Source organism: Sceloporus occidentalis, unplaced genomic scaffold (assembly GCF_023333645.1).
Source record: "Sceloporus occidentalis isolate IW3139 unplaced genomic scaffold, rSceOcc1.0.p SCAF_5, whole genome shotgun sequence".
Classification (NCBI taxonomy): Eukaryota; Metazoa; Chordata; class Lepidosauria; order Squamata; family Phrynosomatidae; genus Sceloporus; species Sceloporus occidentalis.
The window spans coordinates 11,090,449-11,162,537 of NW_028316985.1; the positions used below are offsets into that span (position 1 = coordinate 11,090,449).

At 42.2% G+C, this 72,089-nt stretch overlaps 2 protein-coding genes across 3 annotated transcripts; one reads left to right on the forward strand and one right to left on the reverse strand.

Moving 5' to 3' along the window:
• Window positions 1-11,229: 11,229 nt before the first annotated feature.
• Window positions 11,230-43,514, forward strand: LOC149311659 (N-acylneuraminate cytidylyltransferase-like). 2 transcript variants are annotated; one of them, XM_089527577.1, is made up of 8 exons: window positions 11,230-11,467; window positions 14,442-14,584; window positions 14,923-15,078; window positions 16,644-16,777; window positions 18,259-18,353; window positions 20,562-20,733; window positions 21,831-21,984; window positions 23,924-28,369. In XM_089527577.1, the coding sequence occupies exons 1-8, from the start codon at window positions 11,241-11,243 to the stop codon at window positions 24,121-24,123; spliced, it is 1,281 nt and encodes a 426-aa protein (XP_089383703.1). In that variant the 5' UTR covers window positions 11,230-11,240; the 3' UTR covers window positions 24,124-28,369. The 2 variants fall into 2 exon arrangements, with proteins under 2 accessions (XP_089383703.1, XP_089383704.1); XM_089527578.1 differs by lacking the exon at window positions 11,230-11,467 and adding an exon at window positions 42,748-43,514 and having other exon boundaries at window positions 14,004-14,584; window positions 23,924-24,090.
• On the reverse strand, window positions 28,848-49,017 carry LOC149311660 (sulfotransferase 6B1-like). The gene is made up of 6 exons (XM_089527579.1): window positions 48,873-49,017; window positions 45,126-45,310; window positions 41,996-42,122; window positions 37,735-37,829; window positions 36,042-36,228; window positions 28,848-29,170 (listed from the first exon to the last, which is right to left on the reverse strand). The coding sequence occupies exons 1-6, from the start codon at window positions 49,015-49,017 to the stop codon at window positions 29,052-29,054; spliced, it is 858 nt and encodes a 285-aa protein (XP_089383705.1). The 3' UTR covers window positions 28,848-29,051.
• Between the last annotated feature and the right edge of the window lie 23,072 nt (window positions 49,018-72,089).

Sequence of the window (72,089 nt, forward strand, 5' to 3'; positions counted from 1 at the left end):
AGGGGCGGAGCTTCCACCCTCCGGGGGCCAGGGCTCCCCATCTTTGCTGGCCCCTGACGGGGCCCCAGGCCCCAGGCCCCGTCAGAGATCGGCAAAAAAGCTGGTGGGGGCCGCCAGTGCTGGAGGGCCCCCTGGAGGGCCCCAGCGACGGCACTGGGCCTCCCAGAGGCCCCCTGCCGCCGTTGGAGCCCTCCTGGAGGGCCCCAGGGATGGCAAAGGGCCCCCCAGAGGCCCCCTGCCGCCCTCGGAGCCATACTGGAGGGCCCCAGGGATGGCAAAGGGCCCCCCAGAGGCCCCCTGCCGCCCTCGGAGCCCTCCTGGAGGGCCCCAGGGACTGCAAAGGGTCCCCCAGAGGCCCCCTGCTGCCCTCAGAGCCCTCCTGGAGGGCCCCAGGGACTGCAAAGCGTCCCCCAGAGGCCCCCTGCCGCCCTCGGAGCCCTGCTGGAGGGCCCCAGGGACGGCAGCGGGCCTCCTAAAGGCCCGCCGCCGCTGCCACTGCGGCTGCCCATCGCATCTTTTTGCCGCTCTGGGCACCGCCATTTTGGGCGGCAAAATGGCGGTGAGGTCGCGCGAGATTTCGCCACCATTTTGGGCAAAAAAATGGCGGCACCCATAGCGGCCTCTGGGGCTATGGGCGCCGCCATTTTTTTGCCCAAAATGGCAGCGCCCAGAGTGGCGAAAAGCCGTGATGGGCAGCTGCGGCGGCGGCCGCGGCGGCGGCAACAGCAGCCAGGGGCCAGGCGGCAGGCCTCCGCGAGCCGCATCCGGCCCGCGGGCCGGAGGTTGCCAACCCCTGACTTGGAGCAATGGATGCAAATTACAGGAAAAGAGATTCCACCTAAACATTAGGAAGAACTTCCTGACAGTAAGAACTGTTTGACAGTTGAACATGCTGCCTCAGAGAGTGTTGGAATCTCCTTCTTTGGAGGTTTTTAAACAGAGATGGGATTGCCATCTGTCAGAGGTCCTTTTATTGTGAGTTCCTGCATGTTGGCGAGTTGAACTGGATGGCCCTCGGGGTCTCTTCCAACTTTATGATTCTATAATTCTAAGTAAGTTTAATGTTGCCATCCCAAATCATAATATAAACCATTAGGAATACATTAATACAACTTCAAAAACAAAAAGGTAAAAAAAAATACAAAGCAGTATTTACATCACATACACACACATATATATATTACAAAAAACATACATCTAAAATTTGAAATGCTTACTAAAATTTGGGCAAAGATACATCAGCTATGTATTGTTCTTTTTTTTGTCTCCCCCCCCCCCCTCATTTTAGTCCTTTTTAATTTTAAGAGCCAACAAAATAGCTACTTGATAAGTAATGTACAGGAGCACATCTGCCGGTAAGCATTGTTGATATCTTCCTCTTGGGATCCTGAAAATCTGGTAGTAATCTGACTCAGAAATCTCTCTCTTATATTACTATACCAGGGATAATGTAAAACATAGTGTTTAATATCTTCCACTTGACCCAGTCCATGGGGACAATTTTGGATCATTTCAGGATGCTCCTGCTGCAAGTAGCTGCAGCCTCGCTTTCTCCTCTGCAGAACTGATGGAGCAGCCAACCAGAAAATGCCATTTGCAAAGTGTCGTCAGGACGTGGGACATACAATGATCATCCTAATGCCCACATAAATCATTACAACTTCCATACTCTTCTTAGAGGCAGCCTGCATGACTTGAAAGACATTACATAACACTCATGCTCAACAGGAAAGCTCCTGCATTATGCTATACATCTTTTAGTCCCTATCTAACTCCCTTTGTCACCCACCACTTGTTTAATAAAAAGGACTTACCAGGATGAATCACAGCACTCTGAGGAAGGAGGGTGGATGTAGAAACGACACCCCAGGGATGTCATATTACTGCAGTTTGCAGTTTATTCCAGTCTGCAGTTCACTGTGCAGGATGCACTCACTGCTGCCAGTTTCAGAGTAGGCAAAGCGGATAGCAGAAAACATCCCAAAGCCATTAGCATACATGCCTGTGAAGAAAATGCACTAAACATTAATGCCCAAGCTTTATGCCTCAGCCATCTGACATCTTTGTGGGGTGAGACGGGGGAAACAAAATTGTTTTCTACAGCATTAAAGTGGATTAGGACACATCTGCAGAGCTATTTTCTCATTCAAGTCTGGAAAAGCTGCATACATTGTGGATTGTTTTTTAGAGTTCACCTGTTTCTAATCGGCATGACTGTACTGTGTTCTGTTATTTTATTTATACCCCTCCCCCCGATTCTTCTGCAAAGCTGGATCTCATAGCAGCTTACAAAATAAAAAGGAGCAAAACTAAAAAATGCAAGTACATGAAAACCTAATAATAATTATGCTTAAAATGACATTAAACTATAAATGGAATTATACTATCTATAGAATTAAGACCTCTTCAAATTCTTCATACCCGCCGACCATTCCAGTTTTGCAGGGATAGTCCTGATTAACCCTCTGTCATCCCACTTTTTTTATCTGCTTTTAAAATGTCCCATTTTCTTTCTCCTCCTCCCATTTTTCCCATTTGTCCACTGCTTACTTCAACTGTTGCAAACTGACTTCAATGTGCAAAAAGGTTTGTGCTCAATTAACTCAGTGCAGGAAGAGGAGACACGGGGACAGAATCTTGTCCTTCCCAGTAGGCAAAAGCAAACTGCTGCAGCCTTTCCTGGCTTTTAGAAAGGATGTACACTATGGCGGAGCATAGTGACAGCACACCTGAGGACAGGTGGAAGACACCTGGGCCTGGGAAAGCACGATGGCTAGCAATACAAGATGGCTAAGAGTGGACTAATCTGTGAGCTTTGCTGCAACATGTAAGGGTAGGTAGGACAGGGAATTAGGGTGGGGTAGAGATGTAAAATTTCCAAAAAATTGGAAGCCATGGGGGGGGGGGGACAGGGTTTTTTCAGGAGGGAAATGGAATTTTTTAGAAAAATTGAAAAAATGCAACATTGGCACTTTTTACAGATTGAAAGCCACTTTGTTACTTTAGGAATATAAAATATGTCTACGCACAATTTGATTTGGCATAAAATTATCACAGTTGGTATATTAAAATAGAGTGTAAACTAAATTCGGTTCAGAAAGCTAAAGAATTTTGGTCCAAATATGGGGAAAAGATCGAATCTATGGATCCAGGAGAGGAGAGTAATCAAGAAACAAATAAAGAATTTGAGGAAGAAAGGAACAGAAAAAACTTTGCAGGGAGAAGAGCTATTAGAAGACCCAATCTCAAGTAATAGTGAGGGAGAGGAGGAACAAGAGGATAAATCTAACAAAGATGAAGAGAATACAGAACAAGAAAGTACCAAGCTAACAGATGAACAAGAGTTAGAGCAAATACACATAAAGCACTCATCCCCTTAAAAAGAATTGGGGAGTGGGGCGACTGTGTGGAAGGGAGGAAGGACTTAGATTCAATTAATAGGTATGACATTTAATCAGATTCATTTTCCAAGCTCTGGGCTGCATCCACACTGCAGAAATAATCCAGTTTGACGCCACTTTAACTGTCATGGCTGAATGCTACAGAATCCTGGGAATTGTAGTTTGCTGTGGCACCAGAACTCTGACACAGAAGGCTAAATGTCTCATAAAATTGCAAATTCCAGAATTCCATAGCACTGAGCCATGGCAGTTAAAGAGGTGTCAAACTGCATTATTTTTGCAGTGTGGATGCAATCCTGGTTATCAGTATCAGTTTCAGTCTCTGATTCTGCTTTGTTATGTTTGTCATCATCACCATTATCATGGACTTCTAAAAACGGAAGGTGTACCCAGATTAAAAGAAGTTTCTCTACCCTTTCAGATGTCACTTTATTTCTTGATTTAGTCTGAGCGTTTCCAAACATAGATCAGATTCTTTCAGCGCCCCCTAAAGGAAGAAATGCATCTTACTCTTGTGTTGGAGTTCAAGTTTGTAACCCAGGACTTCCTTGTCCTCATTCAGTGCACAGAAATTAGAATAATCTGATACTGTACGTAGTTTTTAGAAATGACTTGGAGAATATATGAACACCTTTTCTTAAAGATTGTATTCATCATGCTAAAATAAAACATTCCCTAATTGGGTTTTGTCCCTTTTTCAATTTTTCCAATTTTTTTTTTTTTGGGGGGGGGGGGAAACAGCTTTGTGGGGGGGGGGGAGAAGAAAAAAGTTTTTTTCTGATTTTTCCCAGTTTTCTTCTGGGGCTTCACCTTTCTAGGTAGGGGTGGCATATGCATGGCTACTCATCCCAAGTGTAGCGATCACACCGTACTTTGTACAGTCAGAAGCAGTCTATGAATCATCAATAGCCATTGTTGTTTTTGTCGTGTGCATTCAAGTTGTTTCTGACAGCAACCCTAAAGCAACCCGATCACAGGGTTTTCTTGGCACAATTTTCAGAAGGGGTTTGCCTTTGCCTTCCTCTGAGACTGAGCTAGTGTCACCCACCAAGTAGGTTTTCATGGCTGTGGTTTCCCAGAGTCTTAGTCTAACAATACAATGCTTGTTGCCACCAAAAGCAATACTATTATCCAATATGCAGTAAATAACAGTATCTAATATACCATTATTATATACTATGTATATAGTACAGTCGTCCCTCCATATTCGTGGGGGTTAGGGACGAAGGACCCCGCGAATATGGAAAAATCACAAATAACCCCTCCCTCCATGAGAGGGTGCACTCGGGGTCCAGAGGGGATTTGTGGGGGTCTTTCTCCACCCTTTCCATTCCTGGATTACCCAAGCATTGGAGGGGAGATAGAAGGGGCCAAGCAAGCTCTCCTTACCCCTCCAATGCCTGGATCAACTATTCTAGACATGGAAGGGGTCAGAAGGGACCTCGCAAATAAGCAAATTCGTGAATTCCAAGTTTGCGAATTAGGAGGGATGACTATATATTATACATATATACTATGTAGATAATATATTAATATACTATATATATTATATACATATTCTATACTTTGTATTAAGTCACTTCAATGACTTGACTTGGACTCAGCTCAGCAATAAATAGTGCCCAGACTTGACTCCGCAACCGACCTGTTGTCTGTGGTTCAGTAACATAAAAGATTCGTAATGTTTCTTGAAGGGGAATAGCAAACATTTCAGGCAACAGGCTTGAGGAAGAAGAATCCTTCTAAAGCTTTTCAAAACCTTTAAAAGGCTCCTCCAGTGTGCAGCAACTGCAGAGTAAGTAGACCTCATTTTTCTAAAATGTGATATTGATAAATTGCTTATGACAATTTTTAATATCTAACTTTGGGACTGTTCAAACAGCCCTGAAGGGGCGACCCCTCTTTAGCCAGATCGGGGCCACGGTCCCAGGGCACAAAAGAGACCTGCAAAAAGTGGCTCCTTTTTGCGCCCTGGAAAGTGCACTGTATAGCTGCATTGCTATATATATTTCAGGCCAGTGCCTTTGTGCACATTTTCTTGATTTTTTCATTATTAAAACTCATCTCCACCCCACATACCACTATCACCTTTTTCCCTGTTGAAGTTGGCTCCCAGACTTGATTTGAGACTCAACTTGAAAGTATCTTGCAAGGACTTGAGACTCAACTTGAAACTTGAAGCCAGAAACTTGAGATTTGACTAGAGAGTTGGACTAAAAGACTTGAATGCATCAGTGCTATGTATACAAGAAAAGAGGGGGTGGGGTGGGGTGGAATATGGCAGCACTTTTAAGACTGATCTGTTTTAGCATGAGCTTTCCTGAATATCAGTCCATTTTTTTCAGATGCCCTGCTATTAATGCTACAGATTTCTAAGCACTGTTACATTGTTCTGGGAGTTACAATATTGCATATTATAAATATGAGTATCATTATGACTAGTAACAGAGAGATTTTCACATTTGAATACTATTGAACTAATGCACACATTCATGGTTTCCTCGCTAGAATGTCAGAATGTGATATTGTTTTTTCTGGTCCATTGCTAGCACTGTTAATCTGCAACAAACACAAACAACCATTTTCACATCCCTGACCATAAATCAAGCAAGGAAAAGAAAGTTTCTCTGCAACTTTCTGAAAGACGTGCAGTGATACCACATCCATCTCTGCATGGGAACGTCTCTTTGATAATATTGTAGCATCTGAATTCCCTAAAGAGCAGACTGGAGCCAACATTTGACTATGGTCTTGAGTTAAAACAACTACACAAATTAATGCATGAATAATGCATCATCTGGACAAAGATAAGGAAGGGGGATTCTTACGAACTGTAAACATTTCCCAAGAGATAATGGTTGACAAGAGATGCCCCAATTCTCATCATTATTTATTTAGTCTGGGAGTACAGAATTCATTTAAAAAAATGAACTTCTGTTTTGTTTTTTTATTTGCATTTATGATTCAGGATACAGTACTTAAAACTGCTAACACTTCCCATGGCCTTCAAACTTTTTACAGTAGCTCATGCTGAACTTTCCTCTGTTTTACGCTGAAGTGGTTTGAGCATTGCACTATGACTCTGAAAGCCAGGATTTGAATCTTAGCTGAGCTGTGGAAATCCACTGAGTGACCTTGGGCAAGTCACACTCTCTCAGCCTCAGAGGAAGGCAAAGGAAAGACCCTCTGAACAAATCATAGCAAGAAAAACCAATGATAAGTTCACCTTGGGGTCACCATAAGTCAGGAATAATTAAAAGACACACTACAACAATCTTGTTAATTCGGTTACAGCAAACACACCTTAAAGTCCAACCTTAAAAGCTAACAAACTTCATCATGATTTGTTTTTGTGAACCCACCCCAACCAGATTTATTGTTATTGTTGACTCAATGGTCCTGTGTTTTGGAGAGTGTTCTCAACTCCAGTGATTTCTGTTGTTCTCATATAGGCTGAAACATGTTGGGCTATTTTAAAAGAAATAAACAGTTGATCATTTTAGAGCACATGGAGCTTAGCTCCTCAATGTTTCCAAATGAATTCCAGCCAGCTTGCCAGGAGTCTCAAGGGTGCCTTTTTAAAAAGCAAAATCACAACCAAGGGTTATTATGTATCCAAACTGACAAAAGCAGAAATAATTTGCAGATACGTTGTTGTGGAAGTAGGGTGGTGGGCTGCTTTGCAAGGCTGACAATGGAAACAGGAGCCATTTCATATAGCATGCCTTGACTTGTATCCTCTTCCCTCTTTTTTCTTTTTTGACATTAAGACTCAAGTAATGGTGTGAGTTTGGGTGTATGTGACTTCAAGTTGCACATCAACTTGTTGTGACCCCATGAACTTCATAGGAGTTTTCTTAAGCAAAGAATACTCCAAGGTGGTTTTGCCAGTTCCTTCCACTGAAATAGAGCCTACAGCACCTGGTATTTATGGGCAGTCTCACATCCAAGCACTGCTTAACTTCCAAGATCAGATGGGATCTGGTGCCTTTAAGGAATTTAGGCTGCAATGGTAGGGTGTATTTATAATTATTTGCCTCATTGTATCTTGCCAAGAAAACCCCATGACCTTAGGGTCATAATAAATTGAACATGACTCGAAGGCACGCAACAACAAACAAAAAGAGCTGGAGGGAAGGTGACAGCTATTTTAAATGGAACAACCAATAAACTCAGTAACAGTTTAAAATCACACTGCCAAGCTGGATGAGGAACAGGTTCTTCTCAAGACAGAACCAAGATGGAGCTAGGATGAGAGCTTGTAAGATGGAGCTTGCAATCTTTCCAGTAGCAATCTATAGTGCTGAAACTCAAATAGGGTGAAGTATGTTAGTAGACAAAGTGAGACAGCTGCCTCAGGCAGAGGAAAGGTAAAGCATTGCTATTGCGCATCTTACTCTCTGTCTTTCAGCTAGCCTGCTTGCCATTACATGTGGAAGAGAGTGTTACATATCCTTCAATTGTCCCAGTTCAATGAATCCTCTCTTCCCACTTTTCCAGTTGTTTTTAAAATGTCCTAGGTTTTTCTTCTTCTCCTCCCAGTTTCCCCCTCTTGCTTTCAGCTTACTTCAACTGCTGCAAACTGAGTTCCAAGTGCAAAATTAGTTTACACTGTTTACCCAGCAAAGAAGAGAGAAAGGAGCAGAGTCTTGCCCTTCCCTGGAGGCTCTGGCAAAATCAAACTACTACAGCCTTTCCTAGCTTGTGTGTTGTTCCTCATTAATAACGTTTGCCATCTTGTCCACATCTGATGTTGCTTGGCCAGTTTTCATCTATGAAATGTTGGAGAGTGTAGCATGGTGTAGTGGTTTGAATGGTGGAGCAGGACTCAGGTTATCAGGGTTCAGTTCCCTGCTTGGCCATGGAAACCCATTCTGGCGAGTCATACTCCAGAAAACCTTTAGAGGCTCCATACGTTGGAAATGACATGCAGTTGTATTGCATTATAAGATACATGAGATACATGAGAAGAAAAGTGGCTCTCTGCTCACCTCTCTGTATGTATGTGAAGCACATCCATTCTCTTCTTGGGGGAGATGGTTGTAAATGCATGTCTTTTGTCTCACTGCAAAAATCTGTTTGGCAAAAGGCATGCTTTTATAACCATCTCCCTTTGGAAGGTGAACTGAAGTGCTTTGTGTGCATGCAGAGAGATAAACAGCTGCATCTCAGATTGCTTTCATAATGAAATAAGACTTCTGAAGCCACACAAGGACGATACTGAAGGAAAATGTAGTGCAAAAAAGAAGAAGTAATTTTTTCAAGATTCAGTTGAAGGAGGATTCAACTCCTTATGTATATTAACCTAGTGAGAACCTTCACCTCAGCCAGCGTCTTGAGCCAACCCTATATGAGAGATGGGCTTCTTCACTCACATCATCCTTTGAGAATATTTCCCAAGTGTTGCCCTCCAGATTCGTTGGCCATGCTAGCTGGTGCTTATGGACATTGCAGTCCAAAATATGTGGAGGGCAACAGGCTTACAAAGGCACCAAGTTTAGAAGCAAGTCTCCTATGTACTTTTTTGAATGTGGGGAAAGAGCATTGTTACCTGCCCCACTGTGGTTCCTTCCAGGGGCTCATTCCCACTTACACTGAAATCAGAGTGTGACTCACATTCACTCCATATTGGTAAATCGATTCCAAAAGGTCCCTTGTTCCCACTATGAAAGCGGATCTTTTCATCACCTCCCTGTAATCGCTTCTTTTTTGGTGTGATTGTCGTCCCCACTAGTTTGTACCACTTCAAACTCTTGAGGGTGCTTCCCAGGCCCCTGCCACCCTTGGATCACCCGATCCAAGCATGGCAGGAGTCTTTTTAAATGAACTGAGTCTGTTGTTCCCACTTATTGAACTTGCTTCACATCGATTCTTCTGAAAAGAACTGCTTTGAAACTATTCTATGGTGTTTTTTTTTCTGTTTGTTGTTTGTTTGTTTTGCCTTTGCCTTGTTTCATCACGAAGGATTCAATCACATTACGACAGGAACCGGTTTCAAATGGGAACGAGGGTCATTTACACCGATCGGCAATTGGCTCTATTTAATAGTGGGAACAGGCAGCAGATGTATTGAGCTACATCCCTCATTCTTGGTTGAGAATGGTGCTAACTGCAGTCCAATATATTTGGAAAGCGCCAACTTAAGAAAAGTGCTAGATCATTTATTATTATAATTATTATTCTGCTATTTTTCCCTAGTTGAGAACTCAAGGTGGCTTGCAACAGTTTTAAAGAAACACAGTTAAAATTCACAGCATACAAAAGTTAAAAAAATAGTTATCAAAATAAATAAATAAATGAAACAAGTTAAAAGAAAAACCAGTAAAACAAATGAAAATCTAGAGCACTAAAGAAGGCCCCCTTTCCCTTTATAAAAGCAATTCTCAAAGGCCTGTTGGAATAAAAAGTTCCAGATAAGAACTCGCCACCATTGATATTCCATTTCTCATGAAAGGGAGAAAATAACACGGTTCGCACATGGAACCAGGATGCACTCTGCTGGCATTTAAAATCACTGCAAGAGCAGCCCTTGAGAGGACAAGATCAATCTGCTTTTCGTATTCACGGCTGCAAAGCTGCCACCGCCAGAACCTCTGGGGCTGATATATTATGCGGAATAAAGTGGGATAACACTACATCAGCTGAACCAATTAACACAGTGAATTAATTCTCCTCTCTTCCCTTAGGTACAAAAGCCAGTAGGCTCTCCTGCCCCTCTCTTCTCTTCACTTTGGTCCAAGACACACTGCAGAAATCACCCAGTTTGAAACTGCTTTAACGGCCCTGGCCTAATGCTGGGGAATTCTGGGAACTGAGAGCTCTGGTGCCACAATAAACTACAATTCCCAGGATTCCTTAGCACTGAGCCAGGGCAGTTGAAGTGCTCTCAAACTGGATTATTTCTGCAGTGTGTTTTGGACCTAGGAGAAACCCTGATGTAGGCTTGTACTAAGACCCTAGTTTTACGTTCAGTTTTGTCTTTGCAGTTTAGGATCTTGTCTGGTTCCTTCACGGCTGCCTTTCCTTTTCCTAATCTTCTGATTTCTTGACTGCAGCCTTTATTTGGGAAATGCTTAGCTATTTCAACTTCCTCATTATTTAGGTTGGATTTGTGTACGGTCTCTGCAGTCATTACTTTTCTTTACGTTCAGCTGTAAGCATGCTTTTGCAACCTTGGTTACAAGTATGTACTCTTTTTTGGTAGATGCATGGTGTTATCTGAATATCTGATTTGCTGTTCCTTCCTCCTATCTCAAGGGCTGCATCCACACTGGATAAATAACCCAGTTTGGCACTGCTTTAACTCTTTGTCTGGCTCAAGGCTATGGAATTCTGGGAGTTGGAGTTTGTTGTGGGACCGAGAGCGGAGCTCTGCTCCGCTCTGGGCCCCACAACAAACTCCAACTCCCAGAATTCCATAGCCTTGAGCCAGACAGAGTTAAAGCGGTGCCAATCGTTGTTAAAGTGGTGTTAACCCAAATGTTGAACGGTCTGAAAACCATGTCCTATTAGGAAGCTGGGCCTGTTCAGCCTGGAGAAGAGCAGATTAAGAGCCCTGTTTAAATACTTGAAGGGATGCCATATTGAGGAGGGAGCAAGCTTTTTTTCTGCTGCCTCAGAGACTAGGAGACAGAACAATGTAATGGAATGGATGCAAGCTCCAGGGAAAGATTCCACTTCAATATTGCTGACTAGCGAACTACCATTCCCAGAAACGCTTGCGAGAGAGCCGCCGCCGCCCAGCATGCCCCGCGCGCAACTTGTGCGTGGAGAAGGGGGCGGGGCCTAAACGTGGCCTTGGTGGGCGTGGCCCGTTCCAAGTTTTCCCCTCAGAGCAACATGGCCGCCTCCGCTAGGTTGTCTTCCACCTCCCCTGGGCGGCCTTCGGGAGATGCGGAAGAGCCGCCGCCGCCGCCGCCGCCGCCTTCTTCCCCCCACATGGCGGCCTTGATCTTGGCCCGCGGCGGCAGCAAAGGGATCCCCCTGAAGAACATTAAGCTCCTCGCCGGGGTCCCGCTGATTGGCTGGGTGCTGAGGGCAGCCCTCGACTCTGGCGTCTTTCAGAGGTGTGCGCATGCGTCAGTCTTCTCCCTCACTTCCTCTCTTCCCCCCCCCCCCGCCTTTTGTCAAAGGGAGTCCAGTGCTTTTGCTTTCACGCGTCACTTCAGGGTTTTATTTGTCTTAGTATAGTTTTTGTAGCCCTTGGCCCTCTTTCTTGGGCTAATAGGCTAATAATAATAATTAATTATTATTATTATTCATAAATTATTATAGGCTTGGCTTCAGGGTTCTATATGTTAGTTTTTGAAGCTCTTGGCTCTGTTTATTGGGCTAATAGGCTAATAATAATAATAATTGATAATAATTATTAATAAATTATTTATTATAGGCTTGACGAAGCCCTTGGATCTCTTTCTTGGAATAATAGGCCAATAATAATAATAATAATAATAATAAAATTATTTATAGGTTTGACATTAGGGTTTCATTTGATAGTTTTTGAAAGCCTTGGCTCTTTATTGGGCTGATAGGATTGTTATTATTATTATTATTATTACTATGATTCACTTCAGGGTTTTGATAGCTGAGAAGGCACGATTCATTGGAAAGGTAGAAGACTGCAGAAAGAAAGGAAGACCACATTCAAGATGGATAGACTCAGTCAAGGAGATCACAGACCTGAATTCGCAGGACCTGAGCAGAGCGGTGGAAGATACTGGGATTCGGAGGCGTCTCATCTCCAGGGTCTCCTTGAGTCGGGTCAAGTTGAAGGCAGTCGACAACAGCAGCCATCCTGGGAGTTGTAGTCCTAGGGTGCTTCTACACTCTAGAAATAATGCGGTTTGACACCCCTTGAACCGCCATGGCTCCCTCCCAAGGTGTCTTGGGATTTGTGGTTTTAGCGAGGCAACAGCACTCTTTGGCAGAAAGGGCTGAAGACCTTGCAAAACGACAGATCCCAGGGTTTTCAAGGAGGGAGCACCATGACATCGGATGGAGCTACAGCACTTAAAATGGCATCGTTTTATGGGAATGTTTCTACAGTGCTGATGCACCCACAAAATAAAGTAACTTCTGAGAACTGCGATGCAGGGCTTTATGTGGGTTGGGGTTAAGAACGTCCTTTATCTCTTCACCTTCATGAAGCAGAAACAGGGAGGGGATTTAATGCAGCTTTAGTTTGAAGGTCTCTTGAGTCTAAGCAGGAAGGTAGGGGCAGTTTTTTCAATAGCCTTGTGAATGCTCTTCTAGAAGATCAAAATGCAATGTCGAGTATTATTATCTCTTCACTTAAGATACAGGAGGAACTGAAGGCAAAGGAGAGCTGACTTGTAACAAGTCAGTAATGTGCTGTTATGGAAACAAAGGTGGTACATATTATTGAAACAGGTGTGGTTCCTCCACTCCTGTTTCTTTACTTGCAGGATTTGCAAGTCCATTGTTTGTAAGTTTAGGACCATTGCATCATCATCTAGATACACCGCTCTGCCCTGGTCCCTCACTCTCTCAGCTAGATTTTCCTGTATTTACTTTATCTTTCTGCTGATGTTTAGGTGGCTGAATGCCCAGAACTAGCTTCATTATATGTATTAACCCTGAAGACACCAGTCACACTTATCCCCTTCTGATATACGGGCTTCAGGGCCTTAAATATTGCAAAGTAAACCAGAAATAAAGCAGTCTGCAAAGGGATATTGTAGCACCTTTGAGAGTGACTGAAAGACAGAAGTTTGTAACATGAGCATTTGTAGACGTGCGTCTATTTCCCCATGCATCTGTGGAAGTAGATTTAAGTCTACAAAAGTTCATGCTACCAATTTCTATCTTTCAATTCGTCTCACAGGTGCTGCAAGATCCCTTTGCATACTGATTTTCCAGAATAACACGGCTATGTCTTTGAACTCTAGAAATAGAGCAGTCAGCCTTTAACTTGATGATGTCTGAGAGCATCCCCAAGTGAACACGTGTTCTATTTAAATAGCATTTAAAATCCTGGCAAAAAAAATTAAGAGGGATTTTAAGACCTTAGTGTGACGTAGTGGTTTGAGTGTTGGACTATGACTCTGGAGACCAGGGTTCGATTTCCAGCTCTGCCATGAAACCCACTGGGTGACTTTGGGCATGTCGCATTCTCTCAGTCTCAGTGGGTGGCAATGGCCACCCTCCGCTGAACAAATCTTGTCACAAAAACCCCATGATAGGTTTGTTTTATTGGTCACTATGGTTTGGAGATGAGTTGAAGTCACACAACAACATTATAGATGGCATAAATGCCCTATGGGCATCAGACCCTTGTGTATATAAAACATGACTGAATTTTATTTTAGACTTAGGTTCCATCTCCAAGATGGGCGTGCGTATGTTACATACATATTTGCAACTACGTCATTATTATTATTATTATTATTATTATTTACTTGCTAATTAGCTTACTTGCTGTTCACCGCTATGATCTTTGGAATAGCGGTATATAAATAAAACAAATTATTATTATTATTATTATTATTATTATTATTATATTTTCAAATACATTATATACACACACACACACGCAGATACAGGTATTCCAAAATGTTAAAACAAAAAAATAAAATTGAAAACACTTCAGGTGACAAGCATTTCAGATAAGGGAGAGTCAACCTGCAATTTGTATTGGTTAATGGTTGCTAGCTGCTTTAGCATCCTTGAACATTTGACATTCACAATAAAAGTGTCACTGCTTAAGGTTAGAATCATGTGTCTGGTATTTTGGAAGTATGCTCCACTGCTTCCATTGGGGCCTCCTTGTGAGTGAATAGGCATGGAATCAGACTGTATGGCCTCCCCAGTATATTCAGCTCTGATGTAGAAGTTGCAATCACATCAATCTATTCTTGCTGTTCCCAACAATATGACTGGAAATCAAATGAGAGGCTATTTACATGCTTTCATCTTGCTAGGTTACAAGGTCTGCTTCTGGATGAACAGTTCTGCCATCTCCACTCCTTGTCTTTCAGGACAACAGTGTAAAACTGCTGTATATTTTTTGTCTCCCAACAGTGTTTGGGTTTCCACAGACCATGATGAAATTGAGAAAGTAGCCAAACAGTTTGGGGCTCAGGTTCATCGAAGGAGCTCAGAAGTGTCTAAAGACTCCTCTACCTCCCTGGATGCCATTGTGGAATTCCTTCAGTATCATGATGGTGTGGTATTAGTCATTAATAATTTTTGCTTTGTTAAGAAATTATTTATAAACGCCCCTGTGACTTTTCAATGAACCTTTTAAATAGCTGCCTGTTTAGAGTTTTTATCTCCTTTGGAAACCAGCCTGTTGCATAAATCCATAGTTGTTTTGCTTTGAATGACACTGTCTTCCTCATTTTGGTGCTTAGATTATCTATAATGTGTCCACTTCCATTTTTAAAAAAATGTATAGTGCTTGTAAATGATACTGGCCTATTTTGAATAATCATATACATAAAAACAACCAGTATTTTTATGGTCTTTTATTCCCTCTCTGTTGTTTCTCTCTCTTCCCCAGAGGTTGCTGTCATAGGAAATATTCAAGCAACCTCCCCCTGTTTGCATCCCACCGATCTAATCAAAGTGGCCAAAATGATCCAGGAGGATGGCTTTGACTCTGTCTTCTCTGTCGTGAGGCGGCATCAATTTAGGTGGAGTGAAATAAAAAAAGGAGGTAGGAGATACCCAAGTTTACAACTGCTAATGCCTGTTATAAAATCTAGGAATACAGACAGACAGACCACTGGTCAATTCTAGTTATAATGGTAATAGCTGTTCAATAATAAAACAGACTGCCTTTAGATCTGTTTGCTTCTCTATTGTTGGAGACATTTAACATGACTGGATAGCTGTCAGTGATGCCATACCTGCATTTGAGATATATCCTGCATTGACCAGGGATTTGGAGTAGATGACTAAGAGCCCAATTATCTCTTTTGCTATATTATTCTGTATTGTGGTGGGTAATAAGTGGCCCTCCAGATGCTGTTAAGTTGCAGCACGTTTCATTCACCACTGGCTATGCTAGCTAGGGTTGATGCAAGTTGAAAACCAACAATATCTGGAGGATCACAAGTTCTGTGTTTATATTGAGTGGCTGTAGCCCCCCAAGGCTCTGAAGGAAGGCTTTGGCATATACTCGTTTTTTGTTTTAGCCTTTGTAAGTACTCTTGAGTCCCAGTATTGGGGAAGAGGTGGGAAATAAATGAAATAGCATCAGTAACAATGATAACAACAACAACTGCTACTACCATCACTACTACTGGTGGAGACATAAGCCTGAAAAAGATGCTGAAAATGGATGATATAAAAATCATATGGGACCTTAAGACTTAAATGGACAAACAGTTAAAACATAATATGCCAGATATAACTGTGTTTTAGTAAAAGAAAGCTTGGATTATAGATATGGCAAGCTCAAAGGACAGCAGTGTCAAAGGCAAATGTCCAAAATATGCTGCAGAAATGATCCAGTTTGAACTTCTTTAACTGCCCAGGCTCAGTGCTGGGGAATCTTGGGAATTGTAGTTTGTTTCGCACCAGAGCTCTCTGGCAAAGAAAGGTAGATGTTTCACAAAACCACAGTTCTCAGGATTTCCTAGCACTCAGCAAGGGCAGTTAAAGCAGTCTCAAACTGGATTATTTCTGCAGTATCTTTTGGACCAATGAGATGGAAAAGATGGTGACAATTCAAGAACTAAAAATCAAGATTCACCACATTTGGGGAAAGGAAATTATGGTTCCAGTGATGATGGGTGCCCTGGGAGCAATTTCAAGTGGCCAGATAAACCATCTGAGTCACTGAGTCACAATAGCACAATTTAAAAAAGCAACACTACTTGGACCATGCCACATTATCCAAAGATACCTCACTGATTCCTAGATTCTTGGATAGCAACTGAATCATTGATGGTTCAAACCACCTCTCAGTAAATACTTAGTAGAATCATTTACCAATTACAAGATCATAATCATACATCTCAGCCCTCTTACCATAATTACTTCAAGAGGGGATGATAAAGAGTTGAACCTTTAAGCCAGACCACTGTAGCAAATGAGTAATGCAAGAGAGGTCTCTGGGATCATCCAGCTAGAGACAATCCAGGTTTTACAGTCTTAATGGTTGTCTACCTACAAACTCTGTGTGCTGCCCCTCCCCTTACCAGGATGACATACAAAATATCAGCAATTATCAATATCACAAGGCCTTTCTCTCACTCTCTTTCTCTCTTTCTTCAGTGAGTGAAGTGACTGTACCTCAAAATCTGAATCCTGCCAAACGTCCCCGACGCCAGGACTGGGATGGTGAACTTTATGAAAATGGGTCATTTTATTTTGCCAAAAGGGCCCTAGTTGAAAAGGGGTACTTACAGGTGGGTGCTGGCATTCAGTTATTGTTTTTATAAAACTTCATTCTCTCAGCACTTAGCATGGAGATCTAGGATAGTTTTGAGACTCCTTTAATGCAATTTATTTGATGGAACTCAGTTATCCTTTCAAAACTCTTTAGCCACCTATAATCCAGGGAGGGACCAGATCAAGGCATCTTGATTCTTTTTTCATATAAATTTCCTGGGGGGGGGGGACCCCTAAGTGCTTTTTGTCCCCAAATATACTGTTTTGAAATAGGTGCCCTTTGTTTTGTTGTTTATATCCTGTCACTTTGCACCCGTTTCATTCTGGCAGGATAGGAATATACAGTTTGTGGGGCTGAATCTGGTCCTACTGCCGTCCAAATTCAGTTTTCTTGCATTCCCGAGATGGCAACATCTTCCCCATGATACTGGATTTTGATGGCTTTCTCAATTTTGCACAGGATTTTTTTCTCATTTTGGAAGGTTGCAGTGCTTTTCCTAAGGTTTAGTTACTGGCAGTTCTAAATTAAATTCCAAGTTTTAAGTTCAAATATTAAGCTCAAATGATTGGCTTTAAGCTTTAAGCTTAAATATATGATCTCTGTTTTTTTAACTCACTAGGGTTCATGAATGTAGTTTGATACCAGATTCATAGAATCATAGAGTCCAGTTCTGGGCACCACAATTCAGAAAGGATGTGGACAGGCAGAAACATGTCTAAACGAGAGCCACCAAAATGGTGAAGGGCCTGGAAACTATGCCTTATGAGGAAAGACTTGGGGAAATGGATAATAATAATAATAATAATAATAATAATAATAATAATAATAATAATAATAATAGATATTCTGCTTAATTTCAGGGAATCCAAGCAGATTACAGCAGTAAAATAACATACAATTAGTCTGGAAAAGAGACAATTAAGAGGGGATATGATAGCTCTGTTTAAGTATCTGAAGGTGTGTCACATTGAGGAGATTGAGTACAGCAGTTTATTTAATGACATAGTGCTAGGGGAAGTCTGGCCTGGGAGTCTGGGATTGCACCATGAACAAGGAATTAAATCAATTTTATATAGAATTCTTGCAAAAACATGTAAGGGCAGCAACTGAACAAAAGGCTAGGACAGTTGTGCAAATTCGCCAGTAAGGAGTAAGTACTATTTCCTAACTGTCTGTGTATGTCACATTTGTTCTTTGTAGCTTACTCCAAACACGTTTAACTTAACATGAAATCACAAGGAACTTAACAGCACTTTCTATGACTTAACAAACTCCCCTCCCCACCCACCCACCCAAGATGGCTGTCTCTCATTTAGGCCTTTCTCACTTTTCTCCTTCAGGGACTGAACACTACTTTCATGCTGCTTTCCACATGTATAGGATTTTGTACCTTACAAATGATGCACATGGAACTTCTACATGCTAAGCAGCCCACACCATTCTTCTCTTCATTTGTTTCAGCAAAATTGGTTGATGCTTGTTCTTAATTTTGCTTAGGGTGGGAAAATGGCTTATTATGAAATGCGTGCTGAGCACAGTGTGGATATAGATGTTGACATTGACTGGCCTATTGCAGAGCAAAGAGTACTGAGGTAAAAACAAAAATGGATTTTTTCAGTTTGTTGCAATATTTCTTCCCTTCTACAATTTCTCAGTGCCAGTTTATACAGTTGTCAGAATTAAATAGTGCATCACTTCAATGCTATAGGTGTGGATGTCTGCATATTTGAAATTTTCTCCTCCCACTCAGCAGATTTAAAAGTTGAAAAACCTTTTTGAAAACCCCAACAATTGCTTGGATATAATCAAGCAAAAATTGCATGTGACTTGGCACCCCTTGATTGGAAATGACCAGTTCTTTCTAGATTGTGTTTAAAATTGAACAGTGTTGTCGTTTCTTAGATTTTTATTTCACTCAATCCAGGAGGTCCCAGTCAACTTTAAATCTGCATAGCATAAAATAAAACTAAATGTCCCAATTCCCTCTTCCTATCTTTCTCATTTTCCCTTACACTACTGTGTGCTTTTGTATGGATTTGAATCTCAGTGCTCTGTAGCCAGATATTCTTTCTCTGTACAGTATTTCTCTTGACTGGTTTGATATATGCATCTGGAGGTTGAGTGCTTGCTCCATGCAAAAAGTTGTTCTGCATAGAAAATGAAGATGTCAGGCAGAAGGTTAGACTGGAAACCTTTTCTCTGACATGTGCTTGTTTCACCATTGTAAATCACAGAATCATAGGCCGGTTACAGACCGGCACTTGGGACATCCGCAGGACGTCCCATTTTAAAAAAGGGGCGTCTCTTCTAGATGCCCCTGGCTCTAATACGGACTCTGTCCGTACAATATGGCACCGGCCATTCCACACGGCCGGCGCCATCTTTACGTATCGGACGCTGTGCGTCCGAACGTGTCACGGTGCTAATGACATCGCGAGTGCGCCAGTGGCGCCTCGCAACGTCATTAGGGCGCCGCAGAAAGAAGCTCCATTTTGGAGCTTCTTTTTTGCTCCGCAAGGGAGCCACACGGTGTGGCTGCGACGGCTCCCTTACGGAGCAAACGGCGGCAGCGGCAGACCGCCTCAAAGCGGCAGTCTATAACCCGCCATAGAATTGGAAAAGATCACAAGGGCCATCCAGTCAAACCCCCTGCCATGCAGTAACTGTCAATCAAAGCATCCCCGACAGATGGCCATCCAGCTTCTGTTTAAAGACCTCCAAAGAAGGAGATTGCACCACACTCTGAGGGAGTGTGTTCCACTGTCGAACAGCCCTTACTGTCATGAAGTTCCTCCTAATGTTTAGGTGGGATCTCTTTTCCTTAAGCCCTACACAGCTTAGGTCCAGACAATTTGAGAGACTATATCTTCCCATATGAACCAGCCAGAGCCATAAGATCATCATGGGAAGGCTTTCTCTAGGTCCTGCCAAGATCACAGCCTTGCCTGGTGAGAACACAAGAGAGAGTATTCTCAGTAGCTGCTCTCACCCTCTAGAATACTCTTCCATCGGAAGCTAGGCTGGCCCCCTCCCTGCCTGCTTTTCATCGGTGGCATATAAGTTATATCAGTGTGATTTTATAGAGCAAGTGGTGAAATGTGTTTATTTTGAGGATAGTTCCATGATGAGAGCCCTACCTTGTAATATAAAGTAGCACTGTCCAGATGCAAGCTTACCTTTTCAGTTGGAGCTAATGCTGCCATAATTCTATTTTTCTCCTTCCCAAGTCAACCTCTTGCATGTAGAGTTAAGTATTGCAACTGTGTTTTTCTTCCTCTTGTCCACAATTGCTGTACCTATTTTTCCATGTCGTATATCATATCATGTTTAGTTGTATCCTGTTCTTTTCTCAGAACTGGGACTCAGAGCGGCTCACAACATTAAAAGAATAGTACAATTAAAAACATAGAAAAGTGGTACATTAAAATGGAATTAAATTATTACAATATTAAAATTGATAGCTTATTAAAAGAATAAAATACAGTTTAAAAAGATAAAACCCTGGTGGCTCAATGGTTAAAATGCCTGTACTGCAGCCACTCACTCAGAACCATAATATTGAGAGTTCAATACCAGCTAAGGGGGCTCAAGCTTGACTAAGGCTTGCATTCTTCCCAGATTGTTGGGGGCAATTAGCTTACAGTTGTAAACCATTTAGATGCTGTTAGTTCAGTATGAAGCGATATATAAATGAAGCTGATTGTTTTTGTTTTGTTTAAAACACTTTAAAATGATAGAGCACCCCAAACCAGTCCTTTAAAAACATTCGGTTTTAAAATTTGCTATACCTATTTTTCCAGGTACGGTTACTTTGGTAAAGAGACCCTGAAGGAGGTGAAGTTGCTGGTTTGTACTATTGATGGATGCCTCACCACTGGTCATATCTATGTCTCGGAAGATGAGAAGGAGATTGTTTCATATGATGTCAGGGATGCTGTTGGGATTAACTTGCTCCAAAAAAGAGGTGTTGAGGTACATTTTAACTTGTTGCCATTTTGGGCCAGGTTCACCAAGGGTTATATGATGGAAGATGAACAACAGCATCCACCAGCTTTTCCTTATGTGGTGCCCTCCAGATATGTTGAATTGCAACTCACATTATGCTGGCATATACTGGTTAGGATGAAGGGGGTTGTACTCTGACAAACCTGGAGGAGAACCAGTTGAGGAAGGCTGGTGCATAATGGTTTTTTGTGGGTTTTTTGGGTATGTGGCCATGTTCTAGAAGATTTTCTTCCTGACGTTTCACCAGCGTCTGAGGTTGCCAGCCACAGATGCTGGCGAAACGTCAGGAAGAAAATCTTCTAGAACATGGCCACATAGCCCAAAAAACCCACAAAAAACCATGGATGCCGGCCATGAAAGCCTTCAACTTCATGCTGATGCATAAGTTCTTTCAAACACCATCTCCAGCTTCAAAATCCAAATTCTAGAATTAATTCTCAGTTCAGCGCTCTTGAGTCTTGTAGGTCTGGTGGGTGCCAAGTATGAATTGAGCATGTGCCCCAACATCCTTTACAACCCACTGAGTTTTTATGATGCTGCTTATTAGCTGAGAATTTGAAATGGAAAGAGGTCCGTAAAGGCAGAAAACCCTACTGATTTCTCCTGACACTTGTACACTGATCTACCTCTGTAAAGAGTCCTGATTTCCCATGACTACTTTATCTTCAGTTTGGCACTGTTGGGTAGTTTAGGAGAAGAGGCAGTGAATGTAGTAGACTTTGTGGCCAAGCAAGGATGTTATTTACGTTTCCCTGATCTTGATTCAACAGTTCACTGTATGACACTGGGATTGCACCCCTTATACATGAATTTTCTGCCATTGGCCACCAACTAATGTACCTCTCAATTTATTCCATAGTTTCTTAGGTTGGCCAATCCGTAATGAAGGTGTCCTATTGTATGAAAGACAATTTCTTTACATGCCAGTATCCACAGTTCTGTTCTCCCCCCCCCCCCCCCATCAAAACTTGTGCCATGACATGTTCTCTAAATATTTGCTTTATATTATTTCTTCTTCCCATACTGTTTCCATTTGTTGTCCTAATAGAATTTGGTTTATCCAGGTGCGACTGATCTCAGAGAGGAATTGCTCAGCAAAGACACTTTCTGCCATGAAGCTAGGCTGTCCAATGGAAGTCAGCGTGACAGACAAGCTGCAAGTTGTTGAGAAATGGTGGAAGGAAATGGGATTGTGCTGGAAGGAAGTGGCATACTTAGGTTAGCTTGCCTTCTCTCCCACTCTGATTGGAAGCCTGACATCAGTTCTTTATTTAATTCTATATTTTTGAATTGACAGATCAGCTAAACCAGGTGTGTGGGCAAGTTTGGCACACTTGGGAGGGAGGTTTCATCCTCATCACCCACTGGGAGCAACACCAAGCCTGGAAATAGGTTGCTGCTTGCCCACCACAGGGCTGGGTCACTGTAATACCCTCAGTGTGGGGCTAGTCCAAAAGCTGTAGCTAGTGCAGAGTTCATCAGCTAGGCTAGCTAGTGCTCTAACATCCCAGCAGCAGTACTGCTGAAGGTATGCTTCTTTACCACCAGCCCAAGTTTAAGATTTTGTCATTAGTTTATAAATCAGACTTGCCTTTCTGAGAGTCTGTATTTTCCCTCATAGTCAAATCCAGTCCTTAAGGTTATCTGGAAAGGGCTTACTAATAGTGTCGTGTCCTTTGAATGTCTGTTTTGCTGTTGTTCAGAACCTGGCGTTTAGTGTGACAGTACCCACTGTATGGAATATTCTTCCATCTGGGGTTATAAGTGTTCTAGCCATTTTTATTTTTAGGTGCATGTCATCATTTATTTACAAATATTTGTAAGCTGCTTAGATCAGAAAATGCCAAAATGGTATACCACAGTAAAACATACTATACACAAAATGCACAAGTGAAAATGTGATTTTTAATTATCTATGATTGCATGTGGTTTTACATTGCCTATGAAATAGGTCAGGGGTGTGTACTTGTGGGGGGTTAGAGGGCTGTTTTCAGCTTCTCTGGGAACTGTACTGACATGCCCAGCAACAACTAGAGGTGATGTTTCAGGCAACTAGAAGTTACTTCCACTCATTTTTAAAATAGTGCCGTACTATTATGGGTTCAGGACTCTTGAAATCAAAGTTTATGTGCCAAAATGGGATTTCTGACACTATTCTTGGCAAAAAAAAAGTTTCAGCTGATCAGTCAATATATCAATAATTTATTATGGTCATAGACTAGCACAAATAGAAAGAAGAGTGGTTACCATGAGATAAAATTTGACAAAGTAGTCAAAATACAAAGTAGCATAAAATACAATAAACGTGTATGGTAAAATTTGTCAAAGTGGGATAAAATACAAAGGGATATAAAATACAATAAAAATGTAAATACTTATTTTCTTGAAAAACTTCTGGCATCTGGTAGGGGACCCGGATCCAAAAGTTGCATGCAGTCCATGGGCCACACAATTCCCACCTCTGAAATAGACAGTAGTTTGTACTACTTGGAGAGCTTACTAAAATAGGATACAAAAATCTGACACTTAGAAGTGTGTGTTGAAGGTAAGGACATAACTATTTTTGCATATATTTTGCATAGAATGTGTGAAGGTATGTCTGATTATTGAAACACACATCTTTAAAAGCTTTCTATGTAAACAGTTTACAAATATTTGCAAGTAAATAAATGCATATAAAATAACACTAGAGTATCAACACTGCATAGTTATAGCATCTTAATACTGCTTTAACTGCTGTGGCTTCATCCTATAAAATCCTAGGATTGTTAGCTTGGTGGGGTACTTAGAATTCTCCAGTCTACTCTCCTGAACTATATAAACCATTAGAACTCTCTGATGGAAAATCCTAAGTACTGCACCAAAGTACAAATCCCAAGGATACCTTTGTAAACAAAACTGTAGCAAAGTGATATAACAGTGTAGTGTGGGTGCCACCCAGATCTAGTTTGCTGTAAAGTTCTCCTGATGCTACTGTGTTGTTTTTCCAGGTTTCTTTTGTTGCACATTGCTGTTAGCACTTTTAAGTATCTTGGAAAGGCAACAACAGTGCTTAACAAATAAATGGTTGAACTTGTAGCCATCTGTTTGTGGTGTGCTTTTTTCTAAAAAAAAGAACTTTGACCTAATGTATAGCGATGTGTCTCTCTCCCTGTAGGAAATGAAGAATCTGATGTGGAGTGCCTGAAGAAAGCTGGTATGAGCGCTGTTCCTGCAGATGGTTGCCCAGCTGCACAGAAAGCCACAAGCTACATCTGCAAATGTAACGGTGGCCGTGGTGCAATCCGAGAGTTTGCTGAACACATATTCCTCCTAATGGAAAAGGTGAACTCAACTGGAAAGAAACCACGGTGTTAAAGGCCTGAAGCTGGGGGGAAGAAGTCTTTTGATTCCATTCTGTTGGTCTCTTTGTTTACTTGTGCCTTTAGAAAAACAACAACAACACATTTTGGGAAGCCAAAGGGCATTGTCAGGAATTATTTAAAGCATGTGTTTTCAGGCACTTGAACCAAATAGTTAAATTCTCTCTTCCAAATCTTTGCTGGTGTTAACAGCCATCCAACTGAAGTTGACTACCATCAACATTGCTCAGTAAGCCTGAAAAATTGGTGGTATTGCTGTCCTCCTCTCAGGGGATTTTGATGTTTTCTTTTTCAGAATCAGTTGTACAATTCTGTCACGGGTACAGAGCTATGGTGTGAGGAACTGATAGCATTGTTTAGAACTTATTTTCCCTGCAGAGAATGGTCTCTCTTCTCCTGTTGGCAAAAAAGACTCTCCTTCCCTTTCCAGTAAGAATACACTGTGTGTTCTGGCACTTCACAAAGTGTGTATCTGCAGCAGGGTCTGTCTAAGGGCTCCCAAGATTACAAGAGACTGAATTCGACCCCTGCCCTGATTTGAATAGGTGAAAGGGAGTTTCATTGCTCAGCAGTAGAACACATAATTTGAATGCAGAAAATCCCTGGTTCAGTCTCAGCATAAACAAGACCAGGGATCCTTGACTCCAGAGTTTGAGGGCTCCAGCCTGAAGCAGTGTGGTTAGGGAAGATGGGAGGCATGCATTAGAAGAATCAGGGAGCTTGTGATGTGAAACAGTCTGTCACCAAAACATGGATTATTTTATTTAATTATTTTCATTTTGAGCTACAAAATCCAGAATCCCTTAGCCAACATGGCTGCCTTGGCAGAATGCAAAGACATTGCTGTGTTATTCTGGAAAACCAAGTAGACTTCAGTCTATTTCCTTAGATGCATGAACTTTCTGGACTCTCCACTTCATGCATCTGAGGAAGTAGGCTCAAATCTGTGAAGCTCATGATACCAACTTCTCTCTTTCGGTTAGTCTCACAGATGCTACAAGATCCCTTTGAATAATGACTATTTTGGTTAGGGAATTCTTGGAGGTGTACTCCAAAAAGTAACTATTCTAATCTCTACCTAAGATTCCGAAGAGCTACTTCCAGCCAGTTAACCATCCTGGTTCCTGATGCTAGTTCATAGATTCCTCATTATGTTTTGAGGCTCATCTTTAGATCTGATGCTCTGCTTTTTGGCATATCCTGTCCCTTTGCTCTTACTTTTGATCCAGTTTGTGCAGTTGGCAGAGTCATACATAGGGTATTTTTCCCTTGGAATGTACCACCAGGGTGAGGACTGAATGTTAGAATCCCTTCCTTCTGAAAGAGCCATCTTTGAATATAGGAATAAAATGTACATTAGATGAAGGCTAGGGCCAGCATGGTGTAGTGGTTTGAGCGCTGAAGACCAGAGTTTGAATCCCTAATCAGCCATAGGAACCCACTAGTTGATCTTGGTCAAGTCACACTCTCTCAGCCTGAGGAAGACAAAGGCCCCTCTGAACAAATCTCACCAAGAAAACCCCTTGATAGGGTTGCCTTAGGGTTGCTATACATCAGAAATGACTTGAAGGCACATAACAAGTAAGGCTAGGTTGAACACTTCTCCCTGACTTGTTATTTTTCAATTCAGCAGGGTGGCAGTGGAGAGTTGTATTAGCAAGTATGAGAAATTGTGATAAAGACTAAGTATTCATGTTTTGTTTTCCTGCTATTTTTAAGGCTAAATGAAACAAGGATGAATGTTATGCCACTTTCTGTGTAAGATGTCTGGTGGAAACTTTGACAGAGATGTTCAGCTCCTGGAAGTCCCAGCTAACATAGCCAAGTGTTATAAATGTTGTTGGCTGCTAGACTCAGGACATTATAATCCAGAAAAGTCCCTTTCCCAAGCTCTGGCAAAATCCAAAATATCTAGAGGACTAAATGATTCCCACCCCTGGTTTAAAAGATATTTGAGGTGTTCACTATCTGCTGTGGATACATGGCTTGTGTACCTGGAAGGCTGTGCTGACATGCAAATACTACACCCAACGATGCTGGCAAGGAGATTAGGAACTCTGAAGATGCCAACCACAGATGTTGGTGAAACGTCAGGAGGAAAATTTTCTAGAACATGGCCACATAGCCCAAAAAACCCACAAAAAACCACAGATTAGGAACCCTTGAAAAAGTCATTGGTCTGCATGCAACTCTGTTAAGAGTAGAGCATGTTCACACATTTTATGTTGTCACTAAGAACTGCCTTTACTTAAAGTTGTCCAGTGCTTAGCTGCCATTTGTGCAAAGATTCACTCTGCACTGGATTGAAAACTATATGAAAATGGACATATGAAGCTTGCTTTGTAGTGAGTTGTACCACTGGACCACCTTGTCCCTATACTGGCTGCTTGCTACTAGCTATAGGCTGTCAGTGGGCCAATGAGATAACAGAAGCACTATGCAGGGACTGGCAATCTTCTGCTCTACAGTTGTTGGACTGCAATTCCCATCAGCCTTAGCCAGTGTTGACAGTGAGGAAGGATCATAGGAATCAATCCAAAAACATCTAGAAGACCTCTAGCTACCCTCCTCAGTACCACATAGACAACATGGTTACAACCTCTTGGTACAATGGGGGCCTTGTTAAAAAGAATCAACACTTATTCCATATTTGATGGTTCTGATCAATATCCTCTTTTTAATCTGTGAATACTGTAGTTCTGTTTTTGATTTTGTTTTAATCTGTGGTGAATATTGATTGTGATTTATCTTTTCTATTTGGTTTACAGTGTGCTTTGGGGCCCTTATTTATTTATTTATTCCCCACAAGTTTGCCTGTCTAAATGAAGTTAGTCAAGAGGTGGGAACAGTTAATTTTTGAATTGCATCTCCCAGAATCTCCCAGCTAGCTAGACAGTCAATATGCTGTGGGTGGGAGTTCTGCAAGTTATAGTCCAATGTTATTATTTTCACTTTTTCAAGCTCTGATTTCATGTCATCTTTACTGGAAGAAAATCCACCTGTGCAATCAGTTTAGTTTGCCTATATTTTGCCTCTAGCATTCTGGTTTTTCAAGGAATTTGGGGCTTGGTATAAACTGGAGTGGCTATAAACCTGAAGACTAGGAGCAGGAGAAAGTTAATGAATTTGATTCCTTAGCTCTTAACCTTGGAGCTGGATTATTACCTGATTAAATCTGCTGGCAGAAAAATCAAGAAGAAATTGCCTTCAGTTTCTCTTGAATGGAAGATAGTACTTTGAGTTCTTTCAAAGAAGGATAACTCTTCTTTCTGCTACTGAAACTACATAATGGTTTTGTTAAACATTCCTGCTGGTTAAAAATAAAGAATTTCTGTGCTCACATGCTCTACTGGGAAATACTGGTGTCAAAACATTGGGGTTTTTTAGCTGGTTTGCCTTGCTGGTTTTTTAGATATCAGGACAATAACTCAACAGTGGTTAAAATAATTCCTAGTTAGGCTGTTTTTATTCAAAAGTAAAGAGGTTCATGTTCTTCCTTTTATGAATACAAATAGATATGCAGTTGCACCTCCATATCCATGGATTGTAATAATTTACTAACCTATAAGAGTAGCCACATGGTGCCTGCCACATGGGTGCTTCCACATCAAGCTGCTGAATTCAAGAACCATGAAACTGGAAAATCTAGCTTGGATAATGGTCTGATTCTGGCAGTCAGTGCTTGCTGGCCTGGACTTGCGACTGAATCTGATCAGTATATTCTTAGATTCTGCTTCCAATTAGATCCCCCAAATATATAGGCTCATAGTGTTTTATGTGTTGAGTGCTTCACAAATGATATTTGTAAATGCCTGGTGATTCCAACAGTCAGCCAGTAGGGGTGAGAAAGCATGAAAGGGTTTGCTTATGCATATATTCTTTAAATCAGGGTGAACAGCTGTGTCTTCCCAAGTGGTTTGGGCTTATACATTCCAGGAGCCCTAGTCAGCATTGCCAGTGGTAAAAGACTATGGTATTGTGGTTTTTAAAGTTTGCCACTGGGGTGATGAAGGTTGTTGTAATGCTTGGGGGGACGACATTGTACTAAGTCTACCTCCTACTCAAATGTTTTTTAAATGCATACGTAAGTTGTCACTATCTGTCTCTGTCCCCTTTGTGCAAGGTATGTATGGTTCCATGAAAATGTGAGGAAGAGGATATATGTCTCAATGTATTAAAAATCCAATTTTTCTTTAAGCAATTTTTTTACCCTAAGCTTTAAACGCTTCTAATTTTTTTAGCTGTATGTTTTACATACTTTTCCTACACTGTCCAGACCCCTTTTCATACCTAACTGTGAACCATTTAGTATGGCTGTCTTTTTAGGTTCTAAGCAACCAGTTTGATGCTGGGACAGATCTATTTCCAGTATTTGGATTGTTTCCTAGAATAATTTCTATCCCCCTCCCCTTCACACACACACACACTCACAGTCAGTATGCTAGTTGGGGAGATTTTGGGAGTTGTAGTCCAAAAACTAACTTTTCTAGCCTCTGAGCAAACATGGCTTTGAATCCTGTTGGTTAGTTTTAACTAAAGTAGACCCATTGAATTAATTGTTCAACTGCCAAGTCAACACAGATAGGTAAATTCCATTGTTTTACTGGGTCAACTATGGTTGGGACTAACAATAGGATTCAGGCCTTCCACCCTTCATGTGACATATAATTATACATTCATATCTCAGAATAATTACAAATAATTCAACAAGCATTGATAATTTAAAAACCTATTTATTAATCACACCAGCCACCTGAGTCCTATCTACACCATAAAAAAAATATTTGTGCACATTCTATATTCCCTTTTAGAATGAAACCTAGTTCATGAATCTTGGAAATAGCAGCTCTTTTGAGTATCTACTGACCCAGGGCAAATACACTTCTGTACAGTCACCAACTTCTGTACAGTTTTGCCTCCAAATCAGCATTCATAAATGAGATGTTTTGCCACTTCACTGAATGCCATTTTCTTGTTAAATGTCTCTTCAAACATCCGGTTCTGTTTGGGTGTGAAATGATTTTTCCAGTCGCCAACAGCACCTAAAGAATTAATGGGGGTTGGAGGGGAGAGAGATGAAGAGTTATGAATTTACCATAGCAGAAATGGGGAAAGTTGCTTTTTCAATTAGAAAAAGTAACTTTTCCAAGCTTTAAACTAGATTGTTACTATTGCAAGGATACAGCATGTACAACTGCAGTGAAGATATAAAATCTGGGCTGGTTGTAATGAAAACTGAATGACCCTGTGAGGAAGCCATTTCCTAGTGCACATGGCTTCCACTTCACCTTGCTCTATATGTGTCATGTCCATCATCATCTAAAGTATTCATGATAGATGAGATGAAATAGTCTCACATAGCAGGAGCTTGATCTGCACTTGGTGTCCCTATTGTTCTCTTCATTGTTCTTCTTTTAGACGGTGTCTGCATGCAACAGACTCTCATAATGTGCTTTCTGGACAGTATCACCCTAGATTGCAACTGGGTAGAAGGTATATCATGCCTGAATGTTTTCCATGTTGGAAATTAAAGCATTCAGTGATATAGCAAGTATTGTGAACCAGTAACAGGGTGGAGTGGGAAATAGTCAAACAGCCTCTCGTTTTCTCTTCTCATCTTGCCTAACTTGTACAACCTTGACCAAGGAATGGTACATTCCTGTCTGGGATGGTCATCCCCTTCCACCGAGTCACAGCTTCAGGAGAGGCACACATGGAGCAGTGTGGAAGGGAACACCCACCTAGCTACTAGGTTCTATCTGGCAGAGTCTCCATAATGATTGGGCAGACTGGCACAGATGGAGTATGTGCTTATTCACCTTATTATCATAGTAATAGGGGATGGGGGTTGGTTAGGAGGAAATTAAGGAAATGCTGACACCAGCAGTAACAGCAAAAAACAAGAAGGAAGCATTGTTGAGCACATGGCAGTGGCTTTAAGGATCCGTGGAACAGGAGATAGTGGGAGCAGCAGATGTATGGCCTTCACCTTCCAGAGGTCAGCTCTGAGCTAGCTAAGTCTTCAGTGCCTCATGCCCTGTGGTCCGCAGAGCTAAGGTACTCCAGGAGGCTGGCTTGGAAAATCACCTGTGCCATATTGTCAAAGTGTTTGCACAAGTGGTAAGACTGTGGGTTGTTGGATTCACCTTGGCATGTTCTGTAACCAGATTTGGGGACTTTGTACTAATGTTGAATTGATTTCCTAATACTCCCTTATCCGGAATTGTGAAATCTGAAAATACTCCAAAAACCAAAACATTTTTCCCAGGTGGCTGAGATAGTGACACCGTTGTACACAAACCTTTAAAATTACCTTCAGGCATATAAGATATATGAAACATAAATGAGCTTTGTGTTTAGACTTGGGTCCCATCTCTGAGACACCTCATTACACTTTGTTAAACCGCTTAGTACATTGGTGAGCGGTATAGAAATGTACTTGCTACTACTATGGACATATATGCAAATACAAGTATTCACCAAAAAAAACCACCCCAAAACAAAAAAATCCCATGAATCAATGGCTGAGTGCACCCTATTAGTGGCTCCCATCTCCATGGAGCAGTGGATTTGCTACTAGTTTTAGACCAAAATTCAAGGATGCCATCCAAGGCCCTGAACATCCTTTCAAATAGATTAAGCACCTTGGAAAACTCCTCTAAGACTAAAACCCAGAGGGCATTCACCACCTTCCTGATACCAGGGTCACCAGCAACCACATCTTCCCATGGAAGAGGGCAAACTTTCATAGAGAGAATTAGGAAGGTGGGTAAGTTCTTAAGTAAGCAAGCAAGCCTACTTAACAAATAATTTTTAGCTGGCTCTTGTCTCAGGGATCATCCCATTCCCAGCTGGGCTGACTGAGCATCATTTACCTAGAGATACCATGGGGCTTTCTATATGGAAACATTTATTGGCCCCATTCTCACTGGCACTTTTGCACTGGAAGGAACAGGGAAGCTTCGGTTTCTCCCTCCCGAATCCCTCCGGAAGCAAGTGCTGACTACCAATCAGTATTTTAACCCGAATGCCCTCTTGGAGAAATCGGGTTTAAAATGAAGGCGCCTGGCTGTCAGTCAAGTTTAGTTCCGCGATCGTCATAGGTGATGTTCCCAGCACTCATTGGGGCATCGGAAGTGTGCTCCCCCCCTCCTTTTTTTTAAAGAACCAGGTGCCAGAATGCGCACATTTAGTCAAATTTAAAAACCTGATCTGTATGTGTGTGTGTTGTGGCCATTTGGGTCAGTGCAGGTTATGATCTGCCCTTGGCCCCATTTTCAACCCCAAAATGCAAGCTAATGCCATCTCTGCATCCTGTATCTTCCCCCCTCCTTGGCACCCCAGAACGCCTCATACACATGCAATAATAATAATAATAATAATAATAATAACAACAATAATAATAATTTCCTCACCTCGGAATGCCAGAAAAGGATGCAATGCCATGCATTCTTTGCTTTCCCTAGGCTACCCCTGAATTCCTTAGAGACAATAGCAAAAGCATTCTGTGTGTACCAATTTGCCAAATTGGAAAAAGAAACATTGTAACATTTGCATTGTAGCATTCATTCGCAAAGGAAAAGTATTGCAAAGTGCCCTTTGCAGCATTTCTCCTTTGCTGCAAGTGAGGAAATGAAAGGAAAAGTGAACAAGCAGCTAGCCATGTTCTATCTAAATAATAATAATAATAATAATAATAATAAAGTTTTATTTTTAAACCGCTTTTCCGTGATGATCAAAGCAGTGTACAAGTAAAAATTGCAATAACAAAATACAAAATACAGAATAAAAATTGCAATACATAAATAAAACTTTCAATAAAAACATCCCAATTATACAAATTAAAACCATCACATCAAAACCAAGCCAGCTGAATAGGGTCAATAATACAGTACATATAGGGGGGAGTCACATGATCTCAAAGGACATCGGGGAAGGCTTGCCGAAACAAGAAGGTCTTGAGTCTCTTTTTAAAGAGATCCAGGGAGGTGGTGGAGTGGAGCTCCTTGGGAAGGGTGTTCCAGGTCCTAGGGGCCGAGATGGAAAAGGCCCTTTGCGAGGTTGTCGGGATCCTCAGCAAATTCTTCCTGACTGACCTGAGTGTGCGGGGCGGATTATATGGGGAGAGGCGGTCCTCCAAGTACCCTGGGCCCAAGCCATTTAGAGCTTTATATATATCTACCTGAAGCAAAAACCATGCACATTTTTTGCCAAAAATAATTTAAAAACACTAAAAACCGAAAGGGAAAGGTCCCTGCTGGAGAGCAGAGGCTTGGCTTGCTGTGGCCCTCTGACCTGCCCTGAATTGACCCTGTCAGTCACCTCGATTCCCCCTTTTTGCCTCCTGTCATTTGCCTCCTGTCAGATTCCCCTTTTTTGCATCCTTCCTCTGGCTCCTTCCTCCCCCTTCTCCTCCTTTCCCCTGATGAGGGGAGGGAATGCCCTGCCCACTGCCCTCCCTCTCACCTAAATCCCTCCCCTGAACTTGCCCCAGTCATGATCAGGGGCAAGTTCATGTTCAGCAGAACCCGTTTTTTTTTTTCAAAAGAGACGGCTTTTGCCCCGATTGCAAATGATCCACATTTTCGGGGCATTTGACACGAAACACTTGTGCAAGCCTCTGATTCGCTTGTGGGAGATTTGGGGCCAATATGAACTTCACGTGAAAGAATTGATTTCTGATCCGGGGTAAAGTGTAGTCTGAATGGCCCCATTCATTTCTGTCCCTGAATGAAGGTTCTCCTCTTCAGGCTTCCATCCAGTCAACCCTTTCACCTGCTACCTTGTTCTCTTTGTTTCAGTAAAAAACAGATAAGACAAGTTGCTCTCTCATAGGAAGAAATGTGTCTGGTTTCTGTTTAGTTTCAGATAAGCCCAGCAACTTTGTCCTACAGGACTGAGTGTACTATAGGTGTGCTGACAGGCAGAGCACAGGAGGCCCAGAAGGAACAGATAAGAAAAGCCAGATAAAGAAGTAGCCTGTGACCCTGGTTTACTGAGAATGAATCAAATGACTTGGGATCAGAATCCCACCAATTTTGTATCCATTATAGGGTGAAATCCAGTTGCTAGTACTAACTAGAGGAAACTCATCAAATCAATATAGTTTACACATAGTATCTGCTATACCATTCAGCCATTGATTCAAGGTTTCTACTGCAGTTGAGACAACCAAATAGATGTAGGCTATTGGCTCTTCCTATGAGTATTGAAAGAGTCATGCAGCATATACAAGAGTATTCCATATGCAGCAAAGTGGCCCTGTAGAAAAGTTTTCCACTTCATTCGTCCTCTTACATATTATTTTCCTCCAATCCCAAATGGCACTATCCATATTTGCAACACAGAAGTATATTCTGGAAGCTGGATGACAGTCTGAGTTTCAGGTTTTAGAGTAGTGCTGAGTGGGTAAGTGATACAGATGAAGTTGGGGGCCATCCTGCCAAAGTGCCCCACATTTTCCTGACTGCTGCCCACTCATTTTTTTAAACCTGACACAACACCTCTCTAGGAATCTCTAGGTCCTCCAGCACAACTCTGCTGACATCTGTTATAAGCTGGCCATAGAATTGCACTGGAGCACCTACAAACGCCTAGAGAAGTGTTTCTCTAGAAAGCCCATAGGTCCTTCAGTGTGACTAGCAGAGTTGCACTGGAAGACCTAGAAATCCCTAGAGATAACATATTAATCGAATCCACAAGTCAGAGGAAATTATCATAGAAGGACAGGACAGGATCGGGATCACTCTCCTGTCCTTATCCCATCCATGACTGCAATTGTATGAAAGCCTTTAGTACACGTAGCACATATCCTGTCACTGAAAAGGAATTGTATTAATGCGAACTCCTGTTAATACAAAATGCCAGGACAATTCTACTTCAATGACGGGACAATGACAGAATCAGTGCGATGTCATATGAAAGTATTTCATCCAATTGCGGTCACTCGCTCTTCCCAGGTGGGACAATGTCTGGATAAGCGCAATGCTGTGTGAAAATCCTTCCAGGTGGGACAATGTCTGGATAAGCGCAATGCTGTGTGAAAATCCTTCCAGCACAAATGTGGGGACATGGATGTCCTTTTCCCATCTGATAATCTCCAAAGCTACAAATGTGGAGGGCCAACTGTACTTCCAGAGGGGGAGACTGCAAGACAGAGCTTTCATGGGGTGTGCCTTCTCTGCCTTGCTCTTCGCATGGTTTTCAGCCAGAGCTTGAAAAGTTACTTTTTAAAAAAGTAATTACTGTTCTAGTTCTAAGGCCCCGTAAAAGTATATAGTTACTCTTACACACATATATACTCAGAGGCTACAGACCTATATAACAATGTATCTCCACTCCCTTTTGCTCTCCAAGCACAAGGTAACTGTGCTGCCTGGCCACCCCTCTTATGGTCATTTACTGGCTAGAAGAAGGCAGGAGACAGGCAGCCAGCATCCAGCTGGGTTACTGCAGACAGAAACACAATGATTATGCCTTCCTTCCAGACCTGCAGAGGACCACCACAGATCCAGAACTATGCCACCATCTGCCTATAGGAGCATGAGCAGTTACTGCTTGGTTGCCATCAGGAGACCGGATGTAAAATTCTGCCCAGGCAGAACAACATTAGTTATCACAAAAGCAGCACTGTTATTCCTTGTCAAGGAACAGGTACACTGTCACTAAGCACCAACTGGTGTCTTCAACATCAGTGGAGAGCATGTGCTCCAGTTTTTACTCAGAAATTTAAAGGAGTTATCAATGGTGCTGAGTAGAGTAAAACTCACCCACTGACCTGGAAGCCACCACTGATGGCACAGAGGTATACCTTTGCTTCTCAGGAAAATTAATTAATTTCAATGAATTAATTATATCAAAGATACAGCTGTGTTAGTCTGCAGAATCAGTATGTAGTGAGATCTCGTAGCACCTTTGAGACTAACTGAAAGAAAGAATTTGGCAGCATGAGCTTTCGTAGATGTCAGTCTACTTCCTCATGCTGCCAACTTCTTTATTTCAGTTCGTCTCAAATGTGCTACAAGATCTCTCTACATGCTTATATATACCTAGTTATTTCCAGTCAGGCTGTATCTAAGCTCCACTCTCCTGGTTTAACCCCTTTACTGCCACACACACCTATTTTAATCCAAACTAAAATCAGTTTAGAAAATCACACAAGCATTAGCAAATCTCATGCCTTCCAGACATTTTGTACTACCATATTACCACTCTCATTACCCCCAGAAAACATGTGATCCAGTGTGATGGAAGTTAACAGGCAAAAACAGCTGGAGGATACTTTGTCAGGGGAGGCAGTAGGATAGGGTAGGAAAGGAGGCCATGAGAAGGATATGAAAGCAACAGACCTCTGGACTGTCATTACATAGCCACATTGGTGCAAGAGGGTATTCCTACTGTGTGCACATGTTCACCTTATCAGCTTATGTCCAGTCACATAACTTCACAGCTGTGGGGGTGGTATTCCCACCATGCATGCACATATTTGCATATTCACTTAATGAAATTGCCTTTGTTTTGCCAGTAGAGCAGGGGAAAATGAAATGCTGACTTGCAAATGTATGCAACAGTATGTACCCTGTTTCCCCCAAAATAAGACACACCCATAAAATATGCCATAGCAGGATTTCTAAGCATTTGCACAACGTAAGCCATACCCTGAAAATAAGACATAGTTATAGGCCCGGCGTGAAACGGAAGGGGGTGGGAAGGGAGTGGAAAGATTGGGGCCACATTTAAAAAATTTTTATAAGCCACCCTGGATCCTGTTCTGGGCAGAATATAAATCCCATCCATAAATAAATAAATACATTCATTCATTCATTCATTCATTCATTCATTCATTGAACTTGTGTAGATTCCTCCTCAGTTATTCACTTGGAGTGGCTAGATGAAAAGGCAGTAACAACTTACCTTTTCGGAATATGAGTTTCCGGTTAGATGTGAGCGCACAGACTGTATGATTTGGATCATGGTTTTCCTTCTCTGTGTTGGTTTTCATCTCATTAAATGAAGACTTTTCACATATTTCACTAATCCCACTCTCACTGGTGTTGACTCCCAGGAAGGCACTGACATTTTTCACAACTGCAGGAAGGTCCTGAGATAAGTGAACAAAAGAGGACAGGATCTCTTGTGTGCTGCCTGCTCATCTACTCAGGGTCCAGTGAAATGAGAGCTTTGCCTTTTTCTACTTTAAACTGGATTGGATGAGACTATATATAGCTAGCATCCTTTTATTTATAATGCCTTAAGTTAGATTTATAACCTTTTAACTTTTTCTAGTTATAGTTCCATTGCCATGATCATAAATGCCCCACAAACCTATCTTAAAATCCAGCCAGCAGGTACTGAGGGATAAAGTGTCCAGCCCTCTCCCATCAGTGAGTGATGGTGTGCCAGGGAGTTGTGTCAGGATCTCACAGGGGTCCCTGCTTCAGGTTGGCACACCACTGCTTGATTGTGGGAGAGGGCTGGACAATATGAAATTTGAATTGTGAAAAGGCCTAAGATTGCTAAACACACCTATTAGGGAGTAAGCACAATTGGAACAGAAAAGGAACTCCTCACTTTGACTACTTATATGTCAACCACAAAAGAAAAGTCAGTAGCAAAAACTTGACACTAGAGGATGCTGGTTTGGATTACATTTGGCCCTCCACATTTGCTGCTTTGACTTTTGTGGATTTGATAATTTGCTATTCTGATTAATATGTTTTCTCTAGGAATATCCAAGTCCTCCAGTGCAATTCTGCTGAAAGTTGACCATAGAGTTGTGCTGGAGAACCTCAAAGTTCATAGAGAAAACATTTCTCTAGATATTTGTAGGTCCCCCAGCATGATTCTGTGATCAACTTCTGGCAGATGTTGACCATAGAGTTGCACTAGAGAACCTAGAGATTCCTATAAAGATGTTCTCTTAGATAAAAAGAACAGTGTTTTTTTATTTGTGGTTTTTCTGCATTTATGCGGGTACTTCACCCCTAACCCCAGAGAATGTGGAGGGACCACTGTACATTGCATTTGCTAATCTAAGGGTTGGAGGACTACATTAACCCTGCATGGGAGTTTGAAGGGATGTGCCCCTACTGCATCCTACACTTCTGGACACCACACAACCCATCATTATAATAATGTCAGCTGGTGGTTTCCATGTCAGTGTGTTGAGAACCCATTCCTATATTTTACCTGATCTTTAAAAGTGTGACTCAATGTACTGAAACTATTTTGTGGATTTGAGGAAGTCCAATGACATCCAATAACATCACGAGATTTTACCCTCCACATCTTTCCATGTAAATCAACTATTTGCTGCAAGGAGAAATAATGTTTTGTAGACTTTGGTCAGAGAGAACTGAATTCAAATTCCAACTGAGCATCACATTTGAACAGGTAATCTTAGGTCTTAAGGTTACTGTGAGGATACTTCTGTGAGGGAAACACATACAAAGTACCACACTAGAGAGGGTTTATTTTTAACCATTTCAAATTTAATCAAGTGTGGCACTTTCACAGAAATGTAAGGGATTGGTTGGTTTTCATTGGGTTTTGTTGCTGTTGTTGTTGTTTCTTTTGAAAAAAGCATTTTTCAACAACATATATTTACCTTTTTCATGTCTTCGTAGTACAAGAATAGTGTGTTTTTATCACTTCTGTGTCTCTCCCAGCTTAAAACATGCTCAAACCAGGATCCACAGACAACTGTAAAAAGATTTAAAACAAAAAACTTTTTGTGAATCCAGCAGTATTTCCAGCACTTGATGTTGTTGTGTGCCTTCAAGTCATTTCCAACTTATGGTGGCCCTAACTTATGATGACCCTAAGGCAAACCTATCACTGGGTTGTCTTGGGCTGGGTGTGTGTAACTAGCCCAAGGTCACCAAGTGGGTTTCCATGGACAAATGGAATTGAATCCTGGTTTCCAGAGTCATCGTCCAATGCTCAAAGCAGTACATGAAGCTGGCTTCCAGGTCTATTCTATAGCTAAGGTTTCACTCTGTCACTTAGAGTGTTGGAGCAAGAAGGCCTAGTAAAATTCTCTGAAGAGATGTAATCTCATATGGATAAGCACCACTGTTGTATCCAGACACTTGGAACATTGGCGCGGTACAGACTGCCAAAAAGTGGTATTAGAGTTAGGGAGCAGCACCATGTACACACTCCCTAACCCTAATACGTGGTGGCAGTGGCATAATGGTGGTGCCATATGTACACGGGTGCCACCATTATGATGTCACAGCCACGCCGCGTCCAAACGGCACGTTCAAAGGGGTGGTCTGTACTGCACCATAGTTTTCTAATTACAGTACAGTGGTGCCTCGGGTTACGAAATTAATTCGTTCCGCTGTCAATTTCGTAACCCGAAAGGCTTTCGCAAGCCGAATCCCCATAGGCGCTAATGGGGAAAAGCCGCGATTTGGTGCGAAATCGCGCCGAAAAGCACCAAAAGTTTTTTCGTAACCCGAAAAAACTTTCTTAACCTGAAACAGTTTTTTTAAATTATTTTTTTTCGTATCCTGAAAATTTCGTAACCTGGGTAATTCGTATCCCGAGGTACCACTGTACTATCTGTTAATTCGGGACCATGAGCTCATCAGACTTGAGACTGGCAATGGCCCTCCAAGGTTGCCATCAGGGGTGTTTTTCAGCCCTATAGAGAGAGATTAGAGAATGAACTTGGAACATCTTGCCTGAAAAGCATACACTGTTCATTTTACATCGGAGATGGCTCTGTTGACCTCAGAAAATAAGGGTCTAATCGATTGTTGGTGATCACTAGAGTAGATCAGCTGAATCAATTGGATTTCCCTATGTGTGGACTCAACTCACCATTCAACAAATGATTCAATGTGTCTACTCAGTTGTTGTTAACTGCTTTTGAGTTGATTTTGTCTCATGGCAACCCCATGAATGTGGCATCTCCAAACCTTCCTGTCCTCAACAGCTCAGCTCAAATCCTGCAGACTCGAGGCTGTGTCCTCCTTGATTGAGTCTATTCATCTGGTAGACAGTCTTTCTCTCATCCTTCTGCCCTCCACCTTTTCTAACATTGTTGCCTTTTCTAATGCGTTATGCCTTCTCATGATGTGGCCAAAGTATGAAAGCCTCAATTTAGTCATCTTGGCCTCCAGGGAGAGTTCTGACTCGATCTGTTCATGGACACATTTGTTTGTCTTTTGGCTGTCCATGCTAGCCTCAGCACTCTTCTCCAGCACCATATCTCAGTTGATTTTCTTTCTGTTGGCTTTCTTCACTGTCCGGTTCCTGCATCTGCACATGGTGATGGAAACTACAGTGGTTTGGACGAGCCTAACTATAGTTGGGACTAACCAAAAAGGATTCCAAAGCCTTAATGGTTACTAGTCATGATGGATGGAGGAGAGGAAAAAGCATTTCAAGTCACATCATGATGATCATTCATTCATTATCTTGCATTACAAGATGTCCAAAAGCAGCATGGTATTGTGGTCTGACTGAGGTGGGTAAAGGTACCGGTCTTTCCTTACCTTTCAGCTGTAAATTTAAACCCACTGCCATTCCCCCCCAACACAGCTCTTACCTCCTTGATGGAGAGTGGGGGAAGCAGCAGAGAAACTCCAAGATTTGCTCCCATTCCTGGCACCTTCAGATATATCCTCCCCCCACATATACACAATCTCTACTGTGGAAGCAAGATTCTTGTTAGGAAAGAATGGCTGTGGCTAAAAAGTATAGGAAGACAGGTAGCTTTGCCTGGCTTCATTTAGTTTTATGGTATCTCACCTGGCTTCTCATTATGTTCACACTTAAACTTACAGAGATCCCATCCTGTATTGAACCTGGCAATCTTATAAGAGTGTTGGACAAGGGCTCCGAGACACCAGAGTTTAAATCTCTGCTTAGCCATGGAAACTCACTGGGTGGTTTGGGGCAAATCGCACTTCATCTGCCTAAGAGAAAGATATTGACGAACTTCCTCTTAACAAAGTTTGCCAAGAAAATCCTAGGAAAGGGTCTCTATAAATCAAAGTCAACTTGATGGCAGAAAACAATAACAAGCATTACACATTCCAGTCATGTCACTTTTTCCCTCTGTTGAATGACAAGAATTCTGACTGCTGCTCAGTTGATCTTTGGATTACCATTTCCACAGGAACACATTTTTACAGCCGTGCAATAAATCGGTATGAACAGCATTTAGATAACGTGAACAAGAGCAAAACCCTTCCCACTTTTGACCTCGGCAGTGAGCTAAAGCTGCTGCAATAAAAGTGAGCCTATAGGCTTTGGGACTTGGATTTAACAGTCCAAGAACATCAACAGGGATACAAAACAAGTTGTGTTTAGAAGGCAGATCAGGTGTCTACCCATACAAACCCAAATCTCTTATGGATTTAGAATGCAGCAGTGATGGCTGACAGCTTCCATGTCAGCAAGGTGGTGAATCTGAACTGTAGGATTAATGCTGTTTGATACCACTTTAACTGCCCTGGCTCCATCCTATGGGATCCTGGGATTTGTAGTTTTGTGAGGTACCAGCATTCTTTGGCAGAGAATACTATAGACCTATTAAAACTACAAACCTAGGCTTCCATAGGGTAAAGCTACAGCACTTAAAAGAGTGCCAAGCTACATTATTTCTACAGTGCTGATGCCCCAAAATCCAGAATCTCAGCTGCAAATTCTGTACTTTCACCAGTCAGCATTCACCACACCTGAATCAGCAGTGTGCTGTCATCTGTGACTCTTCAAAGAAACCAAAATAGGTTCAGCCCATGGATAGCTTCTTCAGATTTAAGTTCAGACTAAAACTCAGAGCAAATTCACTGCTATGATGACATGCAAGCCACTGGCCACCATTAAAATGGGATGAGATGAGACACTCCCTCTCCCCTGGTGCCTTGGTCCATAGCTTTCAACATCTGCCCTCAGCCCAGCAGTTGATAAGCAGTTGGCTTGGTGTCCCAAACATCAGGATGGCCAATGTCTCTTTGCTCCCAGCTTAGAACAAACTGTGAAAAAAGTTACGGGGGGGGGGGGGGGGGCTTAACTCCCAGAATCTTTCAACCATCATGGACATTGGCAGATTCTGATAGTTGTGGTCAAAAACACGTTTCTTTCTTCCCAAGCTCTGATGCAGAGGATGTAGCCAGAAACTGGGACACCCAAGGAACTAAAAGGAGAAATCAGTGTCTTTACAACTGGGACACAAGACAAGCTTAAAAATTCTATCCAGTAAGTAGGCAAGGCAATCTCGTTGCATCTATTGACACCAAACCTGTCTCCAAGGTGTGATGTCAACAGATGACAATACTGAAGACCGGTCAAAGCTCAATCCATGGTAGGGAAGGACAATGCCAGACCCAGAGCTCTGGTCCCACTGCTGTGTTTCTTTTCTGTCACTGCCCATTGACACTTCTTCTGGCCTCTTCTGCTGAGGTAGGAGTGGAAATTGGATCGAGGAGGTGAGAGGAGGAGAAGTGATGAGAGTGGTAAAAAGCAAGAAAAACTGATTCAAAGAGAAACAAAGCTTCATTTCAAGAAAGAGTTTGGCTGTGTTAATATCCATGTAAAATCAGAACAAAAAGTTCTGGCAAGTCTTTTCCAGATAAACCCTCAAAGTCCTGATAAAGCTGGCAGAATTTGCACAGACATTTCATTTCAGATCTTATTTTGCATCAGTATTCCTGACCTAAGGTTGCCAGATATCAGCAAAGTGACTCGGCGTACTATCTCCAGAATCCCCCAACCACATGACTAGTGGCTATAGATCCCAAAAAGCAACTTTGCCAAAACCAGACCAAGAGAAGGGTATTCATATTATTTACCCACCAAGCTATTTACAAGGTGTGAGAGAAAGAGATACAACAAGACATATTCAGTCTTACCATCGCCTTGTAAGAACATCTGGAAGAAATGAGGCCAGGAATCAATGGTGGGGAGGTTTGGGTTCTCTCTGTAGTAATGGTACATGGAAACAGCAATATCTTTTGGATTTCTGATAATGTAAATAGCCTGCAAATTTAAACATTGCAATAGCAAAGTAGGAATGCATTTCAGTACCTCATAATGAATTAGAGACTACACTTGTTCCTCCATATTCGCTAGGCTTAGGGATTTGTGGTTTTCCAGTGAACATGGAAAAGTCACAAATAACAATAACACCATGTTTTTACATGATAGGATACCTCTCTAGGTCCTCCAGTGCAACTCTGTGGTCAACGTCCAACAGACATTGACCATAGAACTGCACTGGAGGAGCTACAAATGCCTAGTAGAGTATTCTCTCTAGGAATCTCTAGGTCTTTCAGTGAAACTTTTAGTTAAAGATGACCATAGAGTTGCACTGGAGGACCTAGATATTCACAGAGAGAACATATTACTCAAATCCATGAATAATCAAATCTGCAAATATCAAAGCAGCAAATATGGAGGGATGAGTGTATTACATTATCTGGTTCAAGACTAACTACACAAGGTGGGTAAACTATTCTGTTACTGGACTGCAACTCTTTCAGGTCTAGGCAGCATAGCGAGTAATTAAAGTATGATGGTATTTGTGGTCCTAAAACATCTGGAGGGTCACAGGTTGCCTACCTAGCCTAGCCTCACTCATTTCATCATCATTTTCCTCTTGCAGAAAATTATGCATCTTCAGAAAAGTTTCATGTGAGCAAGAATCCTGATTTTCCTGCATCCTTCCTCATATGGAGACTCCACATGAATGAGAACATCTTTTCAGATTTGTCACTTTCCACACAAGAAAGGTGAAAACAGCCTCCAGAACTCCCTTCCTGAGAAAAGGAAGGATGGGAGGGTATGAATGGAATGGAATGGAGGAGTGCAGGTCTAGGCACTCCCCTTCTTCACATTTTGAACCCAACTCCTATAGGTAATTTCCTGAATATGGATCAGATCCCAGCCTAGCCACCTCACAGGATTGTGGGGAAAGTGAGGACTATGTATGCTACTACGAGTTTCTTGGAGGAAACCCATAAAACAAATTATTGCATACCATGATTCTAGTGAAAATTTCCTGTAATTGAGTCCTGCACTGGCATCTCATTGGACTCATGGACTGTTTTGGGTTAGTGTACATGTGTTAAATTTAATATACAATTTGTTGTATTGTTGCAAAAAATATATATTGGGATTTACAGTCAACCCTCTGTGTCCATGAATTCAACCATCCACAGCCTAAAAATATTCAAAGAAAATCTATAATTTTCAAAAAGCAAACATTGATTTTGCCATTTTAAATAAGGAACACCATTTCCTTATGAGGGCGGTTGGCATTCAGCTTCAATCGGTCTTGGATGATACTGATTTTCTAAATCCATTTCAAACTGGCTTCCGGGCGGGCTATGGAGTTGAGACTGCCATGGTCGCCTTGGTCGATGATCTCTGTCTGGGCATGGATAGGGGCAGCGTGTTCCTGTTAGTGCTCTTAGACATCTCAGCGGCTTTCGATACCATTGACCATGGTATCCTTCTGGAACGCCTGAGAGAGTTGGGTATCGGGGGCACTGCGCTCCAGTGGTTCCGTTCCTACCTCTCGGGTAGATTCCAGATGGTGCAGCTGGGGGACGTGTGCTCCGATAAGAGGGCGCTTACATCTGGCATCCCTCAAGGAGCCATTCTGTCCCCCATGCTATTTAACATTTACATGAAACCGCTGGGAGAGATCATCCGGAGACACGGGGCGCGGTGTTATCAGTACGCTGATGACACCCAAATATGTTTCTCTGTGTCTCCAACTGATGCAGTGACCAGGGATGGCATCTCTCCTCTAGATGCCTGTCTGGAGTCAGTAATGGGCTGGATGAGGGAAAACAGACTCAGTTTGAATCCAGAGAAAATGGAAGTACCTGTGATAGGTTCCCCGGGTCCGGGGATGGAAATTTGTCCACCTGTCCTGAATGGGGTCACACTCCCCCTGAAGGACAGTCTGGGGGTGCTCCTGGACTTGTCGCTCCACCTGACATCTCAGGTGGATGCGACAGTCAGGAGCACTTGTTATCAACTTCGGCTGATACGCCAGCTGCGACCCTACCTGGGCCAGGGGGACCTTGAAACGGTGGTACATGCTCTGGTAGCCTCTCAGTTGGATTTCTGTAACGCCCTCTACATGGGGCAACCCTTGTACCAAACCCAGAAGCTTCAATTAGTGCAGAACATGGCAGCTAGACTGGTCACTGGATGCCCCAGGACCAGCCATATAACACCTGTTCTACAAGATCTACATTGGCTGCCCATTTGCTTCCAGGCGCAATACAAGGTGTTGGTTATCACCTACAAAGCCCTAAATGGCTTGGGCCCAGGGTACTTGGAGGACTGCCTCTCCCCATATAATCCGCCCCGCACCCTCAGGTCGGCCGGGAAGCAACTGTTGAGGGTTCCAGATACGAAATATTCTGCGACTGCACAAAGGGCATTTTCCAGCTCGGCCCCGCAGCTCTGGAACTCTCTTCCCGGTGAGCTCCGCTCGGTTACCTCCCTTGACTTATTTAGGAAGAGGTTAAAAACCTTCCTCTTCCAACAGGCTTTCCCCCAGACAATGTAATACCTGCTCTCTCCCCGTTGCATCGTTGCACCTGCACTTTATGCTAGCTATTGTTGTGATTTTAATCTGTAAGCTTTTTATCTTGTTTTTAATCTGTATTATTGTATTGTTCGGGTTTTTTATGGATACTGTTTGCAAAATTGTACATTTGTTGTACTTCTGTGTAACCTGCTTTGATCTACAAAGGAAAAGCGGGCTATAAATAGTTTATTATTATTATTATTATTATTATTATTATTATTTTAATGTGCCATTATTTAATGGGACTTGAGCATCCATGAATTTTGGTATTTATGGGAGAGGGTCCTGGAAACAAAACCGAGAGAATACCAAGAGCCCACTGTACATTGTGATTGTGTGTGCAATATTCAATTACATCAGCCCCATAGAATATTGAGGTGTATACTGGCTCTCAAGTATTTAAGCAGAAATTAAATTGGAGCTGTACATCTTACCTTGCATTGCTTTAGCCAAAAGGTTGAGGGCAACATGTCACCATCCAAGTGGGTTGGAATGATCCGCTTGCATGAAAGGCAATTCAATTGCTCCAGTTTGGAAACATCTCCAAATTCAATTGGCGAAGTTAAAGTCACTTCAGATGCATAGAGGTGCATTATGATTTCAGCAAGCCAGTGAGTGCCTGGAAGGTAAGAAAGGAGAAAGGAGAGAAATGAGCAGAGTACTGAATTGCTGCATGAGGTGCTGAAGCTGTGTACAAAGATGAGTCAAACACAACATCTCCCCTGATTGTGAATGGGAAGAAACTACTACCCGCCAGGTAATTTGAGGACTGTAACTTTTGTGGGCTTGTCTTCATGTTGGCTAGAAGATTATAGGAGTTGCAGTCACACACAGAAAGATAAAATTTCCCACATTTTGTTGAGCACAGCCATCACTTTCTGAAACACCAACTTATGGTGGTGATGGAGAAGGTGCATAATCACAGTCACTTTTCACAGACAAGCCAAAGCAGTAGCACAATTGACTAAACCAGTCCAGAAGTATTTCTTATACTTTGTTTCTGAGATAAGGGAGATGGGAGATTGGCTTTTGGTCTGGTTCATTTTAACTAACAGCTGGGGGATTCAAGTCAAGATTGTTACTACAACCTCTTTCTGAAATTATTACATTCCCATTGTTGACGATAGATATAACACAACACATGAGCTTGCAGAAGTTTTAGGATCTTCTGGGGAAATCTCTCTATTCCACCTCCATTCTAGGCACATTTGGCGAGGACACAGGAGGGAACTTCCTTGGTGGCTGCTCCTATGTGATGAAATTCCTCCCACAAGAGGTTAGATCAGGGGTAGGCAACCTGCGGCCTGCGGGCCAGATGCAGCCCGGCGAGGCCTTGGGACCGGCCCCAGCCTGGTCCTGCCGCCAATTGCCGCCGGGGCCTTTGGCCTCTCGCGCACAGGGGCAATTGTCTATAGAAGCCTCAGAAACATGCATTTATATTAACATTTTTTTAAAAATCAGCAATTTTTTCACGTGTCCTCCACTTTTTAAAAAAAGTGTCCACCCTTTGAAAATTTTGTCCTACATTTGTCCCGGTTTATTTATTTATTTAAATTTTATTTTAAAATTATTTAATTATTTATTTTTTGGCTTCGTCCCCCCAGTTGTCTGAGGGACAGCAACCCGGCCCCCGGCTCAAAAAGGTTGCCTACCTCTGGGTTAGATTGCCCTCCTCTCTGATCTCTAATCTGAATTTCATAGGGTTTTCTTAGGCAAAGGATGCTCAGAAGTGGTTTTTCCAGTTCCTTCCTTTAAAATATATCCTTGAGCACCTGGCATTTGTTGGCAGTCGCCTCCGCCAAGTATTCCCCAGGGCTGACCCTGCTTAGTTTCCAAGACCAAACAGGATTTGGTGCCTTTTAGGATATTTAGGCAGTAGCGTGTTATAAATGGATATAAACTGGGTTGGGCCTTGTGCAGGAAGAAAGGCAGGATATAAATTAATTAAATACAGGCTCATTCTTGCTTTTCTTGAAAGGAAGCTGGAGCACTTTCCACCCTCTGTGTAAATCTTTTCCTCTTTTCTTTCATACTCAAAAGCAACTGGAACAAGTCCAAGTGCACTCCTTCAATCAATCAGTAGCAGGGGAAACGGAGCTGCACCCAACAACCAGTTGTTTCACAATGAAAAGGTGGTGGGGCTTGTGGAAGGACATACTAGATACATGTGCAGGTGTAACACTGAGTCATAGAATCATAGAGTTGGAAGAGACCACACGAGCCATCCAGTCCAACCCCCTCCCATACAGGAACTCAAAGCATCCCCGACAGATGGCCATCCAGCCTTTATAGACCTCCAAGGAAGGAGACTCCACCACACTCTGAGGGAGTGTGTTCAGGGAGCCATGCCTGCTTATGTCACCACAGGATGCCAGCCATTAAGTGTAAGTCCTGCAGCTGGATGGCAGGTACTCAGTATCCCACTCTTTCTTTGTAAATGAAAAAGGGACAGGGTGCATCTACATTGTAGCAATAATGCAGTTTGGCACCACTTTAAGTGCTGTAGCTCCAGCCTATGGAATCCTGGAATTTGTAGAATTACAAGATCTTTAGCTTTCTCCTCCAAAGCATGCTGGTGCCTTACAAAACTACAAATCCCAGGATTCTGAAGGTTGGAGCCATGACAGTTTGAATGCACCCACAGAAACCTCAGTTATCAATAAAATGGTAAGCTGTCTGGGACCCAGACTGCCCATGCAGTCATAGATGTATGCTCTACCACACAAAATGTTCCCTGCACATAGATAGCTAATCTTTCAGGGAAAGGGAAAGATCACAATCTTCCCCACCATGGGTCATACAGTTTCCAAGACATGTTTATGCACATGCACATATTGAGCATTGGCTCAAATGAGCTTCTGCCTCCAGCTTGAAGTGGAACAGTTCAACCAGAACTTTGAAATTTTACTTTTAAGGACTACACCTTCCAGAACGGCCACTGTGGGAACAAATCAGTCTAGTCCTGTTCCTCCCAGCAGATGGCTATGGGAAGCCCACAGACAGGACATGAGCACAATAGCCACTTCTCACCCATGTTCCCCAGCAACTGGTACTAAGACTCATAAATGTCCCTCATACCAGAGCAGGTATATCACATTGTGACTTGTACCCACTGATAATCTTATCATCCATCCATTTGTCCAATTTCATTCATAAGCTATCCAAGTGGCAGCAAATCCCACAATTTAACTATGTGCCATGTGAAGAATTCCTTCTGTTCCTTTGTCTTGAATTTCCCACACTTCAGTTTCACTGGATGGCCAAGGGTTCTAGCAATATCTCCTTTCTAGTATTATCTCTCTTTGCATTTTGTCTACACCATGGCGTAATTTTATACAGCTCTGTCATGTGTTCCCCTACCCTTCTCATCCTTACTCACTTGCCTTTTTCAAGACTAAATAGCCCCTAAATTTTTCATCCAGTCAACGTGGTGCAGTGGTTTGAACTCTGGAACAGAAGACTTCAGGAGACCAGAGTTCGAATCCCTGCACTGTTGTGGAAATCCACTGGGTGACCCTGGGCAAGTCACACTCTCTCAACCTGAGTGGAGAACAATGGCAAACATCCTCAGAAGCAAATGTGCCAAGAAAACTCTATGGTAAGGTCCCCATATGTTGCAGATGAGAACAGTAACTTATTTCATGCCACAGTAATTCGGTTTGTCCCTTTCTCCACCTTAGAATAAACACTACTTTTAACTTTTGAAGGGAAGATAGGCATGGAAGGTATTATGATGCAGGAATTTCAAAGCTCCCTCCAGATTTGTGTTGGAATTCCACCAGTTTTCTTGGAGACAACAGCATTTTGCAGTCTTAAACTCTCTGGGCTCTCCTTTCCCCTTTCTTCCTCTCATGCAACATTTTCTCCTTGGAATACTAAGCACGAAATAACAAGGTTTCAAGATTATAAACTCCCACAAGGTGGGTAAACTGTGCTGTTGCTGGACTGCACCTCTTTCAGGTCTAGGCAGCATAGCAAGTAAGTAAAGTATGATGGGATTTGTGGTCCTAAAACATCTGGAGGGTCACAACTAGGAGAAGGAAGGATATAAATTAACCAAATCAAAATAAAATATGTCAGTGTCTGTCTCACATGCACATTTTCTACTTCAGCCATCTAAATCTGGTATAACAAAATAGCCATTTGAGTCCCCTCCACACAAGTTTCAAGAAAGACTTTACCAGACTTTGGGTAGGAAACCAAGAGGACATCATCTTCTCTAGCATCAAAAGTAGCCAAGGATTTTAAAAGCTCTGGAGATGATCTGGTGGTAAAAGTGATCCCATTGAAAGTATGTATGAGATCATCATCATCATCCTGTGACATCTGTAATATCGCCTTAGAGGTTTCAGTGTTTCAGATCTGGCCACTGCAAATGAGAGAGGGCTAGCAAGTGACTTGCAAGCCAGACACTTGCTAGTGGTAACGGAGAGAGCAGAAATGAAAAAGACATACGTATGCACCTTGTAACATCTTGAGAAGATATATTGGGGCTTATCTTTATTACAATAACTGAAAAATGCTGTAAAGCAATATAAAGGTTATCCAGATAAGCAGTATTTATTTTAAAAAAATGCTTGTTTACTGTGACTTGGCTTTTGCAGATAAATAAGCAAAAGAAACCAGAGCGGAAAATACCCAGGTCAGGATTAGGCATGTATTCCGGGGGCAGGGGGGGGGGGAGATATTGACAAATTGTGCTCTTAATGTGACAGATGTTATAGGGTGCATTCACAGTGTATATTTAATGCAGTTTTATACCATGTTAAGTGCTGTAGCTCCATCCTTTGGAATCCTGGGATTTGTACTTTTACAGGGTTTCAGCCAAAGAGTGTTGGTGCCTCACCAAACTACAAATTCCAGGATACTGTAGAATGGAGCCATGGCAGTTATAGTGGTGTCAAACTGCATTGTTGCTACAGTGTAGATGCACCCACATCTAGGAGTATAGCCTGGTGTAGTCGTTTGAGTGTTGGATTTTGAGTCTGGAGACCAGGTTTCAAATCCCCACTGAGCCATTAAACCCACTGGGAGACTTTGGGCAAGTCACACATTTTCAACTTCAGAGGATGACAATGGCATGCCTCCTCTAAGGAAAGTTGCCAGGAAAACCCTGAACCTGTGATAGGTTCACCTTACAGTTGCCATAGGTTGCAAACGACTTGAAGGCACACCATAACAAACAAAAATAGTTTCTTAAGATGCCAGTGTATGTGCTTCATTGTGCTGTTGAAACACACCACTTAGGCACCGGCACATCTTCCAACATTTGTGAGATGAAAATGAGTTGGGGAAGAACTCTGCGTAATTCAGTGACTGGCGTACTCAGTTACATAATTTTAGGGAATGTAACTCTAATGAAGCTTCATCACTTAAAAATACACATCACTTAAAAAGCCCTTTGCTTTTGCCTGAGCCTACTGGGAAGGTCAAGATTCTTCCCCCTCCTTTTCTGTTCCCACTGCTCAATTATTTGTGGGCAAAATTCCTTTTAAGTTCAAAGGCCTCATATCACTTGCGCTTGAGTTCATATATATTTCCTTCTTGCTCTCCTATTCGTACATTACACAACCTAATGAGAACAACCTAATGCCATTTACAATTGGAGATTAGTCAGGCTCTGATTAATATTAATTCATTTACTTGAACTGGATGACCTTATCTCCAATGGGTTGAACTTGGTCCCTCTTTCAAGACAAATTCTTCTGCCCTCTTGAACTTGGTACCAATATCCTGTTCCTTGGATGAACATACAAAGATTCTAGCATACAGTTTTGATCATACAGCAGTGTTGGCTGCTGGCTTCCATGTAAGTGGGGCAATAAATCCACTCCAACTTTTAACATGAACTTTAAAGGAGTTGTCCAAGATATGTACAACAGGGTTAGCCCCATGAATAGCTTTTTTAATGTTTAGAGGAAAAGATAGATTGGATGTCTCACTGATATGACAACCTCCAACTGCCACTGTCATATAGGATCAGTAACTATAAATAACAGGTACTGGTATTACTGGGCCAGCAATACCAGTGTAACTGAGTGTTGGATGAAGACTTTAGGAGACAAAAGTCTGAACCTCATGCAGCCATGGAAACTCAATGGGTGACCCTGGACACATTCTCCCAACCTTAGGAGGAAGGCAATGGCAAACATCCTCAGAATATTTCTTGCTATGAAAATCCTATTATAGAATCACCAAAAGCTGGAGTTGACTTGAAGGCATGAACAAGTATTGCCTTAGAAGAAAATTGAGAACAGACATAAGAGTGAGACCTGCCCCACACACCAGAAAAATGTTTCTGGCTTTTAAAAACCTTTTAAAAATAGGCTTGTAATGACTTGTATTGCATTGTCTGCTATTTTTTTTAATCTAGCCTGAATCCTGTTGTTGTTGTTGTTGTTGTTGTTGTGCTGTTGTTGTACTGTGCCTTCAAGTCATTTAGACTTATGGCATTGCTAAGGCAGGGTTTTCTTGGCAAGCATTGTTCAGGGTAGATTTGCCTTTGCCTTCCTCTGAGGCTGAGAAGATGTGACTTGCCAAAGTCATCCAGTGGGTTTGCATGGCCAAGCAGGGATTTGAACCCTGTTCTCCAGGGTCACAGTCCAACACTCAAACCACTATGCCACCAAGACAAGTTACTTAGTTCTAATACAGAACTAATAAGGAATCCCAGCCATTGTTTTAAATTGTCCTAAAATTATTTTATTGTACACTACTCTGAGATACTTTGATATAGAGAGGGACACATATATTTTTAATAATAATAATAATAATAATGGTAATAATAATATATTTATTTATTTGTATCTCACCTCTCCCTATTTGAGGATCGATCTAAAAGATAGATAGGTAGACAGAGAGACAGACAGACAGATATAAAATGGCTGTATGGGTCTTTAGAATAATAAAGTACATAGAGCTGGAAGGAAACCTGAGCGTCATCTAGTCTATCCAGCCTTCTGTCATGGCCAGAATCCATAGCTAAAGCAGCCTAAGCAGATGACTCAATGTGAGAGAGCACTTCAACTCACATGTGAGACTGGAACTCAAATCCAGAGCCAATTCAAATTGAAGGGGAAGCAGAGTCAGTTCGAATCCAAGGCAATTCACATTATGAATTATCACACGTGAAGAATGAAATTGTGGTGATTCCTGAGTCAATGCGGATTGAGTGCACACTAAATTATCACACTGGTACATACCATGCGGATTCAATTATTCGAATTGGGATCCTTGCACACGCTCAATGGGGCTCTGACTGCATTGTGAACCTTTGAACTTCTGGGTTGAAGAAGGGAGCCACTTCCTGGTTCCAGTTTCATGTGAATGCTAGCCTCACCTGAATGACAGCTTCACGTTTCTTCCTCCCTTCTATTTTCCCATCCCTAGCTGCCAAATCCAAATGGGTCCTCTGTGTCAGAGCCCCCATCCATTTCAGCCACATCTACATCTGTCTCTCTGTCTGTCTGTCTATCCTCCTGTCATTCTCCTCATCCATTTCAGCCACATCTACAGACACTGACACCACATGGCTGCACAATCCTGGAACTGCCAAGGGTTAACTTACCGCACCTGTGATCTAGCACTATACCAGCTCGATTGGGAGCTTATTGACTGGTTTTCCCCATCAATGGCAAGGTGTAGGATAACCATGCTTGGAGGACAAGGAAATTGTATGGTGGCTTAAAAGCCACATGTGATAAAGTCCAGAGTCACCATAACTTGAAAGACTTAAAGGCAACAGGACAGATGGAGCAAGATTTATCTAGAGGTGGTATGAACAGCCCTTCACTTTGTAAATCAATTTAATTGACCTGACTTTGTAACTGGGTCCAAAACACACTGCAGAAATAATCCAGTGTGAGACCACTTTAACTTCCTTGACTCAGTGCTACAAAATGCTGGGAACTGTAGTTTATTGTGGCACCACAGAAGGCTAAATGTCTCACAAAACTACAGTTCCCAGAATTCCCTAGGACTGAGCCAGGGCAGTTAAAGCAGTCTGAATTGATTATTTCTTCAGTGTGTTTTGGACCAAAGCCCAGAATCCTTTGTGGAGTTACATCTTCGTAAGTGGATTTACATATGCAGGAATTAGAATTAGGCAGTTTTGTAACATCTGTATCCAGCAGAGGACTGCTGTTACATTACTACATACAGTACATTACAATACTACTGTGTAAATTTACAGCGCTTTATAAATAAAGGTTAATAATAATAATAATACCTTCAAGTCACCTGTCAATTTAAGATAGGCCCATGAATTTCATGGGGTTTCCTTAGACAAGGAAGAAAGAATACTCTGAAGTGGTTTTGCCAGTTCCTTCCTCTGAAATATAGTTTACAGCATCTTTATCTGTTGGCAGCCTCCCATCCAAGTACTGACCCTGCTTAGCTTCCAAGATTAAATGGGATCTAGTGCCTTGAGGTTATTTAGGCCATCTAGTTTGACCTCTGCATATTTTCTTCTTCTACTGTTTTTTGGTGTGGGGGGATTTTCTCTGATTCCTCTAGGACTTGTTAGCATCTGCATTTTATTCCTGACTGCTACTGTTTGGGTTATATAAAGATTCCCTGTAATTAGCCTGTAAGATTAGCTCTGCCTAAACTGTAATGAAGAATTTCTGGGTTTTGGAATTGGTTTTGAAGGGGGGGGGGAGTAAAAGAACGGAATAAAGTACGTTTTTCCTTGGTAGGAATAGTGAGAGAGAGTCAGTATGGCATAGAGGTTTGAGCACTGGACTACAGCCCTGAAAACCAGGGTTTGAATCCCCACTGGACCATGGAAACCCATTGGGGTTAGGTTCACGTTAGGGCTGCCATAAGGTGGAAATGACTTGAAGACACACAACATCAACAAAGGGATAGTATGTATTAGCCAGACACAATTCTAGATAGATTCTCAACTATGTGAAGAGATAAGCCTCATTTGCTGTAGAGAGAACCAAACCATTTCTTGCAAAAAAACCTCAATGCAAAAATATGCAAAAAAACCCCTCAATAATGCATTTCTTTAGAAACATGCGTCTGCTCAGGCTCCACATGCTCATTATGCTCCAGGACACGGACAATCAAGGTTTTTAATAGCCGCTCTTTTCATCTTCCCTAATACCACACAGACCATTCAATTAGTGTCAATTTTATTTGTGCGATTAATATTATCCTTTGAAGAACGGCTTTGAAACCTAGTCTGCGGGAAACTAATTAGGTTATTCTGTTAGGATCAGTGAATGCTGTCACTATCTTATTTGACTGTGAAACAAGTTGTCAAGTAAAGTGCATGGCTTGATTGCTCAGAGCATCACAGAGGAGCCGTTAAAATGTCTAAATGCTGAATTAAAAATATGGCCGTGATAGTCTGTATAAATCAGTATACAGAGAGATTTTATAACACCTTTAAGACTAACTGAAGGAAAGTAAGAAGTTGTCAGCATGAGCTTTTGTCCACTCCAGTCTACTTCTTCAGATGCTTTTGGTGGTCTGTCCGTCCCTGGCTTCCACTCCACCAAAAGCATCTGAAGAAGTAGACTGGAGTGGACAAAAGCTCATGCTGACAACTTCTTACTTTCTTTCAGTTCGTCTTAAAAGTGTTATAAAATCTCTCTATAAACTGCTCAATGTTCAATTGACATTTTGGGACCAACATAGACCCCAAAACAGAGGGGATGGAAGCATCAGCATAACTTGGGTTGGTGTCTCCCCAGTGCTGTAACTCATGCTGTCACCCCAGGCTCAGAACTGCCAGATGTTAAGTGCCCCTGCATACACCCAATCCTCATATTTTGATATCTCATATCTGGAAACTGCACGTTTCTGAGAGATCAATGACCTTTCAGGAACACTAGGTTAGGTTCCCAGGAGAAAAGGATCATTTCCACTGAGACATGTGGACATCTAGGAAAACAAAACCATAAAATCTAAAGTGCTTCTTCTTTCCCCCAAGTAATCTACATTTCATCTTGAAACCTAAGACAAAGGGTTTATTCGCACCCAACACAGTAAACCAATCTCTTCTCCCACCACTCATCTCATGGATATCTCAATCCAATCAAATCATTAACCATTCCAGGATCCCATTGTCGATTCTTGGGGCAAGTCATTCAGCTTTTATTTTGTTGTTGTTTACTGCCCTTGAGTCGATCTTGACCCATGGTGATCCTGTGGATGAGACATCTCCAAGGGTCCCTTCCCTCCACTGCTCTGCTTAGTTCCTGCAAAGTCATACCTGTGGCCTCCTTAATACAGTCCATTCATCTAGCATGCGGCCTTTCTTTCTTTCTACTTTCTGCCACCTTTTCTAGCATTATTATTTTTTCCAATGACTCGTACATTCTGATGTGTCCAAAGTACGATAGCCTGTTTTATCATCTTTCCAGGGAGCTTCACACCTTGAAGGAATTGTCTTCCTATCTACTTTTTCAACTGTCCAGCTCTGACATCCATACATGCCAATAGGGAATACAGTGGCTTGTATGATACTATTTTTTGTGCTCAGTTGTATGTCTTTGCGTTTTAGGATCTTTTCTATTTCTTTCATAGCCACCCTCCCCATTCTTAAAGTTCTGGCCAAATAGCCCATCATCCATTGCTAATTTTAAGGTATAAACATGATTTTCTAAACTAACCTCTGTGCACACTGCCCAGCCCATATACAAGCCCACACTCTGTGTATGCTCTGTGTCACCCTCAGACTTCCCAGTCTGGGCCCCTCCAGCTTTCCACAGTCTTCTCTTCAGACAGGTAATTATATCTCCATTGCCATGATTTTATGTAGGAGGGGTTCAAAAGGATTGAAACTGAGCAGCATGAACAAATAAACTCAAAGGAGATAACAAAAATGGATGGAATGATGGAATGAAGTGTGGAATGCCAGTTGGCCAGATTCCTGTTGGTGCTCTACGGTTGCACTATGCCTGCGACAATAGGGAATAGATGTACCATAATCCCTTCATATCCACAGTTTCTTTATCCATGGATTTGACTATCCATGGCTTGAATATATATATATATATTCCAAAAAGCAAACCCTGTTTTTTGCCATTTTATATAAGGGGCACTATTGTATTTAATGGGAGACTTCAAAGATATAGCTGTATTTGTCTGTAAAATCCATATGTAAAGAGATCTCGTAGCACCTTTGAGACCAATTGAAATAAAGAAGTTGGCAGCATGAGTTTTCATAGATGTAAATCTACACAAAATGCATGTGAGGAAGTAGACATAAGTCTATGAAAGCTCATGCAGTCAAGTTCTTTCTTACAGCTAGTCCCAAAGATACTACAAGATCTCTTTCATGGAACTTGAATATCCACAGATTTTGATATCAATGGGAGGGGGGGGGGCTTGTCCTAGAACCAAACCACAGCAGATACCAAGGACCTACTATATCCAGCCAATGATGGCAGGAGCAGAGTTCCATATGTAGAACCACTGTAGATGCACAAGAATGTGTCAGTCCAAATTGTGCATTGCACATTATACAATGAGAAGGCAGTGAGGCACATTTGTTGCATGATGGTGATATTTGGTATAGGGGATGGTGTCCATCTAGCCTAGTGCAACTCTGTTGAAATGATGTAGGCTCTTGATCGGTAAAGGATAGTGGCTCCCATGGCAGTGGGGTGGTGATTCTGCTCCAGGTTTCATTCTGAACTTTAAATTTCATAGAATCATAGAATTTGCTATCCAAGATGCCTGAAAGTGAAACTAGTTGGGGGTGCCTTTAAAGAGTATTCAAAGTTCAAATTAAAACATCAAAAGGATTAATGCTACCACCATGACATGGAGACCATCAGCTGCTACTGGAGGGGGGGTTTCCTTTGAAACCATGAGTTCAACCATATAGTGAGTGTGAGCCTTCTTTGAGCATGCAGGGGTAGAGGACAAGACAACAGAGAGGAGTGTAAGAAAGAGAAAGGCGGAAAATTAAAAATAGGTGGGAGAGAGAGGGCAGGTTGGCTGAAAGAGTGGAATGGGAGGGTACTTGACCACTTTTGGCTCTGTTGAGTTAAGTACCTTGTCTCCAATTCCTATTGTATAGAGGCAAGTAAACCTTTTTTAGAGAGCCAGTGTGGTGTAGTGGACTCCAACCCTAGAAAGCAGGGTTCAAACCTCCGCTCAGCCATAAACACCCACTGGGTGACTTTGGACAAGTCACACTCTCTGAGCCTCGGAGGAAGGCAAAGGCAACCCACCAAATCTTGCCAAGAAAACCCCATAATAGGGTTGCCATCAGTCGGAAACTACTTGAAGGGACACAACCCTCCCCCTGTTAGTCCTTCTCTACAGGTACAGAAAACACGAGGCAGAAAGAGCATGCTGAACATTGTGCCTGATGAGTAGTTGTTAAAGCTGTGCAGCTTTTAACAGGAACAAAAAAAAAAAAAAAAAAAAAAAGTGGCAACTGCAATTCAGCCCCACAAATGAGGTTAAATACATTGGTGTTTAAGAGCTAAGCATCTAATTTACTGAATCTGTTCATTTCCTTTCTCCTATAGTAAATTTGTGTGTATATCCCTAAATCATATTCATTAGTCCCATCCAGAGCACACACATTGAATCAGTTGTTGAATGATCTGGAAAAATGAAGATAAAACCCATTAATGTAATGGCTCGACTCTAACAGTACCCTAACAGTAGGGTTCATGCCCTAATATATTATTTATATGGCTAGAATCCTGTCAGTCAGTCCCAACTTGAATAGAGCCACTGAATCAGTTGTTCAATGACTCGTCAACATGTGGCGAATCCTATTGATACAAAGCTCTTTTCTAGTCTAACAATATGATTTAGGTCTATAGATACACTGTCTGGGAGCCAGTGTGGTTTAGTGGTCCGAGTTCTGGTCCAGGATGCTGGGAGGATCCCAGATCAGCTATGGAAACCCACTGAGTGGCCTTGGGCAAGTCACACTTTCTCAGCCTCAGAAAAAGGCAATGGCAAACCCACTCTGAACAAATCTTGCCAAGGAAACCTCATGCCTCAGAGTCGCCATAAGTCAGAAAAGACTTGAAGGCACAGCAACAATATAGTGCCTATATATATTTGACCCAAATAGCTTTTATTAATAGGGTTACCATATCTCAAGGCCTGGCTCTTAGTCTCTGGTTTTCATGGGGCATCTCCAGTTAAAAATGAGGCTGCAAATTCTACAGATATTTTGGGGGGTGGGGGTGGGGGGAGGTTCTGAGCAAGAGGAAAGGGCTGGGTGCAGATCTCCAACTCAGCTGGGAGAGCACCAGCTTGCTATAATTTGCAAGGTTCAACTGGGTTGTTGCTGCCTAGTGTCCTCTTTCTCTCCCAGTAGTTGTAGTGTCAAGGCTCAGCCTCTGCTCTGTCTTTCCCAGTTTTTGTAGTGCCAGGGTTCACCCTCCACTTTGCTCTATATCCATCTTCTGGTTAGAAACAAGTAGGCTAGAGTAAATGCTCCTTATCCCATCTCCCAATGTAAGTGAGAAGGAAAACCCCTTTCATTTCATCCTGATCTGAGAGTAGCCTCATCAGCTAACAATTCTGCCTTAATTTCCCAATTTTTCTCTGTGCTGGTGTGTGTTTGAATGACAGGTTGTGAGCAACCGCAGTTTGTATTTAATGCATAACACTTAATGACATCACCAGGAGCTGTCATTAGGTCCAGATTTTAGTCTGGAAACTTCAGGTCTTGGCAAGACCAAAGAATGTTTGGGTGCAGTTTTTTTTAAGTGTATATTTTAACTGTTTGCATTTTAAAAAATGAGCACTGTGGCGAACCGGGGAGGGGAGGTGCACCTGTTTTCTTGGAAATGCTCTGTAAGATTTGATAATGTGTGAACACTCAAGGCAAAGTGAGCATTTTCTTGCAAAGATTCTTGGGAGGTGTGAAAATGCTGCTCTTGCTGAGACAGTCTAGTCCCAACAAATTTTTTGGCAAGGTCCCAGTTAACTCTTCTTTTGAATCCTCCAGCAGGGTTGGAAAAGAGCCTTGCCTGAAATCATGAAGAATCCCTGATGATCAGTGTATCCAAAACTGAGCAAAACTGATAAATGTTTTTTTCTTAGTAGAAGTCAGCCTCCAAAGGACAATCTGAGTGGATTGCAAGCACTCTCTTTAATTTGCCAGCTAATTAGCTCTGAAATGGATGAAATGTAATTATCCTCTGGCTGTGGATGATAACGCTTCCCTCTACTCTTCGCAGCCAAGTGTTTGCACTGCCTCAAATTGGTAATTCACATTGCGGATCTATTTTAATAATTTGAATCTCATTCCCAGCTTCATCAAGATGCAAGAATAGGAGGTGGTCCGCCACCTACTGACCAACAACAGAGTTGCAGGCTGTAGAGCATCCCAGGTCCTGAAATTTTGGGGGTTTAAACCCAAAATTTAGAAATGTTTAGGACAGGCCCTAGTGATGCCATTAAGTGCAATGCATTAAGCATTAAGCAAAGTAGCTCACAGCTTGCCATTCACATAATAAAAAACTATAGGGTGGCATCCTGTTCATGATTTACAATGGCATAAACCCAGTTTGAGCCAGTGCAGTCTAGCTCGACTATGATTCTGGAGATCCTGGGTTCGATTCCCAGCCTGGCCATAAAACCCACTTGGTGACCTTGAGTAAGTCAAAGGAGTTTATCAGACAAGGGAAATTGGAAGTATAATCCAATCACAATCTGAACACAATCATGAGGTTTCACGTTATTGAGTGATAGACTACCACATGGAATTTTGGGCAATAGCAAGCTATTTTGGGGCAATGGGAACTCAGTTCAAACACAATTCGAATTCACATATATTCACTGAACTAGCGTTCACATGAATGCGTTCTGGTCCCACTTTCTTTTCATTCGAAATTAAGAGAAATTCCTCCCATGTGATAAACTCCATACTCTCTCAACCTCATGGGAAGGCAATGGCAAACCTCTGAACAAATCTTGCCAAGAAAACCCCACCATAGGTTTGCTTTAGAGCAGATATTTTCAAACTTGGGAGCTGGAGTCCAAAACATCTGGAGGAACAAAATTTGGAAATCACTGTCTTAGGTCACTGTAAGTCAAAAACGGCTTGAAAGCACACAACAAGCCCAATTTATGCCAATGCAACTCACATTTTTTGGCCATTGTGTAAATCAGAATTCTCTTCTGACCCAGAAAGGATAGAAAGCCATGTCAAGCCACTTTATAATTGGTGCATCCTCTCTAACACAGCTACTTCCAAATTTTCAGAGATGGGTATCAGCAATGACGTGTCAAGCTCTTGTTGAATACATTGCATGGATATCATCTGCAAAGATGTCCCAAAATCACTGCAGGTGCTTCTGAAGTGCATTCAGCCAAAGGAAAATAGCTGGACTCATTGCTGCTGATCCCCTCTCTCTTTGACAACACAGAAATGGGCCATATTTAGGTGAGTGCAGGTTGAGCTGCTTACAGGTAGGTTTAGTATTCCTTGTCTATAAAAACAGTATGAAATTCATGGGCTCCCCATAAGTTTTCCAAAGCAGATGAGAGTAAATTGGGATGGTTGGAGGATATGCTGTCCGGGACACTCTCGGAGATGTAGTTCAAAAGGGAGCTTTTATAGGATTCACACCAAAGGAAAATCAAGGGCTTACAGCTACCTGTTAACCCATATCCTCCAACTCTACTAAGGTGGCAGGGATAGTCTGATTAATCCTCTGTTCTCCCACTTTTTCAGCTGCTTTGAAAATGTCCCTGTTTTTCTGCTTGTCTTTTTGCTCACTTCAGTTGCTGCAAACTGAGTTCAAAATGCAGAAGTGGTTTGCACTCCATTGACTCCGTGGGAAGGAGAGAGGAGAGGGCAGAATCTTGCCCTTCCCAGTAGGCCCGGGCAAAAGCAGAGTGCTGCAGCCTCCTCTAGTTAATCTGTTCTTCCTTATTAACCGCTTTTGACATCTTGTATCTGCTGGTGTTGCTTGGATATATGTCTCCCACTTTTCATCTGTGAAATAGTTTTCTGGAGTCCAGGGTTCAGTTCCTGCTTGGCCATGAAACCCGCTGGGTGACCTTGGGCAAGTCACCTGTTCTCAGCCTCAGGGAAAGGTCATGGCAAATCTCTTCTGAACAAGTCATGCCAAGAAAACCCCATAAATAGGTTCACCTTAGGGTCTTGCCATAAGTTGGAAATGACTTGAACGCACACAACACACACACAGGTCTCCCCTAGGTAGTCATTTGATGTAGAACCTCTTCATCCATCATAAAAAGGCAACCTAAAGCTGTACCATTAAAACTTTGAAGAGCTTAAGGACAAACAGTAGAATAAAATGCTTTAAATGGCTGGAACTGATGTATTTTGATGCATGGTGGTGGGAGCAGGATGGCATTTTCCTCTGTAACACTAAACAATTAGGAGGCATTGAAAGGTTGCGCATTCCCAGTATGTCAATTGATTATTATTATTATTATTATTATTTTAGCTTGGTCAGTGCTCAAACCTCTGCCATGCCACCTAGTAGCAAAACTGCTGCCTAAATTACAGAATGAATCATTTCAGAAGTGGAAGTAAGTGCATTTAGCAATTTAAATTTAAAAATAAGCCACATTAGCAATGGTTTCTCTTTCTCTGAACTTTAGAGAAAGAGAAACCATTGCTAATGTGGCTTATTAGAGTCTAAAGCCTTTAATAGCTTGAGGCCTTGCAAGCTACCCACCCAAGTGCCTCCTGTGGAGTGAAAGTAAGCACATTCTTCTTGATCTAAATGGTGGCTATATTCCCCAGGATTGGGAGAATGGGTTGATCTCATGAGAGGGGGAAATAATTGCAAGAAACCGTTTGGAGTCGTTTTTCCTTAGAATATGGGGGAGGGAGATAGAGTCAACTTGCAAAAATGAGAAAAGGAAGAGGATGAGGAATCTAACAGCACCTTTAAGATTGACTTATTCTATTTTTTTAGCATGATTTATTGATTAGCCCATGGGCCATCTCAAAATACAATAAATACAACAAAATTTGTATAACACTCTGTATAAGAACTCTATATAAAAGTTTAAATAAAAAGGATATAAAAATAAATGAGTAAAAATATAAATACAATAGATAATAGTATGTTAAATACATGTAGTGGAGGTAAATGTATACATCATATTTCTTCATCACCCCTACAATTTACCCTAATCAACTCCACATATGAAGAATTCAGAGAAATGGTTTTGCATTATACATTAAGTGCCAGCCACAGTTGTTCGTAGCTCATCATTCAAATGTAGCCACAGTTTTGAAAAGGTACAGCTGGCCCTCTGTATCCTCGGATTCTTTATCCATGACTTGAAACATCCACGGCTTGAAAACATTCACAAAATATATAAATTCCAAGATGCAAATCTTGATTTTGCCATTTTATATAAGGGGCACCATTTTGCTATGCCATTATATTTAATGGGATTTGAGCATCCACGGATTTTGGTATCAACGGGGAGTCCTGGAACCAAACCTCAGTAGATTCCAAGGGCCCACTGTACTTTATTTACACTCAATTCTCAGACCCTCTCTGTCCCAGTCTGAGGACTGATGAGGATTCTGTGCATTCTAGTCCAAAATGATCAACCTTTCCAAGGTCTGTTCAGGAGGAACAACTGAGGGGAATGATTCTTCCTTTGGTGCTCCAGCATCTGCCACCTGAGGTGGTTGCCTCACACTCTGGCTGGTAATGTTCAGAGAACTACTCCAGAAAAATTATCATTATTATAACGCATTCGGGATGGGTATTAGCAGTCAGTAGGCCCTTCCAACTGATTTATTGCAGGGGCTAATATCTATGGTGGTTCAGGTCAAAACTGGACCACCATTCTTATCCCCCCACCCCCCTTCACAGCTGATTTGAAGCTGGGAGAAAATTGTTTGAAAATATATTCAGGGGTAATCATGCAAAACTTTTTTAAAAAGCAAACACCCAAAATCCAGAAAAGAGTGATACCGTTATTGGCCAACCAAAATGCACAAAACACATCATGGAAGCCTTTGAAGCTCCACTGGCTTCTTCATTGGATGTAAAACAGTCATACAGGAGGTAGAGTAGTGATGGTGGAGACCCAGGCTTACATTTTGTATAGATGCTGTCTGTGCTTCAGTTCAATTGGAGGGAGAGAATTGTTTGGAGATGGTCGCAATGCTCCACAATATATCTTGCCTACTTCACAATCCCTTTGACAGGACTTGGGAAAGTAATTCTTTGGGGGGCTATACCACCCAAAATATCCCAGCCCAACTGGCCCTACTGGTTGAGGGATTCTGGGAGCTGTAGTCCAAATAAGCAACTTTCCCAAGGTTTCCCTATAGAGCTCCCTTTCTCAAATAATCTAATGGGAGCAGCAGCCTGTCGACAGGTTAGTTGTTAATCCGTATTTTTCTTAAAATGTGGTGGTGGTAACACAGAGCTTCTGTATTTCTTCTGCCTCTCAGTGCCAGATTCTGTGTTACATTTGAGTTAATCAGCTTTGACAGGAAGCTAATTGGAAACCACACTGAGAAAAGGTTAAAAGCGATAGCGCTTTCGGCAACCGAGATGTTATTTGTCACAGAGGCCCAGCCAAGTGGCTTGTTTAAGATGGCAACCTGACAGATGCTTCTCTCATTGGGCCTCCTTCTTCCCTGTATCCTTTAGAAGATGCAATCCTTCTCCTCTCAATTGATCTCTGCATATTCTTGGACCTCCATCCTCCATTTAGTCTAACAGTTTCCAGTTCAGAATTTCAGAGATGGGCTTGAATCAGTTCCTCAAAAATGAAGAGGCAATGATTGCATTCGCACTGCAGAAATAATCCAGTTTGACACCAATTTAAATGCTATGACTTAGTGCTATGGAATTCTGGGAACTGTCATTTTGTGAGACATTCCACCTTCTCTGTCAGAGAGGTCTTGTGCTACAACAACCTAGAAACCCAAAGATTCCATAGCACTGAGTCATAGCAGTTAAAGAGGCATCAAACTGGATTATTTCTGTAATGCAGATGCAGCCAATGAGAAAGGTGGAAGAGGGGGGATTCAAGGCCATTCATTACATCAAAAGCTGCTGCTGCTGGATTTGAAATTTCATTGCCTGTTTTTTTCTCCCCAAGAAAGGGAGAGACCTCTGCCTGCATTGAGATACCTCCCAGACCCTCTTTACAGAAAACATCTGGGACAAAATGTAGGCTTATGATTCTAACATCATCACTTTTCATCTCATGTATGATTTTTAGCATCTTTGCTTGATGAAGAAGCCAGTGAAGCTTTGAAGCATGATTTAGTTTGTGCTTTTTAGTTGTTCCCATAAAGGTATCACTGCATTGTGGATTTGAGATTTTGTTGTATTTTGCTGCATACGGCTGTCCCTGAATATGCCAAACTTCCAGTCACCTTCTTAGGCCTTTTATCTTGACTCATCACCTGGACCTGAGACATGTAGGACATTACATGTCAAGACCAGCACTTTGAATTGTGCTTGAAAACAGCCTGGCAGCCAGTGAAGCTGTTGTTAACTGGAGATGGCTACAAAAATTGTATGATCCCTTTGGCTATCCCTGGTTAACAAGATTTTAGACAGTTTGCCTTGTTGATGTTTTTGTTAACCTGGTTTGGGCTGTGTTTTTATTCATTTAGAAGCAGTTTGGTTAGACCACTTGGGTTCCATGTCTAGAGGAAGGCAGGACAAAAACCACAGAAATAAATAACAAGAGTAAACAAATAAAAAAGAATCATTTTGGAAATTTTGATAGATAATGTACTGTGCTGATACTGGCCTCTCTGGGGAGGGAATTCCAAAGTGTGGGAACCAGCACAGAGAAAGCCCTCTCCCCATCCAAGAAGCCTGAGAAGGTGATGGGACAAAGAGAAGACCCTCTCCAGAGGATCCTAAAACACTAGGAGATACAGTCCTTCAGATAGCCTGGACCAAAGCTGTTTAGGGCTTTATAGGTCCAATTTTATAGAAATGGGAGTTGGCAGCCACCATTACTGTGTTCCAGAAGGGAAAATTGAGTTTTGGGGCAAGTGTAACAATGAAATGGAGTTCCCTTGAAGAGAATATGGTTGGTCAGATGGCTGGCTGGAATCCTGAAGAGGAGTCTCCACCATCTTTTCTGCATTTTAGGTTGGATACACAGAAAAGATGGTGGGTGCTCTTGCTCAGGATTCTAGCCAACTGGCCAGCTATGGGCATTAAACTGGACATTATGGTTGTGAAACCTGGACAGTGAAGAAAGCTAATGGGGGGGGGGGGGGATCAACTCATTTGAAATGTGGTGCTGGTGAAGAGTTCTGAGAATACTGTGGACTGCTAAAAATACAAACAACTAGATCCTTGAACAGAATAAAGCCTGAACCCTCCCTCATTGGCTACAGTGTGAACAGGATGATGAACTAGGTAGTCCTTTGGTCTGATCCAATATGGCTCTTTTTATGTTTTTGCATGAAATCACACTGAGTCTGAGTTCCAAGATCAACTGCAGTTTTAGAAAGACCAAACCAAAAGGCATACAAAAGCAATACTTCCAAGAGCACAAGACGAAAGAAAGCTATTGGTAACTTAGTACTGATTGTAAGGTCACACAAGTTTTGAGGACTCTGAATATGGTGGCACAGCGCATTGACTCAGTTAGGAGGTGAAGGACGTTATCAGACAAGGGAAATTGGAAGTATAATGCAATGGCAATCCAAATGCAATCATGGGGTTTAACGTTATTGCGTGATAGACTACCACATGCAATTTCGGGCAATGGGAAGTCAGTCCGAACGCAATCATGGGGTTTCATGTTATTGTGTGATAGATTACCACATGCAATTTCGGGCAATGCCAAGCTATTTTCAAGCAATGGGAAGTAAGTTCAAACGCAATTCAAATTCATATAAATTTGCTGAACTAGCAAATTCACGTGAATGCATTCTGGCCCCACTTTCTTTTCATTCAAAATTAAGAGAAATTCCTCCCATGTGATAAACTCCTAAGAGAAATTTGTTTCAGTATTTGAAATACTGAAATACTAGGAATGAGAGAGTTCAAGATCTTCCATGCTGGGGCTCAATCATGAATCAGGCAGAGACTGCAGTCAGGAAATCAGGAAAAGACTATAGGACTTGGAAGGGCAACTATGAAGGAACTAGACAGAATCTTGAAGTGTAAAAATATAGCATTAAAAACCAAAGTTAGGATTGTCCATGCTATTATATTTCTCATGCCTATGTATGGTTGTGAAAGCTGGACAGTGAAGAAAGTTGAAAGGGGGGGGAATCAACCCATTAGAGATGTGGTGCTGGAGAAGAGTTCTGCAAATACCATGGGCCACTAAAAAGTTAAATAAAAGGGTCCTAAAGCAAATCAGGCCCGAATTCTCCTTTAAGCAAAGATAACTAAACCAAGGTTGTCGTATTTTGGCTATATAATGATAAGAAAGGACTCACTGGAAAAGACTATAATGCTTGGTAAAGTAGAGGGGAAAGAGGAAAATGGCATTCCAGCTGGATAGACTCAAAACAGAGAAGGCATGGCCATGAATCTGCAGGAGCTGAGCAGGGCAGTTGAAGATAAGGTGACTTAAATAATAATAATAAAACTTTTATTTATATCCCACATTTCTGTTACAAGACAATCAAAGCGGCTCACAACATATTAAAATCCACATTTACAAAATTATGTCCCAAATTCACCCCCTTAAAACAGGATTAAACATGTTACAATTAAAATATCTATTAAAAACACACACATACACAAAAAGAAAAATACAAGGACAGAGCGGTGAGCTGATACATGATGTGGGGGGCAGTCATTCTGTGGCCGGGCACTTTTATTCAGGAAAGGCCTGCCGGAAGAGATCCGTCTTGATAGCTTTTTTAAAGCTGTCTAAGCTGGCAATTTGACAGATCTCGTCTGGCAGACTGTTCCATAGTTTGGGAGCAACTGCAGAGAAGGCCCTCTGGGAAGTAGCAGTTAGTCTGGTTTTTAAAGGCTGCAATAGATTCCTCCCAGAGGACCTGAGGGTGCGGGGCGGATTATATGGAAGCAGGCGATCCCTCAAATAGGTTGGACCCAAGCAATGTAGGGCTTTAAAGGTTATAACCAACACCTTGTACTGTGCCCGGAAACTAACAGGCAGCCAGTGAAGAGATTTTAAGATGGGTATTATTTGGTCACTCCTAGTTTTTCCGGCAACCAGCCTGGCTGCCATATTTTGCACTAGTTGAAGTTTCCGGACTAGGCACAAGGGTAGCCCCATGTAGAGCGTGTTACAGAAATCAAGTTGTGAGGTTACCAGTGAATGTACCACAGTTTCTAGGTCCTTTACTTCCAGGAAAGGGCACAGCTGGCGTATCAGCCAGAGCTGATAGCAGGCGCTCCTGATTGTCGCATTCACCTGATATCTCATGTGGAGGTTGCAACCCTATACCTGGTTTGGGGGGCCCTATGTAAGTACCTCTGTTTTCTCTGAATTCAGCTTGAGTTTGTTTTTCCTCATCCAGCCCATTACTGCTTCAAGACACTGATTGAGGGGAGAAATGCCATCTGTTGTCATAGCTGCTGATCGGGACATGGAGAAATATATTTGGGTGTCATCAGCGTACTGATAACACCCTGCCCCATGTCTGCGAATGATTTCTCCCAGCGGCTTCATATAAATGTTGAATAGCATCGGGGACAGTATGGCACCTTGAGGGATGCCACATTTAAGCTCCGTTTTTGAGGAGCGACTCTCCCCAAGCATCACCCTCTGGAATCTACCTGAGAGGAAGGACTGGAACCACTGGAGTGCAGTGCCACCGATTCCTAACTCTCTCAGGCGTTCCAAGAGGATGTCATGATCTATAGTGTTGAAGGCTGCTGAGAGGTCTAGAAGCACCAACAGGGTCACGCTTCCTCTGTCAATGCCTAGACAAAGATCGTCAGCCAGAGCAACCATGGCAATCTCCACCCCATATCCTGTCCTGAAGCCGGTTTGAAATGGGTCTACATAATCGGTTTCATCCAAGATGGCTTGGAGTTGAAGGGTGACAGCCCTCTTGATCACCTTGCTCAAAAATGGCAGATGGGATACAGGCCTGTAGTTCTTCATATCCAGGGAGTCCAGGGAAAGTTTTTTCAGGAGCGGTCTAACAACCATCTCCTTTAGGCAAGTTGGAACACAACCTTCCCTAAGGGATGCATTGATGACATCTCTAAGAAATGCCCTCAAGGCATCACCCCCCTGGACGGCCAGCCATGATGGGCAGGGATCGAGGGGACATGTCGTCGTCTTCACATTTCCAAGGATCTTGTCCACATCATCGGTACTTACAAACTCAAACCGATCCAGTTTAACCTCAACAACGGGTTCACTGGACACTTCATCAGTCGATTGTGCTACAATCCCGACATACATGTCGGCTCTTATCTGAGAGATTTTATCTGTGAAGTAGTTGTTAAAAGCATCACAGCAGGCCGTTGTCGGGTTGAGCAAAGGGTTCTGCACAGGTGGAACTTGGAGGTCTCTCATTCATAGAGTTGTCATGGGTTGATGTCAACTCAAAGACAATAAACATCAACAAAAATTTGGACAGTTTATTCAACTGAAGCACATTTTGAAAGAAAAAGAGCAAGGGTGGATGTACTAAAGAGGGTCATAATTACAGCTGCAAAACTATTTTCATGTATAAGAGAGAAAAGAGGACCTGCTCATAGTATTTCATACTCTTGTGCACAAATATGACTTCAAACATCACATTCCAGACCTTTCTCCTTGTTTCTAGCCTTAAAATGTTGCAAGGCACACTGGGTTGAATTTTAATAAGGGATGAACACACACACACACACACACGTATACACTGTAATTGAACCTACCTTTCTATGCATGAAGCATTTCAAATTTAAAATGCCGACAAGCTTGAGAGCATAGGGGGGAAAGAGTGGGGGGAAACACATTTGTGCCACCATACAGGGTTTTCAACAGCAATTATGAAGTTTAAGCAAAAAACAAAAATAACAAAAAATAAAGTGTGGTTCTGACTTGTAATTGCAGTGAAGTACTTCCATCAATTATAAAGGAGAATTCCTGCTGCAAAGCTGGCAAAAGCCACATGCTTAATGCATATAATATAATATGACAGCTGGATGTTCCCAAGGGACTGTGAATGAAATAAATAAATTCCAGCCTTGAAGCAATGATAGTGCTGGACCAAAAAAAAGGTTACTTTTGAAATAAACATAAAAATAAAAATTGTACTGCCAAAGGGTTCTGAGTTAATTATTCTGGAAACACAAATACTTTGAAGTGCAAGTGCCAGAACACGCCTCTCTGTGGGTTTGTTCTCCTTGTGGATAAGTATTAGCTTGGCTTGCCATTGTGACAGAGGACCACTTCTTTGGCACAGTTATTTTTATTTTTGTATATAACAGTGGGTGACAGGGCTATCTAGTAGTTAACATGCTAGGCTTTGGCTCAGGGAGAACAGTGTTTGTGGGTTGGCTTAGTTATCTGGGGATTCTTATATTGTGTGTGTGTATGTGTGCCTTCAAATGATCTGTTGACTTATGGTGACACTGTGAATTTCATAGCATTATTTCAAGCAAGGAATACTCAGAAGTGGTTTTCTCCTCTGAATATAGCCTACAGCTTCTGGTATTCCATGGTCACTTTTCCAAGTACTAACCAGGCCTGGCCCTGCCTAGTTTCCAGAATTAGATCTTGTGCCTTTAGATCTAGGCCCTCTCTTAACTGATCAAAACAACATGCAGGGACAAGTTTGCCAGAGTGAAAACTGGAGGAGACTCCTACATCTTTAATGCTTCTAAAAAAGGGGGGATTTCAGCAGGTGTTGCTTGTGACCTTGTTGCATGACAAGCAACACCTGCTGAAACTCCCCTTTCTGTACAACCACTAAAGCAGTGATTCCCAGTCAGGAATTATGGGAGCTGAAGTCTGAAGGACCAAAGTTTGAAAATCACTGCACTAAAGGTACAAAAGCCTTTTCTGTTTACAAACCTATGCAACAATGTCCTACAAAACTATTAAACAACAACAAAAAATAGAAACCACCACAGCAGACATAGTCACCCCAAAAATGACAAGATACGATAATGACAAAATCATGAATCAACCCAGCCACCCACATGGGAAGAGATAAAGAATTTCTGTTTCTGGTTTACAGCAAATCAATGTATCTGATTCTGGCAAAGTTAGCATCTGCCTACTGTCTATGCATTGGCTTTCTACTGCCACCAGTTCCATGAGACATACTCAGTTGAATTAGTAGAGTTTTACAAGTGTTACCATTTCACATGGGCCCCAAACCTATTGTTACTCTTGAGTTTAGTTGGCATTAACTGTTGACAAATTCATTTCAATTTCTGATGGCTCTCTGAATAAGAGATCCCCAAGACTCCCTGGCCAGGATTCTGCATCAAAGGCATAGACCATTGAACTAAAGAAAGAAATGATTGACTCTATGACAGTCACACACAAGGATCAACCATATACCCCAACCAGAGTTTAGAAAACTCACTTTTTTGGATTATAACATCCAGAATCCTGCCATGGTAGTTCATGCAAGCTTGTGCTATTATAAAGCTGTGGGACTAGAACCCTGTGAGTTATTGCTGGTGCTAACTCCAGATTATGTCATTTATGGTACTTTTCACACACTTCCTTAAAGAGCTATCCAGTACCCACTTACACAAATGGTTCCTCCATTCAGTCACAGTGCAACAGGATTGTCTAAGTCTGGGCATAAGCACAATTTTACCCTCCTTTGATTCAGAGGAGTCAAAGATGAAACCGAGACTGTGGGCTTCCTGGACCGGCTGGATCGAGATGTTATTGACGGAAATAGAAAAGGAATAGTGAAGGGTGGGCTTAGGAGGGAAAACAAGAAGCTCAGTCTTGGACATATTGAGCTTCAGACGCCGATGGTGCATCCAGTGGGAGACAGCTGTTAAACAGGATGACACTTGCTGCTCTAGCTCTGGTGAAAGATTAGGGGTGGAAAGGTACAGCTGGGTATCATCAGCGTACAGATGGTAGGAGAAACCAAAAGAACTGATAAGTTTGCCAAGGGAGAGTGTGTATAAAGAGAACAGAAGGGGACCCAAAACAGAGCCCTGAGGAACTCCAACAGATAAGGGGACAGAAGACGAGGTCTGACCACCCGAGACCACTGAAAAAATCGATCTGACAAGTAAGATGTGAACCAATCGAGAACAAGGCCCGAGAAACCAAGGTCAGAGAGTACATCTATTAGGAGACAGTGGTCCACAGTGTCGAAGGCCGCAGACAGATCAAGTAGGACAAGGATAGAATAAAGGCCATTTGCCTTGGCCCGCAAAAGATCATTCGAGATCTTAGTAAGGGCCGTCTCTGTGGAGTGCCGTGGGCGAAAACCAGACTGGAAGGGATCCAGAATGGAGTTGGTTTCAAGAAACTCAAGACAGCGTGAATAGACGACTCGTTCCAACACCTTGGAGAGAAAAGGAAGAAGAGAGATTGGACGATAGCTAGCCAAGGAAGAGGGGTCGAGAGAGGGTTTTTTCAGGATAGGGGAAACTAAGGCATGTTTGAAGACTGAGGGGAAGGAACCCGAAGAGAGAGAGAGATTAAAGATATAGAGGAGGGAGGGTAACAAAGAGGGGGCTATAGAGATTAGAAGACGAGAAGGAAGTGGGTCAAGAGAACAGGTGGTAGGTTTGGATGAGTTCAGCAGCGAAGAGAGTTCTTCCAAAGAAACAGGAGGAAACACAGAGAGTTTATTAGTAGGAGGGGCGAGGAGATTAATGGTGGGAGCCAGATCAAGAAGAGTTAACTCAGAACGAATGGTAGTGATCTTTGTAATGAAGTAGTTGGCGAAGTCGGAGGGAGAAAATAGTGGAGAGACGGAGGGAGGAGAGGTTTTTAACAGTGTGTTGAAACAGGAGAACAAGCGCTGCGGGCGCCTCTCGGCGCAGATCAATGATTTGAAGTAGTCTTGTTTTGCCATCGACAGGGAGCGTGAAAAGGATAAAAGAACGAACTTAAAATGGATAAAGTCAGCCCACTCCCTGGACTTTCTCCAGAGACGTTCGGCTGCTCGGGAGCAGGACCGGAGAAATCTAACAGTGGGAGTGATCCAGGGCTGAGGTCTAGTCGTAGAGGAAGAGGAGGACACGTGCATAGATACTGGGGCAAAGCTGTCAAGAGTTGAAGAGAGAGTAGAATTCAGTAAAGACATAGCTGAGTCAGCAGAGTCCCCAAGATTGAGAGAAGCGAAGGATGAATCCAAGGACTGAGTGAGATGGTTAAGGTTAAGAGAATGAAGATCACGGAACTGGCGGAGGACGGTATGACGGGGAGGAGGAATGTAGGTAAGAGTAAAGGAAAGTAGGTGATGGTCAGATAGTGGGAAATCAGAAGCCAAGTAGTCAGACACGACACACTTGGAGGGGAGAACTAAGTCGAGACAGTGACCAAGGGAATGGGTTGGAGAG

Bases quoted from the DNA above. Each gene is read 5' to 3' on its own strand.
- LOC149311659 (XM_089527577.1), top strand. From the start codon at position 11,241: ATGGCCGCCTCCGCTAGGTTGTCTTCCACCTCCCCTGGGCGGCCTTCG. The intron at 16,778-18,258 runs GTGGGTGCTGGC...AATTTTGCTTAG, and splicing joins TTGAAAAGGGGTACTTACAG to GGTGGGAAAATGGCTTATTA. The intron at 20,734-21,830 runs GTACATTTTAAC...TGGTTTATCCAG, and splicing joins TCCAAAAAAGAGGTGTTGAG to GTGCGACTGATCTCAGAGAG.
- LOC149311660 (XM_089527579.1), bottom strand. From the start codon at position 49,017: ATGTCACAGGATGATGATGATGATCTCATACATACTTTCAATGGGATC. The intron at 45,311-48,872 runs GTAAAGTCTTTC...CTTACCTTCCAG, and splicing joins GGTTTCCTACCCAAAGTCTG to GCACTCACTGGCTTGCTGAA. The intron at 37,830-41,995 runs GTAAGACTGAAT...ATCTTTTTACAG, and splicing joins GATGTTCTTACAAGGCGATG to TTGTCTGTGGATCCTGGTTT.